General features: G+C 46.2%; 4 protein-coding genes and 1 pseudogene across 4 annotated transcripts; 3 read left to right on the forward strand and 2 right to left on the reverse strand.

Annotated features, from left to right (window-relative positions):
- Positions 1 to 34,017: 34,017 nt before the first annotated feature.
- On the forward strand, positions 34,018 to 38,101 carry LOC120680760 (probable alpha-amylase 2). The gene is made up of 12 exons (XM_039962286.1): positions 34,018 to 34,569; positions 34,693 to 34,732; positions 34,894 to 34,931; positions 35,339 to 35,465; positions 35,538 to 35,764; positions 35,873 to 36,018; positions 36,134 to 36,252; positions 36,651 to 36,739; positions 36,818 to 36,940; positions 37,048 to 37,083; positions 37,339 to 37,437; positions 37,652 to 38,101. The coding sequence occupies exons 1-12, from the start codon at positions 34,558 to 34,560 to the stop codon at positions 37,841 to 37,843; spliced, it is 1,248 nt and encodes a 415-aa protein (XP_039818220.1). The 5' UTR covers positions 34,018 to 34,557; the 3' UTR covers positions 37,844 to 38,101.
- A 716-nt stretch (positions 38,102 to 38,817) lies between these two features.
- Positions 38,818 to 48,883, forward strand: LOC120680761 (annotated as a pseudogene).
- Positions 48,884 to 49,079: 196 nt separating this feature from the next.
- Positions 49,080 to 52,122, forward strand: LOC120680759 (uncharacterized protein At1g32220, chloroplastic-like). Its single transcript, XM_039962285.1, has 7 exons — positions 49,080 to 49,396; positions 49,516 to 49,609; positions 49,714 to 49,802; positions 50,095 to 50,150; positions 50,652 to 50,798; positions 51,411 to 51,536; positions 51,630 to 52,122. The coding sequence occupies exons 1-7, from the start codon at positions 49,257 to 49,259 to the stop codon at positions 51,908 to 51,910; spliced, it is 933 nt and encodes a 310-aa protein (XP_039818219.1). The 5' UTR covers positions 49,080 to 49,256; the 3' UTR covers positions 51,911 to 52,122.
- A 2,195-nt stretch (positions 52,123 to 54,317) lies between these two features.
- LOC120683878 lies at positions 54,318 to 55,197 on the reverse strand. The gene has a single exon (XM_039965978.1). It carries the CDS (start codon positions 55,073 to 55,075, stop codon positions 54,785 to 54,787), a length of 291 nt encoding a protein of 96 aa, XP_039821912.1. The 5' UTR covers positions 55,076 to 55,197; the 3' UTR covers positions 54,318 to 54,784.
- An 884-nt stretch (positions 55,198 to 56,081) lies between these two features.
- On the reverse strand, positions 56,082 to 58,236 carry LOC120683877 (probable protein phosphatase 2C 39). Its single transcript, XM_039965977.1, has 3 exons — positions 57,073 to 58,236; positions 56,724 to 56,988; positions 56,082 to 56,495 (listed from the first exon to the last, which is right to left on the reverse strand). Exons 1-3 carry the CDS (start codon positions 58,234 to 58,236, stop codon positions 56,368 to 56,370), a joined length of 1,557 nt encoding a protein of 518 aa, XP_039821911.1. The 3' UTR covers positions 56,082 to 56,367.
- Positions 58,237 to 71,280: the final 13,044 nt, after the last annotated feature.

Consider the following 71,280-nt stretch of genomic DNA (forward strand, 5'->3'; position numbering starts at 1 on the left):
AGAGGCACTGGTTGAACCGACACTAAGTCATCGGTTGAAGTTGCCAACTCAGCTGTAGAAGCGTCAGAGAAGCCAACGGCTAGTTTTAGCCTGTGAGTGACCGGTTGAACCGACGCTATCCTTTGTAGAGGCATCGGTTCAACCGGTGATTTGCTAATTTCTGCAGACCGTTGGAGCAACGGCTCTCTTGAGTTGGTGGCCTATATATACACCTCACCCCGGCCATTTTGAGTTTGCTGGAGTTGCTGAACATCCCACACACACCCAAGAACATCTCCAAGCCATCCAAGAGCATAAAGATCAAATCCTTAGTCCTTAGCACAAGCTTTGTGAGTGTTAGTGCAAGATTAGCTCTTGAGTGAGTGATCAAGTAAGGTTTAGATCCTTGTGCTGTGGTTCTAAAGTGAACCAACATTGTATCTTGGTGCACCGGCCTCCTTGGAGCCTTGGTGGCTCGCCGGCAAGTCAACGACCCTCCGGCTTGGTGTGGAGCGGCGTCGACGACATTGTGCGGGGGACGGAGACCCCTCCTTCGTGGGAAATCTCCCTTAGTGAAGATCGGGATCAAGGTGACTGTGATTGTGTTCACGGAAGAGACTTGATTGCCGGGAAGCGATACTCTTAGTGATTGCTTCAACAATGTGGACGTATGGGCGCCTTTGTGGCAAACCAAACCACGGGATAAATCCTCGTGTCGAGAGTTCGCTTCCTCTCATCCCTCTCCTTTAGCTTCCGCATTTCATATTACAACTTGTGTGCCTTTACTTTCATAGAGTAGTATTTTGATAGAATTGGCAATAGGTTGCTAAATTTTTTTGGGATGAGGGTTTTACACTAAGGTGAACCGTAGTTGCATATCTAGATAGCTTGTTTTAGTTTAAGTTTTGTGCAAACTAGTTGGAGCCATAGGTTAAGTTTTTTAGAGTGCCTAATTCACCCCCTCCCCCTCTTAGGCTAGAGCACCCGATCACTTTCAAACCAGATGATAAATGCAAGCAATTTCTCAGCAATTGCACACTACTCCACTGATAATCATCTAAACCTAAGGACAATATGAAGCAGGACCTACACCTAGAATTTAATCCAGCATGTAATGGGCATCCGAGAAGCTGAATTAAGCTACATTCACAGGATGATAAATTTCAGTAACTTCTCAGCACTCGCAGCCTAATCTACTGCTAATCATTCAATCCTAAGCATCCTAGTGGCAGCACCTTTGCAGGCATGACGATGAGCACCATCTTGCCGCAGTCCATCTCATGAACAATCCCCTCTTGTGGCAGCCGCGGATGGGGTCCACCATGGGGAGCGCTACCATCGTGCACGACGAGCCCCTCGGCGGCCTGGTGGCGTGTGAAGGCACGGACCGTGGCGAGGAACGCGAAGTCATTGGCATCGTAGAGGACGAGCACGCCATCGTCGGCTCGTGGTAGGCGGCGAGGAGGCCCCGCGGCAGCGGCACGGGAGCGGAGACGACGGCCAAGGGGTCAGGGAGAGGGCCGAGGTCGGCCGCGTGGCCAGGTCGTAGAGGCGGATGGAGTCGCCGAAGGACGAGGCTGTAGCGCCGCTGCTCCGCCTGCTGCTGCCCGCCGGAGATGCGGATGGCCGAGCCCGGCTTGGGCGGGAATCGGGCCCGGCGAGCTAGAGCCACTCAGAGAAGATTAACCTGACGGCCGCCGGCTGGATGAAAAACAGATCGAAATCCTATTCATCAAGAGACTATAGTCCGCAAAGTCACCTCCTTCAACTATACTAATCCAAACATTATTCCTACTGATATCAATTTACTGTCTTACCCTTGATTACAAAATATAATATCAAAAATAGGATTATCACATTTATCTTTTTTTAAGTTGGGCCCACCAGTTTAATAGGCATCTCGTGCATATGGACCCACCATTAAATATGCATCTGATGTCTGTAGGTGCCTTTCTTTTTGTGCCTCTTGATGCTTATCAATTTTGAACCATCGAATCGAGCCTCGTGAGCCATCCATTCTTCCCCCAACCATTGTAAAAAAATTGGGTAGTCAGAACTTGATCTGCAGAAAAAGGAAGAGAAATTAGTATCAAAATAAGGTAGACGAATCACAGCAAGAAAAAATGATACCTTATTTAGTTGGACTGCTATTACTAGGCTATATATGAAGTAGTATATGTAACACAGAGATTAACTAGACTTTAAATAATGCACAATCACCTAATTAACTTAAATTCCCAAACTTTACACTACTAGAGAAATGAGCATTCGTCCGTGGCCGTTAGTACCGGCCGTCTTTCACCGTGCATTTAGTACCGGTTCTGCAGCACAGTACCTACAAGAGCCATTTAGTACCAGCTAGAGACATCAGCCGGTACTAAAGGGCGTCACCGACGCCGGGAGGTAACCATTTAATACCGGCTGGTGGCTTCAGCCAATACTAAATGGCACCTAGAATATTTAGTACCGGGTAGAGTCTACACCCGGTAAAAAAGTATTATGTTAGTACCGGATGGAGCCATGACCATGCGAAAAAATCTACCGCGGACGAGCGACCAGCAGCGGCCATTATCTGTTCATCCTCCCCCCCCCTTTTCCTTATCTCTTCTCTCTTTCCTTCTCCCTTCTCTCCTCTCTCGAGCAGGCGAGTGGCCACTTGGGTGGTGAGCTCCTCCGGCGCGGCGCCCCCCGGCCGGCCGTGGCGATGCGCGCAGGCTGGCGCAGCCCGCCCGCGGCGGTGGACACGGGCGTGGGCGTGGCCAGACAACGGTGACGCGCGCGGGCAGGCACGGCTCGGCCACAGCGGCGGGCGCGGCCAGGCCACGGCGGCAACGCCAGGCTGCGGCGGCGGGGACGCGCGCGGGCAGGGCCAGGCTGCGGTGTCGGAGATGCGCGCCGGCGCAGCCCGGCGGCGGAGGCGGACGTGGGTACGGGAAGCCCCAGCGGCTGGCGGTGGCTCGGCCCCGCAGCCCCCTGCAGGCGGGCGAGGTTCTCACGGCCTGCGCCGCCGCCGGCCCGTGAATCTTTAATTTTTTTCGTTTTCAGATATGTAGTTGGATGTTGAATTTTTCCCTGTTTTTAGATATGTAGTTGAATGTTGAATCTTTCCCTGTCTTTGTAGTCTTGGCTTGAATGTTGTAATCTAAGTGAAGCTTTTCCGGCTCCTCACCCCTTCCTTTCTACTCTCAGATTTCTTCCCACCACTGCCTGCTCATCTTTTTTCTCTATTCTTGAAGAACAGAGCAGAAAGACGAAGCTGAAGGTGGTAGGAAGAAAAACGAGAGGAGAGAGAAAGAGCAGAAAGACGAAGCTGAAGGTGGTAGGAAGAAAAACGAGAGGAGAGAGAAAGGGACGAGGAGCGGGAAAAGCAACTTGATTTTTTTTTTGCGCGAAAATTGTTTTTAGTACTGATTGGTGTTCCTGGCCGGTACTAAATGTGTGGTTTAGTACCGGTCAGCCCGACCAGTACTAAATACAAGCGCATTTAGTACCGATCAGATGGTACCGGGCTGGGAACCGGTATTAACCGGGGGTTCCTGCCCGGTACTAATGTCTTGTTTTCTAGCAGTGTTAGCTAGATATGTTCAATCAAGTCTGATTGAAGTTGTCTATGAGCCATATGATCACGAACAATGGTGTTTCTTTCTATCACTTGTTCCATCTCTGGATTATGTTCTTGAGATATTGTAGCTTCTTGAACAGATGACATGCTTGGTGTCTCAATCAAGAGGAATCTGCTCCACATCTTTCTCATCTTCGATTACCATGTTGTGAAGGATGATACAAGCTAGCATGATATTCTCAAGGTCCCCTTGATCAAACAGTCGTGCAGGCCGTTTCAAAAATACTAAAGCGAGATTGCAAAATGGAAAATTTCAGGTAGCTGACTTCCATTAGGATAGTTCACAAATGGATGTGGTTGGGTAAATGGTCGAAACTTAGTACCCTAGATAAAATTCACGAAACCAGCTGGTGGATACAACCTGAAATCATAGTATAATAAATATGGAGTTTATATATATAAAACAGACCCATTCAAGATTTGAGAAACAAAAGATATAACTATGAAACAGATTAGCAGGACATTCATCAGTATATTAGGTGGAGTATGTATACATAAACATTGCAGATACATGAGACAGCAGCCATAAACTACCTAGCTAAACAATATGAAATAACACAGATGAACAATATTAACCCAAGTCATTGAAATGAAAAAAAAAATGTCAGTCCAATCCCACTAATTATGTAACAACAATGATTAGTAATGAGGCAATGGAAATCATAAAATAATTTGAAGAAGGCACGTACCATTCAGAGCTCCCACGAGAACATCCTGGCCCCCATGCGCTGGCAGCATGAGCACCGGCGGCAAGAAAATCAGGGATTGGACCGCCAGCACGTGTAGTACCATCACCAACAGCACCGGTGTCAGGAGGAGCAAGCGCGGCCAGTTCGACGACGCTCCGATTGGATCTCGATTGATGCTTCTTCAATCCCATTGGATCCATCCTTGCACACGGCTTGGGGAGGAGCACTTCCACGGGAATGAAGGATTGGTGATGGGTTCTGACGTTCTGTCGATTGCAACTGGCAAGCAGAGGGATTTGGGCGATTTCTTCCTCAGCCAGTGAAAGGGAAAAAATTGGGACGGAGAAAATACTCCATCCGTCCTAAAATATAGGGTATTGTAGAGTTCAAATTTTATACTCAAATGCCAATGAATGAGAAAAAATTGGGATGGAGAAAATACTCCCTCCATCCTGAAATATAGGGTATTGTAGAGTTCAAATTTTATATTCAAATATAAAGTATCCTAGGTTGAGAGTGGACCGAATCATTTTAATTGTGCATCGTTTTCGGGTCTTTCCTAATAGAAAGATGTGCATGCAGCCATGTAATGGAGGTGCATGTGAGGGTGTATGGGAAAGAAAATTAGCATATATTTAGTTACCCAATAGAGTCCCAATGTTTAATAATTAAGAGTAGGAGAGTCTTTTCTACATAGTCATAATCTGTCTTGAAAACTCCAGAACGCTTTATATTTGGGGACGGAGTGAGTATATAGATGGAGGGATGGACCTTTGGCGCCGATTGGATTCGGAAGCGCGCGAAAAAAATTCGGGGATCTGGCGCGCGGGAAAGGCTCGCGCGCAGGAGAAGCAAGCACACGAGGTGAGCATGGCGGCGGGCGGCGGGCGGCGGGCGGATGCACAAGCGCAGCAGATCGAGGGGATGAGGAAAATGCGCGGGGGGGGGGGGGGGGGGGGGACGATGAGTCCAGCCCAACGCGCTTCATTGCTGGTTTCTTCGTCTTGGAACAGGCGCCGAAATGGTGTCATGCATGCGACTCGGTTCCCATGTTTTTTCTCCTCTCTCTCCTCTTTAACTCTCATCCCACATCAGATTTTTACTTACATAGCAAACTCATTAATTTTATGGAAACTATCCTAGGAGGAGGATTGGGACTGCCCTAATAGAGAGACCCCGTTGTCGGTGTTTTACCGGCAAAATTATTTAGAGATACCCTAAGATAGAAGATCGTAGGCAGGGAGTCGCCGAGATCAGGACCACGATGGTACAAGCAACACAATGTTTATACAGGTTCGGGCCGCGAGTTGCGTAATATTCTACGTTCTGTTTGGTGGTTTGTATTGCCTGAGGTTTGTATATGATAGTGTATCTGCGTTGGAGGAGTCCCTGCCCGCCTTTATATAGCTGGGGGATAGGGTTACATGAAACTCTAGATCGGTATGAGCTTAGGAGCCCCTCTCGAGTACTACTCGAGTAGTTTCCTTCTATACCAAAATCAGCTCGAGAAATAACCCCCGATAGCCCCCACAAAAAGAAAAAGCCACCAACCCGAACAACTCAAAACGCGAAGGTCCCAACCTTCATGATGTCCCAGTTGGGCAAGTCGCATCCCTGACGGAGCAAACCTTCGCTCAAATGACTGAGAAGGAGAAAAATGCCAGAGTTCAGCACGCCCTCTTGGTAAAAGAAAAAGCAGCAGCGACAAATCCCGACCCAGATGAGACTGAGGATGATGAACCTCCCCTTGATCAGCAAAATGAGTTCATAGCAACAGCTGATCTTAAGATTAAAGCCCTTGAAAAGGAAAAAGCAATCCTTAATGCCCAGCTGGCAACCAAGAAAAGAGCAGCTGACCAAGCTAAGAAGCTGGTCGAAGCTAAGCGTAAACTGGCTGCAATGCAAGCTGAGGTCGAGAAGTTACAGAAAGCTTGTGAAGACACCCAACAGCCAAGCACCCAAATGCTTCATTTCTCAGCAGGAACACAAGAAGATTCTGCTCTCCGAATTCCAGAAAAAATCTAAGGCATGAATTACACGTGAGCACATGAACACTTTCGGCAGCTGGTTACGGAAGCATCTAATGCATAACTTGGATATAAGTGAACAACTGTTTTTATTGGCTAGGGGACTATCTTAGAATATCTTAACATACCAAGGGTACGAGATAAATGGAAACACATTTTATATGATAGCCCAAGATAAAAAGAGTACCAACCAAAACAGCGGTATCCGTATGGATGCCACGGACAATAATGGAAAAAGGACACATATTACGACTATATTGCAGAGATATGAGAGCTGGATTACGGTCCCAATTTCAAGGTGTCTCTATTTCGTTGTCAATGGGTTAAGCTATCTCGAGGAGGGGTAACAAAAGATGAGTATGGGATAACAATAGTTGATCTCAATAATCTTGGGTATAGAGACGAGCCGTTTGTCCTAGCCCAGGATGTCGCTTAGGTTTTCTACGTAAAGGACATGTCCAGCAAGCCATAGAAGGGGATATCCAAGCAAAAGGATGAGCCTAAGCGACACATAGTTCTATCAGGGAAGAGAAATATCGTTGGAGTGGAGGACAAGACAGACTTGTCAGAAAAATATAATAACTTTGTTGCCATTCCACCTTTCGAAGTAAATGCTGATCCATGCATTCTGCTTGCCAATGATGATGCTCCATACTTGCGCCGTGATCATAATCAAGGGACATTTGTCAAGAGAAAGTCTGTCACCGCTAATTTTTTATGTACTTGAATCATTTTATATTATTCTATAAGAAAGTAATGACAATTCGAATACTTTTATTATATATGTACTGTACCATTATCCTTTAGGTGTTATATATATATATTATTTTTTATATTTTTTACTTAATTATTAGACTCAAGTATAATTTTCATACAATAATATGGATTACTCAACTAATTATATTTATTTCATGAAATTTCATTCACATTAACACACTATACTCTCTCACTAACACACACAATCTCACTAACACACACTATCTCACAAACTTACACACTACTCATTAATGTCATGAAATTGCTTAATTTTATGTAAAACTCACTTTTAAACGTTAATATCGTGATAGAACCAACTTTCTGTCAAAAAACAAAAATTTGAAAAAATTTATTCACCTAATATATTTTTGCATGGTCAAAATAAAAAATATGATATGAAAAAAATTAGATATTTTGTTGACACAATCACTTGAATGAAAATTAAACATATTTGTTGCGTGTATCAAATCTATATACAATAAGAAATTTTGTTCTATAATTTTTGGAACCATAATTTTTTTAACTGAATTAACAAATGAAAGCCTATTTTAAAAAGAGAAGTAAAAAGAAACAAATAAAAAAGAGAAAGATTTGGCGGGAATGAGGGAAAACGGCCCTGGACTAAAGGTGGGCCGTGGGCTGGGAATTTTTCCGGCCCGCCAAAAAACACCTTTTGTCCTGGGTGGAGCCACGACCTGGGACAAAAGGCCCCCCGATATATCTCCCTTCTTCCTCTCCCCTTTCCCAACACTCGGTGGTTTTCTTGATCTGCGCCGCGCCGCCGTCGTCCCCTGCTCCCACCGCGCCTCCTGATCGCCGACGCTGCCGTCCCCGAGCTCCACCGACCTTCGCCGCCCGAGCTCTGCCGCCCCATCGTGTCGTCGGTCCCGAGCTACGCCGTCCCCGAGCGCCGTCGACGTCCCCTATCCTGTCCCCGAGCGCCGCCCGAGCTCCGGTGCCCCACCACCGCCGCCCGAGTACCGTCGGGCCGCCTCCACGCCCCCGTTCCGCCCCTTTCGAGTCGCCGGTGAGGTTCACCGCCATCTCCTCCACCCTATGCGCGCCCGCCTCCCCTGGCCTGCTCCGGCCCCGCCTCCGTCGTGCCGCCGTGTGCCTCAACGCCGCCGCCCCCGCCCCTGCGTGCCGCCGATTCCGCCTCAACGTCGCCGCGCCGTCCCCTGCGCCGCCGCCTCGACGCTACTCCACCTGCTGGCCCGCCTCGACGCCTCACACGTATAGATATGTGTATACATATACATATATATAAGTGAATTAATTTATATATGAAAATTATCTAGGACAAATATTATATAAGTAACTATATATATGTATATATTAGTGGAGAAATTCCAATACATAAGTTTAATTGAAATGCAAAAATATAATTGAAATAGAAAAAGAATTGAGAAAACAAAAACAGAGAAAAAAAAGAGACCTAACACCAACCGGGATAAAAAAGTGCCAGCCACGTGGCGCTGTCAGCCCCTGTTACCAACCGGGACAAAAATGTCCTTTTTGTCCCGGTTGCCAGACTCGGGACAAAAGAACCCCATTTTATTCCGGCCTGGCGGCCCCGGTTCGGAAAAAGGAACAAAAGGAGTTTCCGAACCCGTATAAATTAGCGTTTCTATACTAGTGGCACAGTTATCCGGACGGAATCGTGCCGCACCCGCATGTGGCTGGAGGCGACGGCGACGGCCGGCCGGCCGGCGGCATTGTGTGCTTGCCGCGTTTCGACATGATCTCGCTCACCACCGGGGGAAGGAGGTCGAGCTGACACCGCATGATACATCGTTTCCGCCGTGGATGCGCGCTGTCTGTCTGTGTGCGTGACTCAACAGGTTTATTTCATGTGATCACTGATCAGCCAAGTTGCTGCCCTAGCTAGCTATATACACCGTGTTCGGCTGGTGGGTAGGCCTCCAGTCCTACAGTAATTTTCTCTCACACCACTCCAGCTCCAGCCTCCAGCCACCAGCCAAGTAACAGTATTTTTCTCTCACACAACTCCAGCTCCAGCCTCCAGCTCCAGCCTGCCGAACACTGGGATAGTTGCTTGAGACGCGTCACGTAATAAAAGCGACGACGCCGACGTCGCCATCATTGATCCTAATAAGCACCCATCTATACCGGTAGCTAGCTACTCCCCCGTTCCAAATTATAAATCATTCCAAAAATCTTGGAGAATTAAATCATTTTAAAATTTGACCAAAATTATAGAGAGAAACACAAATATTTATAACATCAAATAGATATACTATAAAAATATAACTAATAAAGAATATAACGATACTTAATTAGTATCATAAATATTATTATGTTGTTATATAAATTTAGTCAAACTTAAAGAACTTTGACTCTCCAAAATTTTTAAAATGACTTGTAATTTGAAACGGAGAGAGTAGCTAGCTAGCATTATCCAACGTCATATATATCGTCCGTGGAAGAACTCATGAAGCATGTGCCCTTTCGATGCCGCCGTCTGAAAATGCAGGGGGACAAAGGATCGATCGATATGATACCAGTCCGGACCTGACGCGGCACTAGTGGCGATCGAGCACGATCGAATCAGCCCAGCTGCACCCGGCACGGCCAGTGCGGCGGCGCGGCGACAGTGGAGCGCATATGTAGGTGGCCGCCTATTATTATATTCCACCAGATCGATGCATCCATCCATCTCTCGGAAAAGATAAAGGGTGTGTTTAGTTGGCAAAAAGTTCGCGAAAAAATTGCTGTAGCACATTTCGATTTTATTTGTCAATTTTTATTCAACTATGAAGTAATTAGTCTAAAAAGATTTATCTCGTTATTTACAACCAAACTGTACAATTAGTTATATTTTTTCACTACATTTAATACTCCAAGTATATATCGTAAGATTCGATATGACGTGCGTCAGTGAAATATTTTGAGAACTTTTCGCGGAACTAAACGCCTTTAAAGAAGCGAGGTGGGTAAATAATAATAAAGCTAGCTAGCTAGGGCGTCTCCGATTGGTGATGTGATCGTTATTTAGGTCTAGGCGATGACCTTCATCCTATGGAACGGAATGAGAAGAGAACACGGGCCGCTAGCCAAAGTGGAAAAAGAGCACTCACTCATGCACCTGGTGGAGCACCACGTTCATGCTCCGGCTTTTCTCCTCCGAGCTCTGACGGGAACGAACAAACAAATCTTGTTCGGGCCAAAAGCTGCTGCTAAAAGTGCCGTGTGAATATGTAAGGTATGTGTGCCTCTTTATCTGAGCATGACCCACTTAAAGAAAAGGACGGCATGCAATGTCTCTATATAGAGCATTCTTTTAAAAAACAGCCCTAAAAAAGCCATGTGTACAGCATGTGAGGAATCGAGACGGACGACCAGAGGGGGTGAATGAGAGCTGATCAAAAAATTCTTTCGAAATCGATCCGTCGGCCTATATTCCGAAAATCACCACAAGCCCTCAAACCTAGGATATGAGAAAATAGTTATGGATTAGCTATCTCTTTGCAAACCGCCCTAGAAAGCTAAGCGGAAGCAATAACGAGAAAAACCACAAACAACGGGTCACTGGACCTGACCGGTCAGACCGCTTGTCCTGGCCGGTCAGACCGGTTAGGGCGGAGTTGAAATTCCTGACCGGTCAACCGGTTGCTCTGACCGGTCAGACCTCCTCTGCCCAGAGCAGAGTTTCAGCCTGCGAACTCGATGTGATTTCTAAGATTACTCATTCAAATCATCACCAAATGATCTCAAAATTTGCAGGGAGGTTCCTGGGATAGAGACGAACCTCTCCACAAAAAGAATCAACCCAAAACGCAAAGGATCACTAGAATTTCGTGGGGGAAAGAAGCAAAAGAGGGCTTTCCAAAAACTCCAAAAACCTCAATCCGTGGGACTTGTGATTCTCGGGAGTTTAGCTCTAGGCTAGATGGTCGAGAAGCAATTCACGGAGTCCCTAAACCCACCAAGAGAATGTTTTGATCCTAAAAACCACTAAAAGAGAGGAAATCAATCTATGAACAAAAGATGAACGGGAACACAAGAGAGCTGCTCAAAAGGGTCCTCGATTTCATTCAAATTCATCGTGATTTACAGAGGACTTCATCAATACAAGAGCTAGACCTCCACCCATTCATCCACCCTCTTAAATTTGTGGACCTAGCTATAATCTAGACCACTATCGCCATGGAGACCTCGGCCTAACCCTAGAACAGAGGGAGGAGCAAGGAAAAATAGAAAATGACTCGTGGCTTGGAGGCTCTCCTGTCCAAGGGGGCAGGTGAGATGTATATATCCACCCACTGACCGGTCAGACCGGTTTCCCAAACCGGTCAGACCGGTCCCTCCCAGATTTGACCTCCACTCTATAAAACAACCTAAAACGCCCGTAGGGGCAAAACCGGAAAAGGGTATAAGATCTCATCCGACGGCGAAGTTTCTTTCTTCGACTCGAAGCCTTCTCCGCGATGCCACCACGTCGATGAAGATCCGGTCCGCGGTTTTGGAGGGTCCGCGAAACCCGGGTAGGTGGCCGGTTTTGAGAAAACCGCCAAAACTCCACTCGCGGGAAGATTCCCGCCTCCACGCCGTGGTCCTAGACGCCGTTCCTGCCTCGGCCTTCTGACGGCCCTAGACACCGCTCGACGCCCGTCACCTCCTCGCCCGCAGCGCGGCCCTAGACGCCCGTTCCTCCGCCAGTCCCGAGACCAACGCCCGTGCCTCCGCGACTTGGCGTCTTCAACCACCGTCCACCAGCTTGGTTTTGTGGCGCAAACCAAGAAACCCGCCATCCGTCGCTGCTTGCGCCCTCGATCCAGGAGTGGATGTCACAGCTGCCGCCCGGCCTGAGCTCCTCCACGGCAACTCTCCGTCGACACTCGACGCCCGTGTACCTGCAACCAAAAACCAAGCACACAATCACACCGCACGGTTGACAATTCACTCATCACAGCTAGGAGTGAGTACTGCTCATTCCTCAATCTCCCCCTTGATGAGTGCATTGTCAACACACCACCTGTAATCAGAGAAGTGAAAAATAAAAAGTGGCAAGAAGAAAGTGAAGAACTCAAACAAGTGACAAAAAAGCTCAGAAAGGCAAGAATAGTCACTTACTCAAGTAAAGATCGATCCCCTAAGACATGGGCAACGGCTCGACGCAATCGATCAAAAGCCAACACATGACTCCTCAAAGACAGAGGTGAAGCTCGACGAAGTCATGCAAGAAGCGGAGGGAAAGCGAGGAAAAATCAGGAGGCAAAAACAAAGCAGACACTCCCCATGCAAAGCCTTTCCCCCCACAAGTGCAACTCTCCCAAAATGATGCACTCTCAAAGCCCTGTGCGCAACAAGTTTTTCAAAAAATCAAACAAAGTCTCAAGTCTCCCCCTTGTTCGATCACTTCTCCCAAATATTCTCCCCCTTGTTGGCACATGCACACATCAAGTCTAAAATATGCCTAAATCTCCCCCTGAAATCATGTTATGCAATGAATGTCGTGCAGAGGGTGTAGTGAAACATTCAGGCATACAAAGATATGATCATCTAGTGACAGGCATGTGTGCTTCATAAACAGGAACTGAATCTAACTCAACAGGATATATCAATCAAGTCTAGAGCTAGCAAGTTCAGTTCAGCAAAAATAAAAGCATCACCCATGATCTAGCAACAGCAAGTAGGAGAAAGAAAGTAGTGCTTACCAAACTCATACAGGGTGATCCAAAGCAGCCAATATATTTTATCATGAATCAATTCTGCATCTCAAAACTTGCATTTGAATGAGAAGTTAACAGGTTATATCAAGCAAGTGATTCTGGCAGGGGTTGAAAACTTGTCATGCTTTACTTAGCAGCGAGACCAAGCCTATGCCAAGGGCAGTCAGAAGCTTAAGGCACTCGCTTCAGTCATGCACAGCCTTGCCCGGGTTCTCACTAGTGCTATGTGAGCCGTCCCGAAAGCTCGATCAGTGCGACAAGTAATCCCACCTGGATTTTTTCATTCCATTTCAGACATATAATAAATAAATTTAACAATTTTAGCTCATGTCAAAGATTAAAAGCCACACTAGCATGAATAGGATAGCAAAGCGTATCAATACAACCTAACATGCCAGTAGCCAAGACAGGGTGATCATGTTTTCAGATTTTCAAATCAAAATAGCTTAACTCAGTTGACATGACATATACTGAAGAGCAAGCTATATATGATCAAGTCTAAGAAACTACACTAGCAAGCATTAGAGGATCATAACAGTGTATACCAGAATGCCAGTGTAGTGAAGCAGTGCAAAATGCAAACATGTACAATGCAAATGCATCTATCAGAAGCTAGAAAGCGAAGAGAAACAAAAAAACAAAGACCTACAAAAACTAACCAAAGAGAAGTCAGCGATCAAAAGGGGTAACAAACCCCAAGCTCCCCTCGCAAGTGAGCAAAGGTGTCCTGCTCAAGTGGTTTGGTGAGGATATCTGCGGTTTGCCTCTCTGAAGGGACATGGATCATGTCTATGTGGCCTCTCTCATGGTTATCTCGCAGGAAGTGGAACCGGATATCTATGTGTTTGGTTCTGGAGTGTAGGACAGGGTTCTTTGCAATACTAATGGCGTACATGTTGTCTACAAAGATGGGAACCCTACCAAAACTCAACTCATAATCCTGTAAGGTTTGTTTCATCCAAAGAATCTGGGAGCAACAGCTAGCAGCGGCAACATACTCAGCTTCTGTGGAAGAAAGCGCTACGCTAGTCTGCTTGCGAGAGGACCAAGACACCAAAGATGTACCGAGTAATTGACAAGTGCCGGATGTCGACTTGCGATCCAACCGACACCCACCGAAATCGGCATCAGAAAAGCCCACCGAAACAAGAGATGAATCCGTAGAATACCAAAGACCAAACTCAGGAGTGAATTTGAGGTACCTGAAGATGTGTTTCACAACTTGCTTGTGGGAGGGCGCGGCGAAGCCTGATACCGCGCACAGAGGCCGACATCGAACTGAATGTCCGGCCGCGTCGCCGTCAGGTACAGGAGGGAGCCGATCATGCTCCTGTACTCCTTCTGGTCCACCGCCTCGCCATCCAAGTCCGCATCAAGCGCTGTCGATGTGCTGATCGGAGTCGGCTGAGGAGACAAGTCACTCATGTCGAACTTCCGCAGCAAGTCCTTGGTGTACTTGGCTTGATGGACGAATGTGCCCTGGGAAGTTTGCTTGATCTGCAGCCCGAGGAAGAACTGCAGCTCACCCATCATGCTCATCTCGAACTCCCTGGACATCTGCTCAGAAAACTTGGAAACAAGAGCGTGAGAAGAGCCACCAAAGATGATATCATCCACGTAAATCTAAACCAACAAAAAGTCAGAGCCAGAGCGCATAAGGAACAAAGTTTTATCAACACAACCCATTTTAAAACCTTGAGCAAGCAAGAAATTTTTAAGCCTATCGTACCAAGCTCTAGGCGCCTGTTTCAAACAATAAAGAGCTTTCTGATGTTTGTAAACTCGGTTTGGAAACTTGGGATTTTCAAAACCAGGGGGTTGTTTCACATAAACTTCCTCTTCAATAAAACCATTTAAGAAGGCAGATTTGACATCCATTTAGAAGACTTTAAAACCCTTGGAAGCAGCAAATGCAAGAAAAAATCGAATCGCTTCTAAGCGTGCTACCGGGGCAAAAGTTTCCTCATAATCTATCCCTTCCTTTTGGCAAAACCCCTGGGCTACAAGTCGAACCTTGTTCCGCACTACCAACCCATCTTCACCTTGCTTGTTCTTGAAAACCCATTTGGTTCCAATGGGATTACAGGCAGGCGGAGGCTCAACCAAAACCCAAACCCGATTCCTTTCAAAATTTTCGAGTTCCTCATGCATGGCATTGACCCAGTTGGAGTCAGAAAGTGCGTGTCCAACATCTTTGGGCTCGAAAGAGGCAACAAACGTTGAGTGAGCAAAGCCAGCGATACTTGTTACCTTGGATCGTGTGACTCGCTCGTTGAGGTCACCTAGCATCTGTTGAGGTGGATGACGACGCTGAATGTGTCGTGGTGCTTCCCTTGTCGAAGTCTCCTACTCCTCAACCAAAACTGGTGCCTCCTCAGGTGCAGCTGGTGAAGGCAGAGTCACCTGCTCGATCGGCCCCCGGGAAGTAGATGTAGTCGGGTCGGGGCCGTCATCATCGTCTGAGCTCGTGGCGGAGGCGGCTGGGTCCACAACACGCGTGGTAGCCTCAGCAATACCCTCCGCAGCTTCTTCCTCCTCATCTTCAAAGATGGAGATGCCGAGCTCATAATCTCCGGCAACTTCAAAGACAGAAGCATTGCATGGTGCAGTCTCGTCAAAAGTGACCTCACAAGTCTCTCTGATGATGTTAGTATCAATAATCAGCACACGGTAAGCTCTAGAGTGAGAAGCATAACCGATAAAAATCCCGTCAGATGATCGAGACTCAAACTTATCAAGTTTTCCTTCTTTCAGCACAAAACACTGGCAACCGAAAACTCTGAGATGGTCAACACGGGGCTGGCGTCCAAATCGCAACTCATAAGAAGTCTTGTGCATGAAAGCATGCAAGAAAATACGATTGGACACATAACAAGCGGTATTAACCGCCTCAGCCCAGTACTTTCTAGGAGTCCTATGCTCATCGAGCATCGTCCTAGCCATCTCAACCAACGTCCTATTCTTCTGCTCTACAACCCCATTCTGCTATGGAGTGTAGGGGGGAAGAGTACTGGTGTTCAAGACCTTGATCACTGCAAAAGGTGTCAAAATGTGCATTTTTTTAATTCTGTGCCATTGTCACTGCGAATCGCTCTCATGGCCTGGGGTAGCTCGTTTTTCAACCTTAAGATCAAGTCTCGAACAAACTCGAAAGCCTCACCTTTGGTTCTCATGAAAAAGACCCAAGAATAGCGAGAAAAGTCATCCACGATCACAAGAACGTACCACTTCCCACCAACAGACATCACCCGAGAAGGACCAACAGTGTCCATATGTAGCAACTCTCCAGGGTGAGTGGTCATCACTTGATTAACAGGCGGATGGGAGGTGGCAACCATCTTCCCGTGGCGACACGGATGGCAAACAAGATCCTTCTTAAACTTCAATTTGGGCAATCCTTGGATCAGGCCAAGTGAGCTAAGTCTTGACAATAAGTCAAAACTCAAATGTCCAAGTCTCCTATGCCACTTCCACAAATCAGAAGAAGGACCAGCCAACAAGCAACAAGGAGGACCAAGAGAAGTTCCAGAGAAATCAACCAAGAAAACCTGATCGCGAGGTAAAATCCGGCAAACCAAATCTCCTCTGGAATCTAAAACACGAGAACAACCCTCCTTGAAGTGAACTTCAAACCCTCATCAAGAAGTTGCGAAACAGAGAGCAAATTGAACCCAAGATTCGAAACCAAAGCCACTTCTCTCAGGGTAAAGCGATCAGAAACACGAACTGCGCCAATTCCACGAACCTTTCCTCTTCCATTGTCCCCGAACACAATATACTCCTTTGAGCGTATCGGGGTGAGGCTGGAGAACCATTTGTCATTCCCGGTCATATGGCGCGAATAACCGGAGTCCATGATCCACCTGTTCTCCAAGCCTCCAACCTGCACATCAGTAGTGAGACAAAGGGTGAGCAAATGTCTCAACACTGGGGTTAGCAAAGTATGAAGCAAACCAGTGTCGAGCCATTTGCTCTACAGAAGGGTTAGCAAATTCAGGCAAAACGTATCCCATGTCCCGTCTACCGCGAGGCTGACGACCACCACCGCGAGGAAAGCGTGGTGTCTCGTAACCTCCTCCAAAGCCTCGGTCCCGTGGTCCATAGCCGTACTGAGGACGACCAGGAGCACGACCGGCAAAGCAACCACCCGCTGGAGCATGGTGGTCACCACCGTCTCTCTGTCCTCCACCTACATGGTGCGCCCTAGCATCTTGCCTACCACCACGCCGAGGAGGACCATGCACTCGAGCAGAGTACATGTCAGAGTTACGTCTCTCCTGCTCACGCCTCATAGCCCGCTTCCTCCTGAAGCAAAACTCCTCCAAGTGACCGTCTCTGTGATAGTACTCGCAGTGGTACCTCACCTCTCTCTTGGGAGGTAGAGGCCCCGCCTTTGGACGGGGAGGAGCAGCCCTCTTCTTCTAGGCAACCTGGGCTGTGGCAGCAGGGAGCGTATCAAGGGGATTCATCAGCTCATTTGGCTTTGGAACCCAAACTTGCTTCTGTGGAGGTGCTTTTTGTGGTTCTTTAAGCACACCATCCACGGGGTCAACAAGCGAATGATGCGTGCTCGTACTAGTAGTGCTTAGAGCACTCGGAACTCCAGCAGCCTTGCCGATCTTACCATACAACATGTCAAAGTCTGACTTCGTGTAGGTGTAACCGACCCCAAATCCGTCACCACGCTTAAACTGCTTGATCATCATGCCCAACTGCGGCTCACTAGCAGAAACCCAACTAAGAATCGCCCTAAGATATGTGTTCTCATTCTCCAAGTTGGCTTTCTCTATCACAAGATCATCCAAATCAGAAATCAGACTAGGGCAAACAAGACAATCAATAGGTGGGCTAGACTCCTCGACCTTAGTCTTCCCCAAAGACTTAATCAAAGCGTTCTTCTCATCTAGCTCCGACCTAAGCGTGGGACAAAGCTTACAAGCACCAAGCAGAACAGGCCTAGACCTAAGCTCCTCTAGCTCACACACAACAGCAGCAAACTAAGACTGCAAAGAAGCTAGATCAGACTTAAAGATGGAGCACTCATCACATTCAAGTACATCACTAACAATAGGAGCGTCCTTGGCCAATTCAAGCTAATGCTTGGCCTTGGCTAGCTCGTGAGACACGTCAGCAAGCGAAGTCTTGGCAACACCCAAGTTCGCAACGTTCTCATCATGCTTGGCACGGAGAGCAACAAGATCATTCATGTGAGATATGCAGCCAGCGCACTCATCCTCTGTCACACCCGGTTTATGAAGGCAAACCGAATGCATCTCATATGTGCGCCAGAATCAGTTTACACACATATGATTGACCATAAAGTGAATATCACAACGAGTGCAAGCGTAAAGAGAGTATTAAAGACTTTATTACAAAACCGAATGTCTTAAGCGAATAAGTAAACGTCTATAGAGTAGCAGCAGAATCTTCTTCAGCACAGGCAGATGACTGGGAGACATACGCCTAGAAATCCTCGAATGCTTCTGGAAACTCCGGACAGTTGTTATTATGGTCTGAGCAGCAAGTATGCAAGGGTGAGTACACTTATGGTTGGTACTCAACAAGTGGAAGGAAAACAACTATAATATATGCTAGGCTAATTCAAGGAATAGCTGACACGGTTTACTGCACTCAGCACTTTTAGTTGATCAAATTTTATTAGCAAGCATTATCTAGATATAAGTATATATCATTAAACCCACAAGATAAGCATATATAAAGATAAGCAACATAACCATAAGTAAAAGCGTCGATTTAGATCAACTTCAAGTTTAATTATCATGTGAGGGTCCAAGCCGCTCTTGACCGTGAGCATGGCTAACCGGTTAGTTTTACACTCTGCAGAGGTTTTACACTTTCACCACAATTCGCGTAAAATCTCCGAAGAACTTTAAACCCAACCATGCAAGTGCGGGACAATCACCGTATCACACTTCCTTAGGTATGACTGCATAGGGACACTACGAGACCTTTACAAAGATTCCCTAACCTATGACAATCCGCTAAGGTTTCAAGCCAAAGTGGTCATAACACTGCCCTAATGAGGTGATACCTTGCCAAAGGACCATTAAACAATACCAATTGCCCCAAGAGGACAGAGCTATACCCCATCAATGCATCCCCTCTTGCCCTTTCGGTAAGACTGTCACAAGCTAGAGTCTCTAATTAATCAGCCAAGACCAGAGCCATATAGTATTGTGGTTGTACGGTTTTCTTGGGTGGTTCTCCATATTCCAATTAACACATATGATTTTGATTAACAACATTAAGCCATCATGAACATGAAGTAAACAAGTATAGCTTTTGTATTAACATTATCCGCCCATAACCAAGGTAAAGCGACTAGCATAGCTACCCAACAGGAAAATAAACCCAAGTTGAGCAAGGAATAAGGTAAACAATACTAGGCATGTCCTTAACTCGGTTCCCATCATATTATAGACACATGCATGTACATAAAAGTAAATGTGATAGATTTGGTGATTTCATGGGTCAAAAACATGATCAAGGATCCACTTGCCTTCCTCAAACTACTGCTGGTCCGGTCCTCCGAAGTCTTGATCTTGCTGCTGCTCCTCGAACTGCGGATCGTCTATCGCATCGAACACGCACATACAAGCAAACAAGTACAAACAATAAGAAACAGTACACCAGACAACATAAACCGTACAAAAAGAGGTTACTAAACTATACTACTCATTGCAATGATCGTGTGAGTGTAAAAATCATCGAAAACGGATCTAAAACGGAAAAGTTATGGCTAAAACAAGTTTTAAGGGCTAGAACGTAATTAAACCTTATACTCAGGGGCTAGATCATGAAAACAGGGGCTGTTTTGTAAATATTTTTCACTGCAGAGGATGGCAGGTTCTAATATATAAAAGCAGAGGAGTTTATGTGCAAAAAGACATGGTTGACCGGTTTCTGACTTAGTTGACTGAGATGGGATCTAATCTGGTTCGTCCGATCTGGATCTAACGGCTGCAAGCGGTTCGGGGCGGCTGGCGGCGCTAGCGGCGGCGCAGAGCTGCCGGCGGCGAGCTGGGGCGGCGGTGCATCGCCGGCATGGGCCGAAAGCGGCCATCCGACTTGGATTTCAAGCGGAGTTTGCACTGGAAGCACGAGCGCGATGCGGGCAACTCATCGAGGGCAGCGGCGCGGGCTAGCACGGGCCGAGCGGAGCTCGCGGCAGCGCACGGCGGAGTGGCGGCGACGGCGAGCACTCCCGGGTGAAGCGGGGTGAGGGAGAGGGAGAGAAGAGGTCGGCGAGCCTCACTACCTCGGTGCGGAGCTCCTGGAGGGCTTGAAGACGGCGGAGACGTGACGAAACGGCAGCGCGGCGGCGGTGTTTGAGCTCGGACGGAGCTCGACAATGGCGGCGGCTGCGTCTAGGGTTTTGCGAAGACGGCGGCTGCGGGTTTGGCGAGGTCAAGGGGGGGTCTCGGGTTCCTTTTATAGGGGCGGAGCGTGGGCCTTGGCGTGCGAGCCACGAAGCCGCGGGGGGGTGTGAGTGCCGCTCAGACTCGGAGAGGGGGTGGGGAGTCCCGGCCCGTCCTGAGCTCGGGGATGATGGGCGGGTCCCCCACGTCAGAGAGGGAAGGGGAGTGGAAAGCTGGAGCGGGCTGGGCCGCGAGATGGGCCGGCGCGGAGGGGTTTCTGCCGAGCTGAAAGAAAAAGAAAAATGGGGGAGAGGGAAAGAGTTGGGCCTACTGGGCTGAAAGCGGGATAGGAAAAAGAAAAGGGGGTTTTCCATTTTCTAACACGATTCAAACACTTTCAATTTAAATTCGAATTCAAAGATTCAAATTCAAACTGAACAACAAACAAAATAAGATGCAAAGGCAGCATGAAAATGCAACACAACCTATTTTCCTTATATTTATTTTATGACTAAGTATTCTATTTAATTCCCGATAAATGCTCTAAAATCAAGAAAAATTAAATAAAACCTTATCGAACCTATAACAAATCTAATTGAATTTATTTAGGCTCCTAATTTGAAAATACGGGTGTTACATCCTCACCAGATTTCTCTCTAGCACAAGCCAGTTTAGCCCTAAGCTTCTTACGCTCTCTAGCTGCTTCCTTAAGCAGCCTTTCCTGATTGTCGAGAGTGGCGTACAACTCCCTAACCTCAGTATCAAGCAGATCGATAGTGGAGTTTACCTCTGAATCACTCTCGGATCCAGGAGAAGAGTCATCGTGCATCGGTGTAGCATATCCAACTGGAGACGCACGAGCACCATTGGCCTCGCCCGCCATGGTGCAGAAACTCTTGCGCCGACCGGTCGCCAAGCAAAGGCTAATGAAGCTGGTGGCTTCCTTGTCCCGCTTCTTCTTCTTCTTCTTGTCATCGCCGTCGGAGGTAGGTAAAGAAGAACGGTCGGTGTCGGAGCTCTTGTCAAGGTCGCTGAGCTACGCTAAGAAAGCCTTCTCCCGCTTCTTGGCCTTGTACTGGAAGCGCTTCTTGAGCGACTCCTTGTCGAAGCGCCCTCCCTTGTCCCGGTCACGACTACGGTGCTTGTGGCACCGACGCTCTTTGTTGGAGCCTCCCTCGTCGCGGTCGCGGTGGCGGTAGTAGTCGAAGTTGTTGTTCTGGCCCTCGCCGGACTTCTTGGGGCAGTCGGCGACGAAGTGGTTCGGATCGCCGCAGTGGTAGCACTCGGGGTTCTTCCTCATCTGCCTGTTGTGGTAGACACGCTGGAACTTATTGATGAGGAGGCACAAATCGTCGTCGCCCAGCGTCTCTAACTGCTCATCTGTAACAAAAGGCAAAGAGGCAAGAGAAAAACCAAGAGCAGAGTTAGCGTTAGAGCTCGATCCACCTGAGCCAGTCACAAGAGCGATGCTCTTGGAAGGAGGGGCACCATTGAGCTTGGCTCGTGTCTGGTTATCCACCTCAGTGGCCTTGAGCTTGCTAAAGAGCTCGTTCATGGTCAGAGTCTCATAGCTTGTAGACTCGAAGATCGTGTTCACCTTGAGATCCAACACAGAGCGGTCAAGTGCGTAGAGCAACTTGAGAGCCTTCTCATACTCTGTGTAGTCAAGGGCATCAGCAGATCTGTTCGCACTGACTTTGTTCACAATCGATTGAAACCGACTGATCATGTTGCCAATGCTCTCACCCGGCCCCTGTGTGAAATTCTCATATTCACGCTGGTGAGTCACGAAAAGCCTAGCCTTAACCTGAGGTGTGCCCTCGTGGTAGTTCTCAAGGCACGTCCAAACCTTGTGGGCTTCCTGAAAACCCTGGACGCGTGAGAACTCTGCACGAGAAACGCCAGCGAATAAGGCATTGACAACCTTGGTGTTAGCCTCGTGCTCGGTTACTTGTAGAGGAGTGGTCCGAACGGCAAGCACCTCGTAAGCCTGATTCTTGGTTATATCCCAAACCTCGGCTCCTAAGCTCTGCAAGAAAGCCCGCATGCGAACCTTCCAGTAGGCATAGTCCTCGCCGGTAAACACAGGGATCTTACCAAGACTCGCCATGGTCGCCAAATAGTTTTCGAACCGGTTAGGGTAGTGAAAACCTTAACCAGGCTCTGATACCAATTGAGGGATCGAGACTGGCGACCAGAAGGGGGGTGAATGGGAGCCAATCAAAAATTTCTTTCAAAATCGATCCGTCGGCCTATATTCCGAAAATCACCACAAGCCCTCAAACCTAGGATATGAGAGAATAGCTATGGACTAGCTATCTCTTTGTAAACCGCCCTAGGAAGCTAAGCGGAAGCAATAGCGAGAAAAACCACAAACAGCGGGGTCACTGGACCGGACCGGTCAGACCGCTTGCCCTGGCCGGTCAGACCGGTTGGGGTGGAGTTGAAATTCCTGACCGGTCAGACCGGTTGCTCTGACCGGTCAGACCGCCTCTGCCCAGAGCAGAGTTCCAGCCTGCGAACTCGAGGTGATTTCAAAGATTACTCGTTCAAATCATCACCAAATGATCTCAAAATTTGCAGGGAGGTTCCTGGGATAGAGACGAACCTCTCCACAAAAAGAATCAACCCAAAACGCAAAGGATCACTAGAATTTCGTGGGGGAAAGAAGCAAAAGAGGGCTTTCCAAAAACTCCAAAAACCTCAATCCATGGGACTTGTGATTCTCGGGAGTTTAGCTCTAGGCTAGATGGTCGAGAAGCAATTCACGGAGTCCCTAAACCCACCAAGAGAAAGCTTTGATCCCAAAAACCACCAAAAGAGAGAAAATCAATCTATGAACAAAAGATAAACGGGACCACAAGAGAGCTGCTCAAAAGGGTCCTCGATTTCATTCAAATTCATCGTGATTTACAGAGGACTTCACCTATACAAGAGCTAGACCTCCACCCATTCATCCACCCTCTTAAATTTGTTGACCTAACTATAATCTAGACCACTGTCGCCATGGAGACCTCGGCCTAACCCTAGAAAAGAGGGAGGAGCAAGGAAAAATAGAAAATGAATCGTGGCTTGGAGGCTCTCCTGTCCAAGGGGGCAGGTGAGATGTATATATCCACCCTCGGGGGTGACCGGTCAGACCGGTTTCCCAAACTGGTCAGACCGGTCCCTCCCAGATTTGACCTCCACTCTATAAAACAACCTAAAACGCCCATAGGGGCATAACCGGAAAAAAGGTTTAAGATCTCATCCGACGGCGAAGTTTCTTTCTTCGACTCGAAGCCTTCTCTGCGATGCCCCCACGTCGATGAAGATCCGGTCCGCGGTTTTGGAGGGTCCGCGAAACCCGGGTAGGTGGCCGGTTTTGAGAAAACCGACAAAACTCCACGCGCGGGAAGATTCCCGCCTCCACGCTGTGGCCCTAGACGCCGTTCCCGCCTCGGCCTTCTGACGGCCCTAGACGCCGCCCGACGCCCGTCACCTCCTCGCCTGCAGCGAGGCCCTAGACGCCGTCGACGCCCGTTCCTCCGCGAGTCTCGAGACCGACGCCCGTGCCTCCACGACTTGGCGTCTTCAACCGCCGTCCACCAGTTATGCTTATTGGATTCCTTGTGGCCTGTCAGTACCGTCAAACTACCAGTGGAAGGGCGGAGTGTTTTCAGATTGCGACCACAACTTCGTGCCTGTTCACGCTTTCTTCGCGGACCGATCCGTCACGTGTAGTATGGGCTAAATTAGCCCCGACCGGCGCTTTACATTACATTGGGGCTTGGGGGCCGGCCTTGCATGCTGTTGAAGCACGGTATGGGCTAAACCGGGTTTGACGAGATCGGAGCACCGCGGTTTTTGTATTTTTATATTTTTTATTTCTGTTTTTTACAAAAATATATTTTTGATTTGAAAATTTACAGAAATATACCCCGGTCGCCCCGCTGCCGGGCGGCAGGGGCTTATCTGCAAAAAAAAAGAGGAAAAAAATTGCGGACAGGTCCCTGGGAACCGGCCGCCCGGCTGGGGGGCGGCCGCCCCCCCCCTCCGCTATGTAAGGGTGTTGGCTGCCCCTCCCCCCTCATTTGCCTTGCTAAAAATCCAGAAAAAAGAAAAGAGAGGGAGGGAGGGAGGGAGAGGAGGGGTGAGGGAGAAGCAAAACGGCGAAACCCTGTCGGATTTTCAAGCCGGCGAATTTAGGTAACTAAAATTTTCCACATTTTATAAATAGATTATGTTGTAATTATTTTTTTGAAACAGTAGATTACCAATCAGTTCAATTATTGTTAGGAGTGATTAGTGGTACATTTAGGTGCATTTACTTATAGTGATTAGCGTTGATATAGTACATTAAGTGTTAGATTTAGTATTAGAAAATACTAGAAAATTGTTAGAGAAGTATTAGAAAATGCAAGATAATATTAGAAAATTGTAGAAAATGTTAGAAAATTATAGAAAATTGTAGAAAATTATAGAAAATTGTAGAGAATGTTTGAAAATTGTAGAGAATGTTAGAAAATTATAAAAAATTATAGAAACTATTTTGTTTAAACAGTAGATTAGCAATCATTTTAATTATTATTAGGACTGATTAGTGGTACATTTAGGTGTAGTTAATTGTAGTGATTAGCGTTGATATAGTACATTAGCAATCTAATTAATTAATCTTAAAAATTGCAAGATAATATTAGAAAATTTCTAAAATGTTACAAAATATTAGAAATTATTATTAATGGTTAGAAAATCTTATAAATTATTTAGGAAATATAAGGAAATATTAGAAATGTTTAGATGTGTGTGATTGTATTGTATTGTTTTGATCTTACGTGGTAGGTATGGCCGGGGTTACTCTTGCATTGCTGGACCCAACAATAGACTCGGGTCACCGGTCCTTCCTTGCGAAGGTTCAGCACCAAGAACTAAACGTGCTGCGTCCACGTCCACCTGCAGAGTTGGTTGCTATAGACCCACGACGGGTGCCCAGGTGATATGTCGTATATTTTCTGTTTTTATCCGTTATACATTTCGTTATATAATTTATTAACATTTGAGCACTGTATGATGCAGGCTGAGCGAGGCAGGTCTTCTCACAGTGGCTTGTCTTGCTGAGAGTGCTTTGGTGAAGTTATACAGGTCTCTACTTTCAGTTCTCATTGACAGATGGAGACCTGAGACACACACGTTCCACCTCCCTTGTGGGGAGATGGCACCGACCCTGCAGGACGTTGCGATGCTGCTTGGTCTTCCTATCACCGGAGACGCTGTCGGGCCCCGCGTGGTACCTTCTATGTGGCTGGAGGATCTTGAGGAACGTTTTGCGGGTGTTGCCACCACGATTGATCCTGAAGATTTCAATGAGCACCCACAGTCGAAAGGCCCTTCCAAGTCATGGCTCCTACAGTTTCAGGTACAATTTCGTACAAAACGATGTGTTGATGTATTTTATGGCTTTGAAATAACTCATGTGTTTCTTATTCTCAATGTTCGTACTTCATTGCAGCCGGATCTGTTGGCAGCCCATGCTGATGACTACAGCGTGACTAGATCACTCGAGGCATACCTGCTGTGGTTATTTGGGTACATCCTGTTCAACAACTCACACGGGCACTGTGTGGATAGGGTGCTTCTGCCATACGCACAGGAGATCGCCGATGCAGATGAGGATGCCATACCCTTATATAGTTGGGGTTCAGCGGCTCTTGCATGCACATATCGTGGACTCTGCAAGGCATCACGGCAGAATGATAGGAATGCTGTCCTAACGGGGTGCCCAATTCTGCTACAGCTTTGGTCTTACGAGAGGATTGCGATCGGTCGTCCCATGATTGACCAGTCACCGTACACACCGGATATGTACGGTGATATGGAGGACGACAGACCCACCATGGGGACTCTCTGGTACTCTCGACAGGTATGGACCCGATAAAAAATTATATTCTATGTGTACTATGGTCATACATTGTTCCCTCAATACCTTTCTTATGGACATATAATTTTTATTTTTGCAGAAAACATGAGCACATGTACAGACCCGGCGGTCTTATCCTGAGCTTGTTGCCGAATTTGATCGATTGACCCCAGAAGACATTGTGTGGGAGCTATACAGTCCTTCGGCTATAGCCGCACGTGCACCGCTTGGGATATCTTCGGTGTGCACACAGGACCAGGTCCTATGGATGACTACTGCAGCTTTGGTGTATGACGTTGCAGTTGAGGCCCACTGCCCGGATAGAGTCATGAGGCAGCTCGGTCGACGCCAGTCTTTCCCTGTGTCTTCAGCGTTGGATCGTGTTCAGCGCCACGATCATAGGTAACAAAAATGTATGAGCACCCATGTACAAATAACGTGAAACTAATTTCTATTTAACGTGCAGTTTATCAAGGGCTGGGCATCCTTTCTCGACAATGTGGGTCACTCGATTACAACCATGGGTGGCTGCGTGGGATGATGCAGACGAGCAGTTGGCTGAGGATACCGGTCCACACACTGAACATGTTGTCGTTTGACGTATGTTGACATGCATCCACAGCCGCATGTTGCGACTTCGCATGATCGCTATGCACGACACAGGGATGAGGCATTAGCTGGGGCGGTGAGTAAATGTTGACGGCATTTTCGATCTTTTAATATTTGTATACTAAGTTTTTTTGGTTGCAGTTCGAGGCATGCAGACTGCTTGAATTAGATTGCTCACTGAATGTAATGAGGATTCATGGCGGGTCTACGATGAGCTTGCCGGCACAACTCGAGGCCTGGACCACTCAACGTGATAGAGCCTGAGGTATGCTTCAGGCCTTTGGTACGCGGACGGAGTACGAGGATTCCTACGGATCGTCGCAAGCGTCGACGTCGGTTCCTTGTGGTCCCGCATGGCAGCAGCCTCCCTTATACCACCGACAGGCAGAAGGTATGGTGTGATATTTACCGATCCGTATGTTTATATGCATTATTTAAATACGACTCCACACAGGGTACGGGTACCCCGGTTCTCAGACCTATGGAGGGCTAGGTGCCTCGCAAGGGGCTCCATTTCATGGAACCTCGTTTACCTCTATGCCACATGCTGGAAGGACTTTAGGTAAATATGTGGTGCATAATTTTATTTGCTTATGTTTTATGGTCGAAGGCTCATACGTTATTATTTATACTCAGGATCACAATAGTTCATCGGAGAGGGGCCGTCTTCGTATCACCCTATGCCGTCACCAGGAGGATATGAAGGAGCTTCTTCCTATCCACCACCACCACCTCCTCCAACACAGGGTACGTACAATAATTTGTACGGAATTGCATTCACCTTTTGAATGTTACTTAAATTTTTTTTGTGATCTGTAGGGTGGTCTGAAGACAACACCGCGGCCTCCTTGGACGAGTTTACACGGTTGTTTGCTACGCCTGCCCAGGACGATCATCCCAGCTTGCATACACCTCTGGCTCAGTTACGTCGTCCTGCCAGAAACGTGGGGCCACCGGAACGTCATAGCTACCCTACAGATCACGTACACGCACAACATAAGAGAGGTCGGAATGGTAGGGGTCGTTAGTTGTTTGCACTTGTTTCTCCGGCGGCATTATGGACTGTTTCGACTGTTCGGATTATGATTGTTTATGATTGTGGTAGTTTACTTGTCATTTGTTTCTATAGATATTATTGATGTGAACTTGTTATGTTTGTGGGTTCCATAATGCTCATGAAATAAGGGAATCTCTTGTGAATTTTTTCCGTGATTTAATGAAGGACAAGTTAGTTGCGGGAGGAGTTAGCGGCCGAGATCCCGCCGACGATGATGACGACTACCGCATACAGAGTAAACTTCGTGACACGCTCGTATAGCTCAAAATAGGGACCATAGTGTATCTATCTGCGAGTACGAGATCACAGGTTGCCACTGCTCAGCACGGTGATCACGGGTTTCGCATATGTCGCATTGTTTGCCCAGACAAACGTGACAAAAGACGACAGCCCAATAGTAGTGCCATTTCACCATTTCAAAAAGATGTGACAACACTGCAACCACAACCAGCTCACATTCAAGCAGTCTCTCGGGAAAGGACGACAGAACTATCATTCTACAGCGAAGGTCTGTGGCGTGTAGTGGGGAAGGCGGCATCTAGGCACGATCGACCGAGCGGCAGCGATGCAGTGCTGTGAGTCTGCATGCACTTAGATGCTCTGCATGCATGGAGATGCATCGAGTAGTCAGTTCGATAATTGAATCTAGCATTTTCAGTGTTCGGTCAGCTAGCCTCTTCACTGTGTTGTCATGTAGGCTTTTCATGTCCATTTACACTCCACACTCCGGGTATCAGACCTTTGTGCGCCTATAAATACTCTGAAGTTTGTGAACTCCCAGCAGCACTCAAACAACAAAGCTCATTATATACCCAATGTGTGACACCCTAGGTGTCTGCACAGTAGTTGTGTATTGATTGTATGCATCATGTGCTTGTTTTGCTTGAAAAAGGACATTTTGTAATTATAAAAGGTTATATGTGTAATATTGATTTATGATAGGGTCTTTCTTTAGTTTAATTTGAATTGAATGTGTAATTATAGCTTTTGTGGAGGGTGTTTTTGTAAAATTCAGTGCATTTATTGCATGGCAGCAAATTTTTCTTTTAAGTCTAAGTTTAAAGTGAAATTCCATTGAAAAAGACAAAATTCCTGGAATTCAAAATCATTTCCATGTTTTCAAATTTAGCTCTTGAATCTTTGATCAAATAAATTTTTGCACAACATCAAAGTTGTAGATCTTAAAAAATTGAACAACTTTCATGTTGGGCACTTTTTCATTTGAGCCTTATTTTAAAAGGTATCGCTATTTTACAGTGGGGTCCCTGGAATTTTTGAAAATTGCGCTTAGGTCCTTTCTCCCCTTCCCCAGCCTGCCTGCTCTGTTTTGTTCAGCGCCGGTCGCCGCCGCTGTGCAGAGCGCCGCTCGCCGTGGAGAGCCGCCCCCGAGCCACTTCTGCTTCGCGCTGGCGCCCACGTGTCGCGCCCAAGCTTCCACCGCCGCTCTTGCTTCGCGCTGGACCTCTTCTTCCCGTGCCACGCGCCCCTGCCCAGCCCGCTGCACCAGCATCTGGAGAACTCCTGCACTCTATTCCGCACGCTCTCTCTCTCCGATTCCCCACTCCGACGGCCCAGAACACCACCGCCGCTCCGCAGAACGTCGGCGAGCTCACCCTCGCCGTCGAGCCCACTCCTCCGCACTTCCCCGCCCTCAATCGACCCCACCATCCGCTCCGCCTCGTCCTAGCGCAGCTCCCCAGCCCTTTTCCTTCGCCCGAACCCCACCGGAGCCACCCCGCCGCCGTGCTCCGAGCTCCGCTGCCACCTGCTCACCGTGGAGCTCATAGCTCCGGTCTTCCACCGTTCAACCCGACCCCTCCATTAGCTTCGCATCGATCTCAGGCAGCTCACTCACCCCTCCCCTTCGCCCAGAACCCGTCGGAGCAACCTCGCCGACGAGTTCCCTCCGCCGCCGCCCGCCTGCTCTCGTCGCGCCGCCGCTACAGCCCACCCCAACCTCGATTCCGGGCGTCTACAGGTGCGCACGGGTGCGGTGAACCTCCCTCACCCCTCCACCCTTGCCGCCGGCGACCCCCTCGCAGGGTTCCAGCCGGTCAAACCCCGCGCCTCCCCTCTGACCGGCCAGGGACCTCGGGTTTGAAAGATACAAAAGCCCAGGGGGCTGTCTGCAAACCTCGCGACTCAGATGAATAGTGCTATAGGGACTTGTTTGTTGTGATTTGCTGTGAATTTTGAAATTCAATATCAATTCGTAGAAAATTCGTAAAATAGCAAATCTTGATGTTTTGGAATCCTCTTAAAGAGATCTATGTAGTAGAATCATAATATGTTAGGCTTTAGTTGCAAGTTTTTGCTGTACAAGTTAATTTGTGTTACTAGCCTAGATGTTTTATTTTTTTCTTAACTATTGCTTGAAGCCATATCTTGCAGTGAAAATTTTATGGTTGTTTGTTCTTGTAAAACTAGTATTGCTATAAAAATTTCATGATCAGTTCTCATGTGTAGCTATTTATTTGATTTAATCCTTGTTTAGTAAACTTTATTTATGATACATATTTTATTTTGATGATAAATCATGAAAATATTTCTGAATGTTCTTCTTGAGTAGGTTAGCTTGTCCAGGAAGTTTGAGAATCAGTTCATGAATATAACAGGATCTAAAAATGAATCTTGCTAAACTGATGTCTGTTTTGTTTATTTTTCTCATAATTAATTCTGTGTAGATAAAATCATGAAAAATTCACAGTAGCTTTTTCATCTCTGTGTAGACCTCCTATGAAATTTTCAGCTTCTGTTTTGCTATAGTTTAACCTGTATAATTCAATCTTGTTCTAGGTGTTGTCTGAATGAATGATTTGTTCTGATTAAATGGCTACATGTTTTGGCATGATTTTTACAGGATAGCTTACTTTGTTCATTTTCTGTTTAGTGTAATTTTTTCTGAATTTATTACTTATTGTGCACTGAGTGGTGGATTTATTAGCAAACCATGACTTGCTTGTTATAAGAAACCACCCCCCCACTTGTTTATGAAGTTAGTCAACTTCATTTGTGCTGTGATCATGATGCCTTGTGTAGTTAGAATTGTTATTTAACTACTCTATAAACGATTGTCCATGTGTGTATTAATTTTGTTTGTTTAGCTTCACCACATCGTGAGCGTGTTTATGATTTCATCTCTTGCATCACATATAGATACGTCTGCTTTATCGGACGGGACGTACGAGCTGATCCCGGAATCTGACGGAGGTGATCTCAAAGCTCAAGCGAACACCACCGTACTAACTGAAGCCCCGGACCAAAGTTCGGAAGAGCCTAGAGCTGAAATAGTTAGCGACTACCGAGAAGGCAAGCCCCGGACATAACATATATTTCAAATTATTATCATTTACTGTTATTATTTACTTGTGCATTTACAGTTCTTAGGATTTGAATTGAAACCTAGATGCATGATCCTAGGAACCTATGTACTGAACACTAGACCTGAGTTCGACTACTTGCTAAGCTTATAGGACCGGTACAAGTCGAGTGATTGCCTGTCACTCGCGAGCTTTATAGGAATTGCTTGTTTACTTTCTGTTATCAATATAAGGACGACGGACGGGGTCGTGTTCGATATCATGACCTTTGGTGAGACCCCGTCTGTGTTGATGAACTTGCTAAGGTCGCGGTGTGTGGTAGTGCTGGTTAAGTTTTTGAACGTACTAGCCACATGCCGTAAATATGGTACGCGGTAAGCCTAGTAGCCGATTGGACCGGGGAGTGGATATACCTATCACTCTCTCTTTAGAGATAGGTTTTTAAATGTTAATGTTGATCAACACTGCGACTTCAAGGGACAAGGGTGGACCTCGTAGAAGGGTGGACCTTGGAGCCCTGTAGTCGGGGAGAGTGACCCTATCCACAAGCCGAAAAGAAAGGTCAACGGTTGTTTGGGAACGACCCGACGGTGTTCCAAACGTGTGTGTTAGGTCTGCCTGGCCAGGTTAACAAATTCGATTCGAATCGTCTTCTTCTCACAGTCTGGGACTGCTTGATCTCTTTGCCACATAGAGTAACAAGAGCAATATTATTATGATTAATCCTGATGTTTGCTTAAAGTTCTACCATGGTTGAATAGTAGTTGCTTACATAGATTGGTTAATCAACTAGAATATGGAAAGCTAAAATGTGAAATAAGGACCTACTCTTTATTGCTTTTCAGCAAAGGAAACCAGAGCCTCACAAACCCTGCATAGTCTAGCTAAAGTGGGTTAAGTATACACGTTGACGGTTAAGTCTTGCTGAGTATTAGAATACTCAGCCTTGCTGTTGAAACTCTTTTTCAGGTTTGAGTTTTGAGGACCAGGTCGCTAGTTTATCTTGGCCCTGCTCCTTGCCTCCTAGCTGGTCCGTAGAGTGGGATACGTCTTCGGCCGGCAATGACTTTGACGAGTAATACCATGCTTGGACTAGCCTGGTATACTTTGGCGACATGTTGTAGCCGTCGTGTTTTATCTTCCGCTGTTAAACTCTGAAGTTTTACACTTATGACTTGTATAACTGTTTTTACCAAAGTTGGTTTTGTAATAATGGTTTGAACTGGTTTGTAATCACTACTGAACTTGCCCGTGTTGTAAAATTTGTGGTTGTAATATCTCTGGACTCGTCTTCGTGCGGGGTATGCTTGTTCGATCCGAGAACCGGTGGTTGTATCGGGACGTTACCTGACAGACCAAGAATTGTTCCGTTTGAAGTGCGTTTGAGCTGGTGTTGCCTTTATGGTGATGGCCGGCGCACTTGAGTCGGGATAATTCAGGTGGTTCTGCCACACAATGTCTGGAGGTGGGTCTAGCGGGAAGAATTACTATGGTTTTGGGAAAGGAAAAGGGGGAAGAAAGGGAGACCCCATAATATGGGAGGGGCCTCTTGGACCTGATTCCTTTCCGGAACCAGTGTTTGAGTTTCCGCCACAGCACAAGAGTGATTTTACAAATGAAACTCCTCTACGACAATAAGATAACCGTAGAGAACCGTGGCCAAAATGCAGACATGGTGAGGACTGCTTAGTGCAGATGTGCACCGATGGGATGGATGGCGGTCGGCGTTTCTTCAAATGCCCACACGCATGGGTAATACTCGGTTGTTTTATTTCTTTATCTTCGTTGAGATATCTTACATGAAATTTATTTTGCAGTCTTCAGATGCTCCAGAAAACTGTGGTTTTACCAGATGGGTCGATCCTGCACCAATTGATTCAGTTCAGGAGTTCATCGAGTACCTCCAGATAAATATCTTTGATCTGGAATGCAAGATAAACCATTACGAGGAATTGAGCGAGGGTAACAAAGACGACGGAGATAATGATACCAGCAATGCTGCCGCTTCACAGGATGAACCATGCACTATTCCTTACTGCAACTGCCCTTGTCACAAGAAGAAGGGCCCTGCCCCTCCGGCACCACCGCCTGCACCACCTACAATGGGTGGATACTGCGGAGAAGACTCAACGCAGTTTGCTACGTGGGGGTGCGGCTACTAGGACTACCTATTGCTAGTCACATGCTGTATCGTTGTGTTTGTTGTGTTTTTCTAAATTACCTAAGGCATGTTAGCTTAGTTCAGAATCTGTTTACCGTAGTTGCAACGGGTTCTGCCATGCCACTGCATGTCTGATGTGTGTTTCATTAACGTTGTATTATGATGTAATTCCTATGGTTTATATTGTGTAATGCAGTTTTTAGTTCTTAATTCTTACCGTTATATTTGATGTGTGGTTCACATTATTCTAGTCTCCTGAAAATATCCGAAAATATTAAAGGCAAGTTCGAAGATTCACTAGATTGCTTGTGCGTGCGTGGCACCTCGGCGCCGTGATCTGTGGTGCCAAGACGTGTTATCTCGGCACCACATATTACAGCGCCCACCACCAGGATCTATTTCTGTAAAAAGTTTCAAAAAAGACACATATGTGAAATTATTTCGCGAAAAAGGCTAAATTGCAAAAAAAAATGCCGGCCGCCCCGCAGCTGGGCAGGCTGGGAGGCCGGCCGCCCAGCTGCCGGGCGGCCGGTTCCCAGGGACCTGTGTGCAATTTGTTTTCGTCTTTTTTTTCAGGTAAGCCCCTGCCGCCCGGCAGCCGGGCGGCCAGGTCCCGGCCGCCCGGCAGCGGGGCGGCCGGGGTATATTTCTGTAAATTTCCAAATCGAAAATATATTTTTTTGTAAAAAACGGAAATAAAAAATATAAAAATAAAAAAACCGCTCGGAGCACCCGCGCGTTTGGTTTGGCCCATCAACGGTATGGGCTAAACTATGGGCCAAATGATGGGCATCACCTTCCAATCCATCTTCCTCAATCCCTTTGACCTTTTCCCCTTTTTGACCAATCGGCCCCAAATTCCCATCCGGCCACAGCCGCACCCGCGATCGCAGATTCTGCCACGCTCTCTCGTCAATCAGGGGAGTGCAGAACCAAATTGAAGCAGAGTGGTGCAAGCAAAGCTAACCGATCCTTTTTCCCACCAGATCAGCAACGGCGCGAGCAAATTCGGAGCTCGCAGCCCGCGAATCGTCAGTAGTTCTCGGATTATCGCCGGCCTCCAGACCCGCCCGCCGCCCGCCGCCGAGCCTATCCAATCGGCGCGGGCGGTCCCCCGCCACCACTTTTTTGGAGGGCGCGGCCGCCGCCGGGTTTGGTGCGGCGGATTCCGGGGGCACGCCGCGCGCAAGTGGCAGCGCGGCGCCTCGTCGCGTGTGCCCCGCACGCAGGCCCGCGCCGCGCCTCCGTCGCTCCCGCCCGCGGCTACATATCTAGCGGCTTGCTGAAGGTGGGTGTCCGTCCTCGGTTGCGGTGCGCGTTGGAGTCTCTAGCTGAGTGCGCCGGCTGCTGGAGTTCGGTCTGAGTTTGGATGGGCCAGATGGTGAGTTCACGGCCACCTGCCGCCGTCCCGTATCGTACCGTGCCGTGAGGCTGTTCTTGACGGCTTGACGCACTGATCGGTCTGCTAGTTCTGACGATGTGCTGAAATGGTGGAACTGTGCAGGTTTCGGATGATAAATTCGAAGAACAGGCAGCTCGCAATGGTACATTCCCGAACATTGCATCTTTCCTTGCCTGTTTTCATGTTCTTTGGGTTAAGTTTGCGGCGTTCAGCGTATTGCCTCCTACATTCTGTTTGGTTTTTCGGCTGTTTAATAGAAGCTTTCACAAAACTCCATTGATGTCTTGTGAATTTTGTTGGCAGGTGGGATCATCAAGAATGGAAGGGAAATCTTATTCCAGGTGAGAATATGTCTCAAGCCTGTCTCTTGCTATCTTGCTAAGGATCAAAGTTCCGTGCCTAGAAATGCTACTGGATTGCTCTTCACATGGAGTATATTCAGTTGCGCAGGCACATAAAGAAGCCACTCCAATATAGTTAGATACTAATTGGCCATGGAATGAAGGATGATTCTACTATTTGTTACTTCTCAGTTATGCTTGGTCATAAGCAATTTCTATCTTTGGTCACCTACTGGGATAATAGTTGAATGTTTTTTCCTCGAACATTGATTCTGGTTGAATGTAGATGTCAGCATTTCCTGCATGACTCCAGCAAGCAACATGACTATGCCCTTTGTAACAGCTGAAATGCAGATTGAACAAACGAGCTATGTTTTCTTACATAATTCCCATTGGTTATGTTTTAGGCTTTTAACTGGGAATCCAATAAGCATAACTGGTGGAGTAAGTTAGAGGAAAAAGTAACTGATCTGGCAGAATCTGGGTTTACATCAGCATGGCTTCCTCCACCAACTCAGTCATTATCTCGAGAAGGTAAGCTAGTCAACATCTTCTCTTACATGAAGCATAGTTCAGATATATGAGGCCTGACATGTTCTTTCACAGGCTATCTACCACAGAACCTGTACTGCCTTGACTCTTGTTATGGTTCCCTGTCAGAGCTGAAATCATTGCTTCATAAAATGAATGAGCATAATCTAAGGGCTATGGCAGATGTTGTTATCAACCACCGAATTGGGACTACTCAAGGATCCAATGGCATGTATAATCGCTATGATGGCATCCCAATATCATGGGATGAACATGCTGTTACATCTTGTTCTGGTGGGAAGGTAATTTAATTGAGTTGTTCTTGTTTTGACCTTTTACTTAGCACAGTATCTCGATGCATATTTTCTACTCTAAAGCTGTACATAACTTTGATGCATCTTCGCTATCAGGGAAACAAGAGCACTGGGGATAACTTTGATGGGGTTCCCAACATAGATCATACACAGACATTTGTACGGAAAGATATTATTGAATGGCTGATCTGGCTCCGGAGATCTGTTAGCTTTCAGGATTTCCGCTTTGATTTCACGAAAGGGTAAATAGTCTACTGGCTAGATTAGTATCCACTGTGAAAGAAATAAACTATCTGTCAACCTAAAACTTGGCATTGCTATCATGCTGATTTCGTCAACCTTTTCTGTTTAGTGCAGTTATGCAGCAAAGTTTGTGAAAGAATACATTGAGGAATCAAAACCTCTTTTTGCGGTTGGAGAATACTGGGATAGCTGTGAATATAGCCCCCCTGATTACCGATTGAACTACAATCAGGGTAAGATATTTATAATAACATTCTTACTGATTACTCTAGTTAGTGATGCTCTGGCCTAAGCATGCAGGCGTGAGTAGTGACTGCATTGAATTATGACTATTGCTGCAATCTAAAACATTTTCTTCAAAAGATTTTCCCTTTGTATATTATTATCTGTTGTCATGGTTGTGTCTTCAATTGCTTTACTCCTGGCCGCCGACTCTAGAAGCTATGCCTGACATGTTGTGGCTAATTTACAATTGTAAATTCAGGGAAGTAATATGATTGTCTTTCTGAAAATGAACCAAATGAAGTGTCAAAACTTCTTCCTTAAATCTGAAGCATGTTTCCTAGCATTCTTTTGATAGTGAATGTTTGCTTGTTTAGAATAGTATACTCAAGTTTCTTTTGCCTGGCAGATAACCACAGGCAGAGGATCATTAATTGGATAGATAGCACTGGAGGACTTTGTGCTGCATTTGATTTCACAACAAAGGGTATTCTTCAGGTCAGGAATGAAATTTCACTGCAGGAGCAAACATTTGTCTTTAGCGATTCATCTGAGTATTAATGCTGTTTCTATCAGGAAGCTGTCAAAGGAGAGTTGTGGCGGTTGCGAGATCCGGAAGGAAAGCCACCTGGTGTGATGGGATGGTGGCCTTCAAGATCAGTTACATTTGTTGAAAATCATGACACAGGGTCAACTCAGGTATAATAGTCCTTCTGTCATCCTTCTTTGGTCTGCACCAGCTTAGCTGTGTTAACATGTGCCAAGTAAGTATTCATGCACTAATATAAATTCTCACACTATTTCAGGGTCATTGGCCTTTTCCATCTGATCATATTATGGAGGTATAGTGACTCTTTTAATTCTTCATTTTGACTACTGGACCCCTAACAAAAAAAAAGAGTTTCTGGCTCCACAGCTGACTATTATAATCTCATAAAGTTAATTTCATATGTAATAACTTTAACAGCTTACGACACTTCTAAATTTTTTTTAATAACATAATCACTCACCGAATCATTTGTTTTGTATCAGCTTTCTGTTATTTTTTTAGTACTCCACTTGCTGATTGACACATGTATAATCTGATGGTCTTTTAGGGATATGCCTATATACTCACCCACCCTGGCATCCCTGCGGTGTTTTATGATCACTTCTATGACCAGGGATCGTCACTCCATGAAGAAATTGCCAAACTGGTATGCTGCTTGTACCTCTGTATCAGACCCCTCCTTTCCGTTGCCTTTTCTTTAAAGAAAACCAGCATGCTATTCATTAATAGGAGAAAATATTTTACAAAGAACAGAGGAAATAAGAAATTGCTAACATTTGAGAAAGAAGGGTCACCACACAACTAATGACGAATCCCAAATATGGTGCATGTACTATAAGTTTGAAATGCTTTTTATCCAGATGCAAATCAGAAAATGCCAAGACATACAAAGCCGTTCCTCCGTCCAAATATTGGAGGCGAAGTCAGACCTGTACTCTGCAATCATCGATGAGAAGTTGTGCATGAAGATCGGAGATGGGTCATGGTGCCCAAGCGAGCCAGAGTGGAGGCTGGCGGCCTCTGGAGACAGATATGCTGTGTGGCACAAGTAAAGCATTCCTCTCCTAAACAGGAGTTATCACCCTGTTAACTGAAGAACACCACGGGAAACATGTCTAAAATGAAGGCTTGTAGATTAACCTGCTCATAAATACAGTGGCTCACGTGTACTGTAGAGGGCAAACATGTAATGTAAATTAGAAATAATTGAGATGATGCGGCTAACATAAGTGAATTGCTGCTAGTGGGATTACCTGTATAAGAATATATATGTGGGGTGCATATTGTCTGTGGATTATTTGATTCTGAAACTAGAAATTTGAATTATTACCCTTGAGATTTAATTGAATTATTTTTAGAGAATAGAGGCCTTGAGATTTAAACTTACCCAGCATCGGCTGAGATGGTTTGGACATATCCAACGAAGGCCTTCTGAGGCGCCGGTGCGTAATGGGGTTCTTGAGCGGGTCGATAATGTAAAGAGGGGTAGAGGTAGACCTAAACCGACGTGGGATGAGTCGGTCAAGAGAGACCTTAAGGATTGGAATATCTCTAAAGAGATAGTTTTGGATAGGAGCGCTTGAAGACTAGCTATCAATGTGCCTGAACCTTGAACTTATTTCTTTCGGGTTTCATCTCTAGTCTACCCCAATTTGTTTGGGAAAAAAGGCTATGTTGTTGTTGTTGTAGAGGCAACAGTGATGCTACAGTAACCATCCGCTAATTATTGATTAATCATGAATTAATTAGCATCATTAGATTCGTCTCGCGATTTACAACCCATCTATGCAAAAAGTTTTATAAATAGACTTCATTTAGTACTTCAAATTATCAAGATTCTTTTGCAAAAATTTTTTGCAAAGTAACTAAACACGGCCTTAATTCTGATGAGCTTTTACAGTAGTCAAACATCATATCTGTGATCTTTTTGTAGGGTTCATCTCTGCAATCTTTTGCAACTTGAAGAAGCCTGACAATCTTGCAAGGGAAGGAAGAACTGGAAATATTTCCCGAAAGGTATGAAATCTAGCGGCCTCCTTCCGTCGCAAGGAGAAGGACATTATTGCAATCTAGTACCTCCCTTATCCGTTATTTCTCTCCATTCTATTTTTCTTTACGATCAAATCCCCTCCGCATCTCGAGCTCGTCTTGCTCCAGAATTCGTTATTTTTTCTAGGGGAGAAACGTAGATATCACCCACTCCTTCAAAATAAATGGCGGGATCAGAGACAATCCAGTACGGCAGTCCCGGTCTGGCGGGCCCCTCCTTCCCGCCCCCTGACGCCTCACCTCCGATGGCGACGCCGCCAACGCAGCAGCACGACCGCCCCTACACCTCCGGTGGCCTGGGCTACTTCCACCTCCGCCTCGTGGGCCTTGCCTCCGCCCTGCTCCTCCTGCGCTCCGACCGCCTCTACTCCCTCTCCCCCTCCCGCCGCCGGGGCCACCGCCTTCGCCTCCTCCTCGCCCGCCCCCGTCGTCCGCGCGCCCGCGACCTCCTGCTCAGCACATCCAGCTGCGCCCTTCGCCTCACACACCGCGTCTCTGGCGCCGGAGCTCCGAGCGTCAACGGCCTGCCCATCCGCGCGAGGACCCCCGCCGAGCTGGCCGTCGGCGACGAGATCTCGGTGCTATGGCGCGGGGCCAGATACGGGCTCGTGGTGGAGAGGTTCGTTTCATGCGGAGGGGGTGGGGGTGGTGCGGCTGAGACGACGAGGTCCTGCCAGGAGGGGCATGTGTTTAGGGCTGAGTCGCTGCGGAAGCGGCTTAGGGCGATCTCCGAGAGCGAAGACCCCCTTTCTTTCTTGAGGGATTCGAGTTGTTCAGGAAATGTCAGCGCAGATGCTGGAGTGGAAGAATGGAGGCAGGATGGCGCTGGTGAATTGTGCCTGAACAATCCAACCAATCCCGTTGATGAGGAGAATCTGCCGCAAGATGATTACAATCTTGACCAGGACAAGTTGGAATACCACCCTGCTGTTGCAAAAGGCGGTCATACTGATGCTGAGCTGTGTCAGGGGAGTAAGGGATGTGGTGATGACAACGAAGAGCAAACAGGATACAGTAATGGCAATGAAGAGCAGCATCACGGTGAGGGCTGCTATTCAGATGGGAGCACATTCTTCTTGAATCGCCTTGCGTGTATTGGATCTCTGTCTGACACGCAAGCTGAACCACACAGTGTAACTCCACTGCCGCAACTACTTCTTCCCGTGGAGAGTTTGGTGCGAGTATTTATCGCAACATTCACCTCAGATATTTCCTGGTGTGTCTCTCTGCTGTCTGTTTACCCTTTACTTCTATCATTCGGACATGTGATCCAATTCTTCATTGGAATGCTAATGTTTGTATGGTTCTGAGGTTTCTTGACTATTGCAAGATTCCCCAGCATTTGCCCGTGACAATAGCATGCCACAACAAGGAACGATGCTGGAGTGCAAGCAGTGAAAATAGAATGGTAGCCCCTTTTGAAAGCCAACCTAACCTGCTACTATTGTAAGTAGTGATCTTGGGGTACTGTTTAGTTACTGTTTTAGCAAATGTCCTGTGCTTTCAATTTGCGAACCTATATAAGGCCCTCAACCCGTAAACCCCATAAACACAAAAAAAACATCACATCGAATGTTTAGACACATGCATGGAGTACTAAATGAAGTCTATTTATAAAATTTTTTGCATGGATGGGCTGTAAATCGCGAGACGAATCTAATGAGCCTACTTAATCCATGATTTGTAACAGTGATGCTACAGTAATCATCTTTTAATTATGGATTAATCATGGATTAATTAGCATCATTAGATTCGTCTCACGATTTACAACCCATCTGTGTAAACAGTTTTATAAATAGACTTCATTTAATACTTCAAATTAGTAAGATTCCATCGCAAAATTTTTTTTGCTTTCATCTAAACACGGCCTAAGACTGACTCCAACTGTCTCTGTGCCGCACCAAATCGCCATCCAACAGGCAATGCATCCGCGTGATGCAGTTTGCGTTGGAGGAGAGAGGAGATGTAAAAAGAAGGCATTCGCCGAGCGGCGGCGCGGGGCGGCGGACCAGAGGAGGGAGGCCGCCAGGAGCGCCACCGGGAGCTCGGCCGGGGACCGCAGGCCGCCGGGAGCTCCGCCGTCCACGCGCGGCACAGCGGATCCGCCGGCCCGCGACGCCGCCGCGCTGCGCCACCCCGACCAGAGGAGGGCGGCGTCGGAGGAGCGCCGGTGGAGGGCGGGCCTCGGCGAGCTTCCCCTGCAGGTCGAGCTTGGCGGCGTCGTGGCCCGGTCCCCCTCTCCCGTGCCGTCCTTCCCCGGCGGCCGAGCTAGCCGACTCCGCGGCCGAGCCCTCCGCGGCCAGGGCCCTCCGCTGCCTCCCCGCTCCTCCTCGCCGCGGAGGCCATTTTTTTCTCAAGTTACACCCGGTTCCCTGAAGAGATAGCATTTGGAAAGGATAGGAAGAAGCAAGGGGTTGCATGCCACCATCCAAAGCTCATAGTGTTGCAAAGGGAAGACAGCATGCGTGTTGTTGTTACTTCAGCTAACTTAGTTCCAAGGCAGGTCAGTTTTTTGCTTCTTTCAAATGCTTAGCTTGGACTCTATGCATCCTTCTGCTTTGCCCAAAAACATGTTTTCTCTTATTAGTTTGTGTTGCCATGGATACACCGTCTTTGCTAAATGTTAATTTATGCAGTGGCATCTCATAACAAATACAGTGTAGTGGCAAGACTTTCCTCGTAGGACATCCCTGGACTATTCTGCACTTTTTGGTACAGCTGAGGACCAAAATTCTGATTTTGCTGCTCAGTTAGTGTCATTCATAGCGTCCATGGTCAATGAAGTCCCTAGTCAGGCATATTGGATAAATGAGATTGCTAAGTACGATTTTCAAGAAGCTGGTGGCTACCTCATCGCTTCAGTACCAGGAATACATGCACGGAGTCCTCCTTATTTGGAGTCTAATTATTTCCTTTCAGTAAGTTTAATCTTACTAATATACTACAACAATTTTTTTTTGTAGTTTAGCCCTTTCAGCAAGAATATTAAACATATGTATGCTTTGTACTAAACTATATACTGTTTACAAGTTCTGTACTTCCTAAGGAAGGTACACTTTGGCCTAAGTGAACTTAACCTAAACTCAAAACTAGTTGTTGCTTCAGTTAGAATAGAATTATCCTATTTGTGATGCCCTATTTTGTAACTAGCCACTATCCATTGTTTTTTTGTTGCAGGAGAGACACATTTTACACAGAAAATCTGCACATAGAACGTTCGTTGGTTGTGTTCAAACATCTGTAGTTGGCCTTTCCCATCGGTTTCACATGCCATCAGATGCTGGGTCTCAACTGAGAGCCTTGTCCGCATTTCTTAGAAAATGCCATGAGAATATGCATGGAACTACTGAAGTAATCTTGAAGAGGAACACAAATATACCTGCAGATGCAAATGCTGTGAGTGTCCTTGTTGCTGATCTGGATAAATTTTCCGAGGAAGGTATGTATAGCTCAAAATGTGTATTTTGTTGAATGTGGATCCACTTCCAAAAGCGTGTTGTGTTTAATTGCTCAGTGCAAAACAACAGATTGCTACCTTTATATCTTGTAATTTTTTTTTGAGGGCACCTTTATATCTTGTAATTAACAATGACCAATGTCCTCAAGCAGGTTCTGTCCAACTTGGTTTCTTGCCTAGAGAGGTTGCTAAGTGGGTAGCTCCCCTCAGTGACTCAGGATTCTTCAATTTCTCTGGATTTATCTACCCCAGAGAAGCCTTGGAGGCTGCATTTGGAGTAACTAATACGAAAGTGCAGTTGCTTCTGTATGTATCGAAGGTACATCAGAAAGGTTCTAACAGACCTTTTTCTTAAGTTTGTGATACTATTGTAAAACTTCTCCATGCGCATCCTTAACGTTTTCAATGAAATCTAGGGTCCAGAGTTTTCTCGAATTTCAGGGCTGATCTGCGATAAGCTTATCCCACCACTGTGCTCACTTATAGCATCCTTGAAGCGGTGCCTTGGACTTTGGCGGCTAGAAGAGGTTTGCAATTATATACGATTAAATTATGTCGACGAAAGCTTATAATTTATAAACTGAACTAAGGTTCGTTATGATGATTTAATATTTTTTGTTGAAATCAGTGGGTATTCTTACTCAAAGACTAATAGTGGTATGAAGCTGACTGATATAACTAAAAACCTTTTTTTGATCACCATCTGTGAGCAAGTTTTCCAATTCTCGATTTCGAAGACCTATGCTCTGTCTTTTGCATTTAACTTTTCTGCAAGGAGTCAAGCAACAAATAATATGTTTCAGTTTTTTTTTCTCACTGCTTGATGCACTTTGGTGCCAATAGTATGGAGTGAAAGAATTCCACAGGAAACACTTCAATTTCGAAAGGTGCCTTCAATCGGAGCCTAAAACAGATAAAGAAATGTAAATTCATAGGAATCAGATCGGTTTTACGCTTATTTCCTCTCGATTGATCAGTTTGGTTTCTTGGTTTACACTTTCTAAGTCGCTTCATGACCATTTAGATGCTTACTCCCTCCGTCCCATGAAAAGTGCAATCCTGCATTTGGAAAAAAATCTCATAAAGAGTGCAATCCTGCATTTGGGAAAAAAAATCTCATAAAGAGTGCAATCCTAGAAATTGGATCTCAACTACCTGCCTAATTAAGTAGTTAGATTTGATTTGCATGCCAAAACTAACCGCATGTGGCCAACAAATTAGGGCATTTGAGTCTTTTTGCGCCACCTTAATCTGTATGAAAAAAAAACTAGAATTTAATCTTCATGGGATGGAGGAAGTATGTTATTTGTTCATACTACCTGTCCTGTTTACTAATAGTAACCAATGTTTTTTTAATTCTAATTACATTGATTTCAAGCAGGTATTGTCAAACATCAAGTGGCCTGAAACACTCGAGACTGATTTTATCTACAGTGAGAAAACAATCAATGTTCCATTACTGTAATTTGTTATCGTATTAAGGTTTCTTACTTCAAATAAATTAGATAATAGGTGCTTCATCCATTGGGACTTCAATTAATCCACAGTTCATTGCAAGCTTTGCTTCTGCCACTGGTAAACGACCCCATCAGGATTTTGACTCTCAAGAGTCTGATCCAGAGGTAATTCTTACTGTTACCTGAAGCTTACTGTATTCTAGCTAATTACTGCAATATTTTATCTTGACGGACATGATCATTTAGTGCGCGCTACATCTACGCCCGGGTGTAGTGAAAAATGAGCAAGGGTCTTCGCATTTCCCTCGACGGGTGTGAACGGTAAGGAAGCTAGCCGAGCCAATTAGGATTCGTATAGGTAGCTGGAACGTAGGGTCCCTAACGGGTAAGTTGCGAGAGCTAGTTGATGTAGCAATTAGGAGGCGTGTAAATATTTTATGCGTTCAGGAGACTAAATGGAAGGGTCAGAAGGCGAAGGAGGTTGAGGATACTGGCTTCAAGATTTGGTACACGGGAGCAACTCCGGGTAGGAATGGTGTAGGCATCTTGATTGATAGGAGCCTTAAGGATGGAGTCGTAGAGGTTAGAAGGCAAGGCGACCGGATTATCCTAATTCGGTTGGTAGTTGGAGATTCGGTTTTGAATGTGATCAGTGCCTATGCCCCTCAGGTAGGCCTTAGTGAGAGCACCAAGATGCAGTTCTGGGAAGATCTAGATAGCATGGTTAGTACCGTACCTACCAGCGAGAAACTCTTCATAGGAGGAGATCTCAACGGCCATGTGGGTGCGACTAATGTAGGGTTCGAGCGAGTGCACGGGGGTTTTGGGTACGGTAGCAGGAGTCAAGAGGGGGAGGATGTGTTGAACTTCGCGTTAGCCTACGACTTGTTGATAGCGAATACCGTGTTTAAGAAGAAGGAATCCCATCTTGTGATGTTTCGTAGTGGACAACACTCGAGCCAGATCGACTTTATCCTTGCTAGGAGGGAGGATAGACGTGATTGCTTAGATTGTAAGGTGATACCTGGGGAGTGTGTTGTCTCTCAACACAAGCTTGTGGTGGCGGACTTTCGTCTTCGGGTACGTGTCCACCGGGACAAACGTGCCAAGATTGCGAGAACAAAGTGGTGGAAGCGTAGAGGGGAAGCGGCACAAGCGTTTAAGGAAAGGATGCTAGGTGAGGGGACTTGGGAAGAAGGAGAAGACGCAGATGACATGTGGCTAAAGATGGCAACATGTGTTCGGAAGGTGGCCTCAGAGGTGTTTGGCGTGAGTAGGGGAGGCAAACAGGAGGGGAAAGACACCTGGTGGTGGAATGACGAGGTGCAAAGGGCTATTAAGGAGAAGAAGGAGTGTTTCAAGCGCCTCCACCTTGACAAGAGTGCAGCCAACATCGAGGGCTATAAATTAGCGAAGAGGGTTGCAAAGCGAGCTGTGAGTGTAGCAAAGGGTAAGGCGTATGATGACCTGTATCAGCGGCTAGGCACGAAAGAAGGGGAGAAGGACATTTATAGGATGGCTAGGATCCGCGAGCGGAAGACAAGGTACATCAACCAAATCAAATGCATTAAGGATGGGACAGATCGACTGCTAGTGAAGGATGAGGACATCATGGATAGATGGAGAGAGTACTTCGACAAGTTGTTTAATGGGGAGAGTGAGGGCCCTACCCTTGAGTTAGATGACTCTTTTGACGATACCAACAGACGTTTTGTGAGGAGAATTCAGGAGGTAGAGATCGGGGAGGCTTTGAAGAGGATGAAGGGAGGTAAAGCGATGAGCCCTGATGGTATCCCCATTGAGGTGTGGAGATGCCTAGGAGATAGAGCAATAGTATGGTTAACTAAGCTTTTTAATCTCATTTTTCGGTCAAACAAGATGCCGGAAGAATGGAGGAGAAGTATATTAGTACCTATCTTCAAAAACAAGGGCGATGTTCAAAATTGTACTAACTACCGTGGGATTAAGCTGATGAGCCATACGATGAAGCTTTGGGAGAGGGTTATCGAGCATCGCCTAAGAAGAGTGACAAGTGTGACCCAAAACCAATTTGGGTTCATGCCTGGAAGGTCAACCATGGAGGCGATTTTCTTAATACGACAATTGATGGAGAGATATAGGGAGCAGAAGAAGGACTTGCACATGGTCTTCATTGACCTTGAGAAGGCATATGACAAAATACCGAGAAATGTCATGTGGTGGGCCTTGGAGAAGCACAAAGTCCCAACTAAGTACATTACCCTCATTAAGGATATGTACAAGGATGCGACGACGTTTGTCCGGACATGTGATGGCAACACCACTGACTTTCCTATTAACATAGGCCTACACCAGGGGTCAGCATTGATCCCTTATTTATTTGCTTTAGTGATGGATGAGGTCACAAGGGATATACAAGGTGAGATCCCTTGGTGTATACTCTTTGCTGATGATGTGGTGCTAATTGACGAGAGTAGGGCAGGGGTTAATAGGAAGTTAGAGCTGTGGAGACGCACGTTAGAGTCGAAAGGGTTCAGACTTAGTAGGACCAAGACCGAGTACATGATGTGCGATTTCAGCGCGATTAGGCATGAGGGGAGAGACGTTAGTCTAGATGGACAAGTGGTGGTCCAGAAGGATACTTTTCGGTATTTAGGATCGGTGCTACAAAAGGATGGCGACATTGATGAAGATGTTAGGCATAGAATTTCAGCTGGCTGGTTGAAATGGCGACAAGCTTCTGGCATCCTTTGTGACAAGAGGGTGCCACAAAAGCTAAAAGGCAAATTCCATAGGACAGCAATTCGTCCGGCGATGCTATACGGTGCTGAATGTTGGCCTACAAAAAGGCGACATGTCCAGCAACTGAGTGTAGCAGAGATGCGGATGTTGCGGTGGTTTTGCGGGCACACAAGGAGGGATAGAGTCCGGAACGAAATTATTCGGGATAGGGTCGGAGTGGCACCAATTGAGGAGAAACTTACCCAGCATCGGCTGAGATGGTTTGGACATGTCCAACGAAGGCCTCCTGAGGCGCCGGTGCGTAATGGGGTTCTTGAGCGGGTCGATAATGTAAAGAGGGGTAGAGGTAGACCTAAACTGATGTGGGATGAGTCGGTTAAGAGAGACCTTAAGAATTGGAATATCTCTAAAGAGATAGCTTTGGATAGGAGCGCTTGGAGACTAGCTATCAATGTGCCTGAACCTTGAACTTATTTCTTTCGGGTTCCATCTCTAGCCTACCCCAACTTGCTTGGGAAAAAAAGGCTATGTTGTTGTTGTTATTGTTGTGGTTGCTGGACAGCAAAGCATGAGCTGAAGAAGCCATCAATCAGTCTGTTGTTTCCAACTATTGACGGTGAAAAAGGGGCTTGTGGAATCCAATTGTGCCGGAATTTGCTTTCTCTACCCGAGGTGGATTCTCTTTTGACGTTGAAATATTTTCCTATAAGAACTCATGATATATTTGCACTACATTCAGTCTGGAAAGTCGGCACATTGAAATGCAAGTCATATATTTCTAGTTAGAGAAGCAAGTGCTAAAATACTGTAAAATTTGAGATTGCCCCTGCATAGGAGCTCTATGGCATATATGACTTCATTTCTCATGCCAATCTCACATGCTTCCTTTTTGCAGAAAACATGGCAAAGATTGAGATCTACTGGCTTATTTCATGATGCAATCCCTCAACCATATGCCAGGATAGGGCATCCTATGCATGTTAAGGTATGTTGTGTGTGGGGAATGGCATAGAATTAAATATTCTTGGCCTTCTTTAGTTATTGGGAAAATATTGTAAAGCCAGTCCAAGGTAAACAATGGCAAAGAAATGACAAACCCAGTAACAGTTCTTTCAGACTAGTATATGGTTGAAGGCATTGACAGCCTGTTAGAGAAATGGTCCAGTTATGGCTTTCCTACTAAGTCTTCAACCGATGGCTAATGCTTTTGATTTCATCCTTTCTGGATAAACTGTCTACTATCAACTTTGAAAAGCATCCTATGTAACTTCCTTGCTGCTGTTTACCTCGAGTTATTGTTGCATAATACTGATACTGCCTGAAAAAGTGAGAAGTTCAATTTTCCTACATAAACTTCAGCTATGATTGTGACACTATTCTCTATGTCAGGTTGCTCAAAGACGCTTTGAGTCGCGTTCTGGGGGACACTCATTCGGCTGGACTTACTGTGGGTCTCACAATTTCAGTCCTGCAGCATGGGGGGCAACTCCTTTCTCCTCCCTCCAAAGCAAATTCTACTGAAGCCAGATCAGCACCTTCTGGTCCAAGGCTGCACATTTGCAACTATGAGCTCGGCATCATACTCATTTCTCCACCACCAGGAAAGTCAAAGCATGCAAGTGAAAGTAGGCACAGTATGGAGGCCATTGCCCTACCATTTGTCGTGCCTCCGCCGCAATATAAGGGGAGTGATAGGCCAGCGACTCGGTTGGCCATGCGAGAGGCTGCGTCTGAAGCTTGTGTTCTGCAGAGTAACGATGTTGTAGACTTGTCAGACGACACTGATGAAGATGTGCCAGCTGAAGATGATGAGCAGGAAGCTGAGCTATCTGATTGTTCTCAACAAGAGAAGGAAGAGGAGAAGATTTATGCAGAGACCCTATGGGGGCAGGTCGATTCTTCTCAGGTCCAGGAAAAGGATTAGTGAAGTTGGAGTTCGGTTCATTGTGCAGTCTTACAGATTCAGTTCGTTGTGGTAGTTCAATGGAGATGTGTCATAAAGAGAGTACAATACAGAAGGTTGATGTGACAGACATATTGAAAAAGCTGTTCTTGGAAGCTTCGGGTTCGCATATATTTGAAGCGAATTGAACTTCCTGAAGGAGAGCAAGTTGTATTGAAGATTTAAAGTCTGATTTCAAGGTCAGGCAGGCACAATCTGAGGACTAGAAAGGCTGCCTGAGCCAGGATTCTACTATATTTTACTGAAGCAGATAAAGCTGATTCCATTATTTATTGATTTGTCTGATTAGATTTATGTTGTGCAGACATCCTGTCTGTCATTCTTTCCTGTATTGAAAAATATTGGTTTCTTATGCACATCATCATTAGAGATGATCGTGCTGTGCTGTACATGGTTTGCTGGATAGTTTCAATACTGATACAGAACCTTCACGTCACGCTTCAGACATGAGTGATCTTCATTTCCCGGCTTGTCAATCTCCTGTCGGCATGCCCGGACGCCGAGTTCGTTGGAAATACGTAAAACAGCATCGGAACATCCGAGCCGTCCAATCGGATCTGGACAGTACGTCACGCTTTTCCCGTTTCGTTTCGCCGTTTGCTGAGCACACAAAAAAAATCCACTGGAAAAATAAGCAAGCGACGTGGCAGTGGGACGCCTCACTCCAACTCCAGCAGGCAGCAGCCCCACAGCCACCGGTAACGAGGCAGGCGCAGCCCACCGCCCCCCACGCGGCCGTGCCCTGCGCCACCACCTTCCCGGCGTCGCGTACTCGCGTACGTCGTACCCATCCCCAGGTCCATAGAGCGGCGGAGCCCATGGCCCCCTCGCCGCTGCTCTTCCGGCCGCTGGCGCTGGCCAGCTCGCCGCTTTCCCCTCGTCGGTGCCCGCCCGCGGTGACCGCGGCGGCGTCGGTCCGCGCGGCTCCCGCCCCCACTGCCGCGTCCCCATTCTCTAGGTTATCTTGTCCTCCCTCCCTCTCCCCCTCTCCCTCTCCCGGTCTCACCCGGCGGATGCTCTCCTCGGTTACTGCAAACTTTTCGTGGTGACATGGTTTCTCTTCTCTTGGTCGCGCAGGCTCCGTAACAAGTGCAGGTTCGCCGCGTCGGATGTCAGGGAGGACTACTCCTCCACCCCGATCGATATTGTTGCTGATGTGAAGACCGAGAAGGCATGTACTCCGTATTTGATCAGCTGAAGTCTACCATTTCAGTATCTGTCAGGTTAAGCCGGTTTTTCCTCACCGTTCTGAAAACTGTTTCTCTATGTTTGCAGATTGTGGTGTTGGGCGGAAGTGGATTCGTTGGCTCCGCGATTTGCAAAGCTGCTGTCTCTAAAGGCATTGAGGTTGTGAGCTTGAGCAGGTACCTCTTTTCCCCTTGTATGATGAGGCAACTAGCTGATATGGAAATCAATTCACTATGCAAGTTACAGTCCTCACATTCCTGAATATATTCGACAATTTTAAGTTTGGCCTCCACATCTATTGGTTTCTTCAGCGGCCCCTTAGCTTTACCAAATTTAACGACACGAGTTCATGGTCATTAATCTGTATGCCAATGAAACATGAAAGGTTACCCTTGCAGTGTTTCTGGGTGCTGAACCTAAATTGTGATGATATTTACACATTCTGCTTCATTTTGTGTTGATGGGCAGGTCAGGAAGACCATCTTACTCTGATTCCTGGGTTGATCAAGTTAATTGGCAGGCAGGTACGCTTATGATATTATATGTTGTGGCAAGTTTGGTGATTCACTTTAGGTCCCTCATGTTAGTTAAGTTAATTCCCTGTTATGTCTCCCAAATTATACCTTTATCAAGTGATTGGGCATACAATTGAATGGAGAATGGAAATAATAAAATAATAAAATTCCTCATCTAGAGCAGTAGTTGTTCTGTAAGAAATACATTTTGTATTGATGTCACTCTGTCATTCTTTTTCTTTGACATATATTGGCTATTGCAAAATAATGTAAACATAATAATACAACACAGTCTTTATTTTGGCCTTGCTCACTGGCTTATTACAATTCTCTTTATTTGTGAAAAAAATGGTTTAACAAAGTGCAACTGAGACTGAAATTCCTGTTACAACCTTGTTCCTGCAAATATGCGGCAGACCCTCGTGGTCTGATATTCGACATTCAAGAGATTGTGATTTAAATGTTGTGTGGCACTCTAGTATTCAGTTTAATCATCTTAATGTGATGTAGGAGATGTTTTCTATGCAAGATGGGATGAAGTATTGGTTGGAGCTACTGCTGTTGTGTCCACCCTTGGAGGATTTGGCAATGAAGAACAAATGAAAAGGATAAATGGTGAGGCAAATATCATAGCAGTAAATGCTGCAAAAGAATATGGTAAGTATTATGTAATACCCTATGACAATGAAATGCCAATTTGTATGCAACTACGTTCTATATTGGCCATTTAGGAGATTGATGTAGTTAACTAAGATTGTTTAAACAGCTACATAGAAAGACAATTTATTTTTCTTTTATGGGGCTATGCATTTGGCACCAATGTGATTTTGGCTCATGTCTTTCCCCCCAGGTAGCCCTATAAAAATCCTGCTTTGACAACTATTTGTAATAGCTTGGTGGTAATGTAAATTACTATATGTTGGCACTTAAATGATGGAACCTGACTGTCATAAAAAAAATTATATGAACCTAAAGGAAGATGGTAAGAAACTTGTTTTTTTCTTCTTCTAAAGTTATGTCTACTTAGTGCAACCAACACATCGCCGTTAGTTTCATCAGAATTTGAACTACGGGGATCTGGTAATCTACAACTTTTAATTATCAAAGTTTAAGTTACAATATTTGGTTAGAAATTGCTTTCTTGGTTTAATCTTCTCAAGGAATGACATGAGGTGGATTATTGTGTTACCTTATCCTTTCCTTTGGGGTTGTTTATAAATAAAAGAGCATATAATAAGCAATTAAGCATATTCATGTGTTATTCTACAGGAGTCCCAAAGTTCATTTTAATCTCTGTTCATGACTACAATCTTCCATCCTTTCTTCTTACCTCGGGCTACTTCACGGGTAAGAGAAAGGCTGAGTCTGAAGTCCTCGCAAAATACCCGGGCTCAGGTTAGAAACACTTCACACCATTATCCTCAGATTGTCTCTCAAAATTTATACATCTTGCCATCTTTTGAACCTACTTCTCTTTATCTTTTACAGGTGTTGTGTTGAGGCCAGGCTTCATTTACGGTAAAAGGAAAGTAAATGGCTTTGAGATACCGCTCGACGCTGTCGGACAACCATTAGAGAAACTGCTTTCCTCGGTTGAAAACTTCACCAAACCATTGAGCTCACTGCCTGCTTCTGACCTAGTCCTCGCACCCCCAGTGAGCGTGGATGATGTCGCCTACGCTGCAATCAATGCAGTCGTAGATGACAGCTTCTTTGGGGTGTTCACGATCGAGCAAATCAAGGAAGCCGCTGCCAAAGTAAGAGTGTGAACCTGGGGCCTTGTTCCGCTGTCTCTGAAGGTGTCATAGATGGAAAGTTTCTAAATTCAGCAGCAACTCAAATGATCCCTGTGGATTGTCTTCCCCTGAATCTTTGACCATAGTGGATAGTAAAAAATCAGTGCAACATAGTTCTTTTGTTTATGCTGGAATTTCGAACCCCTTGGGAGCTAACGGAACGAATTGTACTGTGGGTCGTAGAATTTGTCATGTCGGTCCAACAGGTTACTGAAGTTTCAAACTGGTGGCCACGTAGGTGAGAAATTCCGGAACAGGTTTATTATGATGGAGGACGCTGCCGCGGACTCCTCGGCGTCCTTGCGTTCCCTGTTCTCGTCGTCGAGGTTGAGTTTGACGGTGACGCTGCCCGGGAGGCGCCTGCCGTTGTGGCCGCGGCCGCGACGGCGCGCAACACACTCATGGCGTCGTCTGGACTGTAGACGTTAACCCGCCCACGAGCGAGTACAACCGCGGCAACGACTAGGAGACGAACGGCGTGAGAGGAGGGAGGGGCGAAGTGAGGGATGTTGTGAGAAGATTGAGCTTCTTCTGAAAAACAAAAGGCCCTAGGAGATGGAGGGGAAGGAGCAACTATCTAGCTATAGTGCCATATAGTACAACCTTTCAATCTGTGCCCGAAAAGCCTGGTGCAGGCAGGAATTTTGACCCTTTTTTTAGACTACACAGAGGCACGTGCGACACGCACGTGATTAGGCATAAGCTCAGCTCCCCGCCGCTTCTGGATAATAAGTTGGCTCAGAGGAATTCTATCATATTCGTCGTCCGAGCATTCGTTCACAGGCGCGTTCCTCTTGAAAAGCACCCCCCCCCCCCCCCCCCCCCCCCGGGCGCCCCTCCGCCTTGCGAGAAACCCTCGCGACGTCCGGACGGAACTCCCCGTCTTCCCTGTCCTCGTCGAGCCACTGTCGTAGATAGTGGCAGAGCCAGAATTAAAAATTACCTATGGCGGAGACGCGGAGCGGCGGAGGGAGAAAAATCGCGGAGACAGCTGAGGGCGACGACGTTTTCGTACGTCATTTTTTGACGGTTCAATTTAACAGAGCCATTCAGTTCAGACTTATCACACAACAGAGCAGGCAATGCTGGAGCATGGAAACAAATAGGTGTGCGGCGATGAAGGCCGAGTCGCCGGTGATGGAGCATCACAACCGGCAGACAGCTCGGAGGCGGCAAAGCTCATTGGCCGGGAATGTCAGCAGGACTTGCCACAGCACATCTTGGGGGAGCAACGAAACCTTGCAGGCAATCGATCGATATTGACATGTAACACTCAGTGCCACAGTCTGGGCTCAAAAGCAAAGACAAATAAAATACACAAAGGATCAGGTGTGCTTCAGCCTATATATTCAACATAAATAAAGACTAATCCACCCGAAGCACCAATCTCTACTAATTTGTTCCTCACCCACATTACTTAAGTCCTTAACAATCGGAAAGGAAAAGGGAAAATTACTATCAAGCACTCCTATACTATCAAGCAAAATCTGATAAAAAGTTTGGACTGCCTAGACCATTATTGTTAGTCATAAGTGATCAGTCTAATATACGACCATGTGGGGTTTTAAAGATCTAAATAAACCCACAACAATATCTCATTAATAGTAGCATTATTCCAATCAATCTCCATGGTTTTAGTTTCCTTGTCAATAATGTCAGCTTCGAACTTCAGAAAGCTATCCCGTTTCCCAAACATGTCAACCCCCCTGCACAGCAAATACACATGCAAACAAGTGCAAATGATTGAAAAGTGCCATTAATCCACAGAGACTAACAATTTACTCGGCAGAATCACAAGCACAAACGGGCCACATTTGGATTGGATGAGGATGGACGTCCTTCTCTGAATAAGCAGTCCTAAGCCACAGCACAACAGCACGGAGCCGCGGATGGAATGCACTGCGTTCCTGCGCTTCGAGTCGCGGCCACGATGAGGACGGGGCCCGCGGCACCGAGCATTCAATCTGGTCCACACCGAGGGGCGAAGGCTAGCCAGATCCTCCACTGATGGCAAGCCGCCTCCGCTTGCAGTCACCGGTACGAACGTATCGCCTCCGATTGGCCGCAACCTCTGTAGCTCAGCTTCCTCTCCTGCCGATGGCTCCGCATGGTCACCCTCCGCCGAGGAAGGGAGCGTGGAGATGGGGAGAAGTATGCGGAGGGCAGCTGGCGGCGCGACGCGGAGGGCAGCCGAGCGGGTACGACCATACGAGCGGAGGACGGCGGCGTGATGCGGACGCGGAAGGGAGGCGGCAGAGATTTTCACGCGTGGAGAGAAGGGGAAGGGAAACGACGGGTAGGCGGGTGCGCATGAGAAAACAATTTTAGTTTTGGCAAAAAAAAATTCAATTATTTTCGATCTTTATAGTATAAAGATATGGGATTAAACCGGTCTCAATATCCATCTTATATATATATATACACGATTAAATATTACAATAGTTCTTAGACTCTAAACCCGGAGGAATTTTGAGATAGGAGTAGGCACTGTTTGTTTTCCTTCCATTCTTCGTAGGCTAACCGCTGATCTATAAGTTGGAACACATTACACATCTTATCACGCGACATGGGCCAAGTGAACATGAACAGCAGAGATTGCTCAGCTCAGTCGCTGAATTCAAGCATCGCCAGACCCTGGAACAGACCAGAACGGCCTCACGCTAGTACATGCTCATGCCAACATCATCTTAATTCAACCTGGTGCGCATACACGGCCGATCACGGCCCGAAACGAACACCAAAAACAAGCTGAAATTTAGATGAGCAGAGGTAACTCCAGCACCACGAACTTCACGCTTATTCGGTTGGACACCGAACGACAAGCCAGCATCTGGCCGCTCGCGCGCTCTAGTACGGCTTGAGGCAGTCGAAGAGCCGGCGGTGCTCCGACGGCCAACCCGCGGCCTCCCCGGCCGGCGACATCGCGCTCGCCGCCGGGGACCTGACGCCGGACGGCGACACGCCGGTCGGCGTCAGGCACTGGTCCGGCACCCTCGGGCTCTCCTGGCTCGCCAGCAGCGCCTCCCGGGACGCGCCGGGGTTGCCCCCCACCTGCAGCATCTGCAGCTGCCGCCGCCTCTGCTCCCTCCTCACCTCGTTGCGCTTGTTCACGTAGTCCTCGTGGATGAACGCCTCCATCCTCTCCCCACTATCTGTATGAACAACTATACTACTCCTAAACACTCATAAGAGTTCCTAAGATCCTAGTGAAAAAAGACACACTTCTTGGAGCTGGAGAGGGAGCGTTAGAGTGGAGAAATGGACTGATATATAGACTTTCATCCAGGTATTGTTGAGCGTGGAGGTCACGGTCAGTCGCTGTTACCTTTAACCAATTCCACAAGGCAGCTGCCATTAGTGCAGGCCAAATGTGCAGTCCACAACGGCACAAAAAGAAACGCCCCGGTTTAACGCAATTACCGAAAGGTACAGTGCCACCTCGCTACGACCACGAATGCGAGCCTGGCTGCTTCTGGAGAGAGAGAAAAAAAAGAGGCCTTTCTAGGTTCTAGTGTCATTTCCCATGGCTACTCCTTGGTCACATCTACTGGGAGCCAGGATTTTTTTTCTCTTTTCTTCTTTTTTTTTTGCCTGGTCCTGTGATGGGATGGTAATTTAAAACCAGGATGTTGCTGTCATGCTTGACGTGCCACGAACACAGGAACTCGTGGTGTGCGTTGGCGCACGAGCTGGACAAAACAACGGTGTGCTCCAGGTTAGTCCCGGAGCCGGCCGTTTGATGTCCATGTCCACGGGAATTTTCAATGCAGAGGATGGGGAGGTGGTTGCCTGCTTGCCGCGGCATGGAGTTGTGGATCAGAAAGCACAAAGAGCTAGAGTCAAGTGATGTGGGTATGTGGTATGTGGGTATGTGGTATGTGTGCCAAGATTCATCACCCACCTCATAATATCTTCTCAGGATTAGTGGCCAGTGAGTGATATCAACAAATCCTCCACATTGGACTGGTTTGCATGGATCCAGATTCCAGTCCATGTTTCATTTTTTTTCCTCTTTATTTTTTGGAGATAGCTACAATTTGATTATATCTTCAGATTAGAAAATCCAGAGACTTCAAGTCAAGCAAGATTGCACCATTGAATCATATTTTAGGATTGACAAGCAACAATGCTTAGCAGAGAAAGATTAGCAAATGAAAACTGAAATGGTTTGCCGTTTCTTTCATGGATTAAGTCTCAAAGAAGAGCATCCATGTTTCAGTCATGTACAAAATAAGTGAAACAAATCCATGTGACCTTTTGATTGAACAAAAGATTTTGTTCACAACCAAAATTCCAAAAGAATATATACATATTTTTGGTTTATTGACTACCACACCAGACTAATAAAAACATATTATTCGAAGTAGCTGTATGCAAACACCCACAAAATTTTACCAGCTGATAGCTTCTCTGTCCAGCTCTTTGTTCTCTCACAAGGAAGTTGATGCCGTCATTGTCCTCTGTGCATTTCCAAGGATGATAACAATGACAGTCACATCATCGTGGTATTTCCTCCTACTCCCAACAGGTATCCTCATCAATTCTTCAGCTGTTAAAGCTGGAAAAAGGGGAAAGAAGGATTATTAGGAGTTAGCCTTGATGCATGTCGACTGTATGATTCTAGAATGGTTAGAGGATACAGAATACTATGAAGTAAACTCCAATGTTATTAACATAATATGGTTAACACATATGCGCATCAGGCTATATGATTATTGATCTGCACAGCAAACACCCACTATTTGATATTTTAATCATAAAGTTCATAATGTATTTTGATGCATACCTGCTTCCCTGGCTGCTTTGAGTATAAGTTGCTCGATGAGATATTTTGCAGGATCTCCCATTGGATTATCATGCATGAACTGATAAACCAACTGAACAACTTCATTGTTACTGAAGAAATCAAATAAGCCATCACTACCAAGCACGACAAACAAATCATCATCTGTAACTTTGTGACTCAATGTGTGTGGATTTGTATAAACGTAAGGTGGGCTGCTCAAATCACGAACACGGAGAATGCCCATGAGTGCATCATTGAACTTTTTCTGCAAATTGACAAAAATGATGTATTACTTACAATTGTAAGGATGATACGGGTTTTGTTCACCTATATAAGGATCAAATGTTACCTGCTTTAGATAGCCAACTCCAAAAGCACGAGTAACCTTCAGCTTTCCTTTTATTTTGTTACCCCTTACAGCTGAAGAATCATTGGGATGATCGGCTATAAGTTTTTGGTACTCCAATGGATTTTCAAGTGAGTGGGTCTCCGTTAATTGAGTAGCCTTTAAGGTGCCCTTTTCTGCATATGGCATGGAAGCAAGCACAGCTCTACTATCACCCAGATTCAAGATGCACAAATCTTTTCCATGAAGAAGCACAACCAGAACACAAGATCCTACTGAAACTAAGTCTGGTCTATCATCCATCTCTTGTTCAACCATGCATAAAAAATCATTCTCAGCTTGCTCAACAGCAGTGGAAAGGCAGTTCAGCACACCAGCTCGAAATGTTTCAGAAAACTTTATATCTTCATTTTCTGCCATTCTCATGGCTAGTGTTAGCTCACTTTTAACACCACTAAGAGAGCTTTCTGACGAATTATATAGACCATTTTGCTGCTTGATCCGATTCTCCAACAAGTATAAGTAATATACTATGTTGTCATATAGAGTTACTGCTAGAAAATCAGCAGCATCTCTCCCGTTAAATCCATCATATATTCCACAAATCAGCCATCCATTTTTCTCCGAGCACACAGCTTGGACTCTATCCTCCCCAGCAGCTCCACCAGCCATTTTCACCTCGGTATTAGTCAGAAAATTGGATGATACAGCTGTTGGAGCGCTTGACCTCCAAGTATTTTTACTGATTTCAAAAATAGAGCTCTCGGGGCTGCCTTGTGAGTTGGAGAACGAGTCCAATCTTGACATTGATGGAGAAGAAACAATTTTTCTAAAGGAATTTGGAGAATCTAGTCCTGGTAAAATTTCTTCACCAATAAGACCCTTGCAGATATTTGTATTTGCCAGTGTGAAATTTGCACTTATTGCAGCACCAGATAAACAAGTAAATGAGCCATTTCGTGAGCCCATCATGGTATCAGTCCCAAATATGTTCCTAGGGGAGATACCATTCTCATGATCATTTTCAGAAGGAAAGCTTGTATAAGAATCACAATGGTATCCAAAGCTGACATTGAGATTGCTACAACTCCTCACAAGCATGTCTTCTTCCTCAGAGCTAATGCTGTGATCACTAATGTCCTTATAAAACAGTTCTTCGTCCACCATGTTTTCGTAAAGAAGTATAACACCAATACACAAAACTTTGTTTTAAAGGTTCTGATGCTATTCAAATGCCATGCCAAATCCTACTTCCTTTATACTTGAATGGAAAAGCGAACCAAACCTGCAATAGTATTAAGATCGTTACGGGTAGCATGTGAACAAATGCACATAGGATTGTGTACTGAAAACTTCCGAGTAAAGTGCATAGCCGGTCCTTAAATTTGTTCGGTTCTAATTCATGGTGTTCATAAGTTCTTGATTCTACTTTCTAGTTTGGCATGTGCAGCTACAAGTTATTTAAGTTTGAACAATCTTCCAAGAATAAAGTACAGTTGTCATGTGCACATAACAGGCTAAGATATTGCCTCCAAAGTGAACCATCATCAACCTTCTGGATTCATACTCATCAATATTGTTTTGTACACTTTGAGATAAAATTTTCATTATTTGACTATAATTAAATTATATCTATAAAAAAAAAGTTTTATCAATTTAATAATAATGTCACTGCATTTTGATAATACAAGGACCTAGGTGACACCTGAAGCTAAGTTTAGAGAGCTAGAGTTGTATTTTGAGAGTATAGGGGCACCTAAATGACACCCAAGGCTAAGTTTAGGGAGCCAAATCTATAATTTGAAAGTATATGGATCTAAATGATACAACCGAACAAGTTTAAGAACCGGCCATGCACTTTAAAACTTCCTCTTGACATCTTTCATACAATGACACGTAGTTGATAGTTCTCATTCATGCTCGAGGGAATAATTTAAATGGTTGTGGTTGAGCCATTTAACTGGTCCATACTTGTCTCGCTGTGTGGATTAGTCCTTCCTACTATTTTGGTCAATTGTTTGCCATCCGTCCGGCCTTTTATTTATTTATTTATTTATTTATTTATTTATTTGGGGGGGGGGGGTTGTTACGTGCCCAAATCGTAACCTTGTGTTACTAACCTGCTAGAATCCAACAAAAAAATCATCACTATGACTGAGCCTCCTCAATCTCGAATTGTACAGCTGTTCTTATGAAAAAGAATGCACTAATGATACTCGCAAGCCCTTGCTGTTAAGCTACCAGACATAATTGGACAGTTTGTGAAGAAAAACGACGGATTCTGCAAGATCTACTTTTACAGGAAAATAAAAAAAATCAACAAGGCAATCAAGAACACCCTCAGGAGCCAGGACTCGAGAGAGGCGAGTATGACTGTAAGAGGAGGGCTGGCGAGTATCGAACACTACCTAAGAGGAGAGGTAAGGCAGCACGGAACAAGAACCTGAAGTGAGAAGGGGTTGCTTCGCATGCGACCGGAGCGCACGGTGGCTCGATGCACCTCACCACAGCGGCTGTGACCAGTACCCCCGCAGGAACTAACCTTCTTCTTGGCGTTCACCTGCGCACCACCGCACGGGAAGAAGGGTCAAACTAACTACGGGAGCAGCCCGAAAGGAATCGACGCGTGTTTAAAAGAACATGACTGGTAGTAGTACTTACAGATGCATCCATCTAAGTTCAAAGAGATGAGAACCGGGGCAGGCGACGCAGCCGCTGCTCTCCGCCCATTCCCGAGCCCCCCGCCCCTCCCACGCGCGGCAGGGCAAGAGGGACCAGGCCAAATTCGCCTCGGGAGAAGCGCCGCCGCCCGTTCTGGATGACCCGGCCGGCCCTATCGCGGCAGAAGCAGCGGAACGGGGCACGAATCGAGAATCAGCACGCCGGAGGGACCGAGGGAGAGAAGAAAAAAAAGAAAGGAGCGCAAGAGAGAGATTGCAGCTGCGTGCGCAACCGAGGGAGGAGGAGGACGGGGATGGACGATCCGCCGGCTCACCTCTCCGCCAATGACCGGCCCCGGCGCCCGCGCCGCCAATCCAAGAAGAGCCGGGCCGAGCAAGATTCGGGCGGAGCGGAGGGGGTGGCAGGAGGAGGACGACGACGACTGGGAGAGGGAGGAGGAGGCGGCTGCCGCTGCGGCGCGGCGCGGAGGAGATGCGGGACGGGAAATTTGGGGCGAGGTGTGGGCTGCGGCGAATATATCGGGGCGGTGGCTGGTGGGGGACGGAGATGGGCCGTGTTTGGTTACATTGAAAATTTTTCGCGCACGTTTTTCGAAAAGAGAATATCGTATGCATGGAGTACTAAATGAAGTCTATTTGCAAAATCTTTTCAGAGATGGGTGTAACTTTTCGAGACGAATCTAATGGCGGTAATTAATTGATGATTTGCTACAGTGATGCTACAGTAACCATCCTCTAATCACGCGGTCAAAGACCTCATTAGATTCGTCTCGCGATTTACACGGGAGTTGTGGAGATAGTTTTGTAATTAGACTTCATTTGATACTCTAAATTAACGGTCAAAAATGCTACAGTAATTTCGCGCAAACTAACCAAACACGGCCCAACTTGTTTTTCTTTGTTCCTGTTTTTTTTTAACTGATGAGATCTGACGACTGCTTCCCGCGATCTGATTGGATACGGCAAATCCAACTATGGCCATGTTTGATTATGATTACTATAGTAAAAATTTTGCGAAAAGAGAATTTTATATGTATGGGGTACTAAATATTATTTGCAAAATCTTTTTAGAGATGAATACAACTTTGCGAGTCGAATCAATGAGCCTAATTAATACATGATTAGATACAGTAATATTACAGTGACCATACTCTAATCATCCTCCAATCATGCGTTCAAACGCTTCATTGGATACAGTATTACTACAGTATCCATGATTGTAGAGGTGCTTTCGTAATTAGACTTAATTTAATACCTCTAATTAGTGGTCAAAATTATAAAAAATTTCTATCAAAACTAACCAAACAAGGCCCATGCCACCCGAAGAGATGCTGCTGCTGTGCTTTAGCGGTTTATCCTTTTTCGGCGGCCGCCGGGTGTTCGAATTTAAAGACTTATTTAGTTCGCGAAATTTTTTAAATTTTATTGCTGCAGTATTTTCGTTGTTACTTTTAAAATTTTTGAAAAAAAACGTGCTGATTGGCACGTTGTTGGGCCCTTGGGGATTGCAAGAGGATCGGACGGCCTGGGATAAACCATGTACGTTACATTCTACTACTGTTTTGTTGGCTCTGTTTAATAGAGCAGTTCGTTTGCCTTTTTCAAAAGAATGCTTAGCTGGAAAGTCGCTAAATGATAAGTGGCCGATGGTTTAGCATTTATATGAACACTACGCGCCGCTTCTAGTCTTGTACCCTGATATTCATGGTGGATCTAGGACCCCAACTGGGGGACTGCAGTGTGCATCGGAGCATTCACATATGCACTCTCTTCATTTTTATTTACATATTTTAAACTTGTTCTAAGTCAAATTTGATTAACTTTGATTAAATCTATAGAAAAATATAAAAACAACTATACTAACTAACATATATGCATATCATCATCTACTTCATGGTGGATTCAATGAAACAAATTTGGTATTATAAATATTAAACTTTGGTCAATGTTTGTCAAATTTAGTAACACAACCTAATATGACATATAAATAAAAATAGATGGAGTATTACGTACCCTTGGTGGTTGTGTGCAGTTGCAAAGACCAAGGCCCTGTTTGGAACATTAGCCCATGGCTAATTTTGAGAGCTAATATTTAGTCTTAAATTGATAAGCTAAGAATTAGCCCAAGGTAAATTGTTTAGATCTAGGGGCTAATGTCCACCTTCTCTCTCATTCCCATATCTAGATGTATGTGCATACTCACATTTTTGTGGGGACCATACAAAATTAGCCTCATTATCATCCCTTGGAGGGGCTAAGAATTTTGGGAAGGATAATCCACTTTAGCCCAAAATTATCCCACTTGTTTGGATGCATGAGGGATAATTTTGGGCTAAAAGGTGAGGGATAACCATTATCCCTATATATTCAAACAGGCCCCAGACAATTTTATTTTCTAAACAACGTAATCTTATACTAATATAAGCCATCTAGTGCGACAAGACGCCAAAAGCATCAGCTAGCACTTAGCCAGGAGCCTTCATAGGTGTTCCGTGGCCGGCCCTTCCAAGATTTTACCAAATCATTACACTAGGGAGCTAGCGGTACTAATTAATATCAACGTTTCCTATGCAACTTCATCGACCTCTAAGGCATTAAATATAGAGATTTATAAAATTTCATGTGCATTAAATATAGTGACAAATCAGCAATTGTGATGACATGGCAAAGTAATTATGAAGAAAGAGAGAGAAGGAGTTTCATCAAGATAAAATTGTGTATACACTGTTTCCAAAACTATGACATTTGTTAAAACTTGCATTGGGGCCTATAGAGTTTCATTTCATGCACTTGTGCCCAATCACATGCCTCACAATTAAATGTTATGGCTAGTCTATGAAATCGTGAAATGAACTTTGCATTGGGGGACCTTGTTTCATTCACAAACTCAAATGTACTTAGATGACATGACACTCTATGAAACCGTGCAATGAAATCTTGCACTGGGAATAGTCGTGGCAGAATCTAGTCTAGTAGTTACGAACTCAATTATCACATAATAACACGCCGGAAAACTCTCAACACATCGCACGCTTGCACTAAAAACAATTTGCTCCGCAGTTGACCTCTAATTAAGGTGATCATAAACCACCATAACGTGCTTGCAAGTTGCAAGTGCCACAAATTATTGATGAGCCTAGTGATCGGCGTGAAAGTGACAAAATTGTATTGATCTAATTATTCTCGGCGTTGTTCAAACAATTACGTACGCTTTTGAATTGTTCATGACATATAAAAGCTTAAGTGGCTAATGACGTTCCTGCATACTGCAAACATGTCCGCACCTGCTCAACATTTTCGTCCCCTGCCTACGCCATCGTACAAGGGGTCAAGGACAGCAACACTCTATCTCTGTACTTGCGCTAAGCATACTTGTTTTACTTGGTCCTGTCAGCCTCAGCACAGCGCATACTCGATCTTGACCATTTCTTGAGGAAAAAAAATAAAAATAAAACACTGCTGGAATCGACGGCATGAATGACTACTTAAGTATAAACAAACAGAGAGAGAGAGAGAATTCAGATACGCAAGTTTGCAGTATATTTTGGGATACTCTAATGGTAAGAAGATGAAACGTAAGTTGTGCCGTTGCCCACTGGGTTATGACTTGATCAGGCCACAATATTTGGACTCCAAAGTCCCATAAGCCCCCACATGCACAGCACGGGTAGGACCGAAAACGCGATCAGAGGAGGCTGAATGGGAGCCGATAAAATTTATTGCAATCGGAAGCTCGGCTTAAGATCCCAAGCGCACACCCAACCCTAAAATCCTAGGTGAAGTGTGGAGTAGCCATGGAAGAACTAGACCAACACGAAACAGCTCTAGGAACAAATGAGAAGTAGTGCGGAAGCAAACAGCGAGAAGTAGCAGCTGAAAATACGCACAGTATACACACCGGTTAAACCGACGTGCACAGAGGGCACCTCGTCGGTTTAACCGACGCGCAGAGCCTGCAGCAGCGAAAGACGATCACCGGTTGATACGACGTTCAGATTTTAACAGCGTCGGTTCAACCGGTGTTAGTACACCGGATGATCCGACAAAATCGAAACCGACGTCGGTGCAGTTGTCCAGAGAGGGACGAAAACGAACTTAGAGAGCACCGGTTGATCCGATGAAGAAAAGCTCAATGCATCGGTGAACGCAAAAATGATAACGCCGGATGAACCGACGATGAAGTAATAGAGCGTTCACAAACAACACCGGTGCAATACGCCAGAAACCCTAAAACACGAATCTGAGCAAAACCCTGATCACCGGTTAAACCGACGCTCAGTCACCGGTTTAACCGGTGCTTACAACTTTTCAGCCCGAGCCCAGAAACAAATTTTTCAACCCGCGGTTCTTGAATAATTCGATGATTGAAGGGCCAAATCAAGTCCAAATCTCACCAAATTTTGTAGGCATGATCACAAAGGACTTGTGAACATGTCCACGGAAGGAACTGACGAATCACTCCATGGTTTGGGAGGAATCGAAGAATTCCCGAGCAAGAACGGGGTTTTCTCAAGAACACAAAAACATCGATTCGAGAAGACTCGTGCTTCCTGAGGTTTTAGCACTAGGCTAGATGGATTCGAATCACTTCAAAGAGTCATGTGATCATCAAGAAACAACCTCTCATCTCGTGCACAAGAATCGACAAATGAAATCGAAATTCTATTCTAAGAAAGAACAAGACGTTGGAACTCGAATCAAAATCGAAAGCCTCGATGGCACAAGGAGGAAAGGGCCTCCTTTCCCAACCAAATTCAGTACAAAGTCTCAAAATCCATGGCTCAAATCTTAGAGAGGAGAGAAGGAACAGAGAGATAGGGAGAGAAGGGGGCGGCGCCAGGAGAAGAGGGCGGCTGCTTCTGCTTGGCCAGGCACAAAGGAGAGAGAGGGTGAGGGGGTATTTGTAGTGCCCACGCAGGGGTCCAAAGTACCCTCAGACTTAAACTAGAGACTAAAACGCCCGTAGGGGTAAAACCGGAAAAAGATACAAGGACTCATACGACGGCCGAGGTTCTTTTTTCGAGTCGAAGTCTTCTCCGCGATGCCGCCACGTAGATGAAGATCCGGTCCGTGGTTTTGGAGGGTCCGCGAAACCCGGGTAGGTGGCCGGTTTTGAGAAAACCGTCAAAATTCCACGCGCGGGAAGGTTCCCGCCTCCACGCCGTGGCCCTGGACGCCATTCCCGCCTCGGCCTTCTGACGGCCCTAGACGCCGCCCGACGCCCGTCACCTCCTCGCCCGCAGCGAGGCCCTAGACGCCGTCGACGCCCGTTCCTCCACCAGTCCCGAGATCGACGCCCGTGCCTCCACGACTTGGCATCTTCAACCGCCGTCCGCCAACTTGGTTTTGTGGCGCAAACCAAGAAACCCGCCATCCACCGATTCTTGCGCCCTCGATCTAGGAGTGGACGCCACAGCTACCGCCCGGCCCGAGCTCCGGTCCTGGCTGCCCTTCACTGCCGTCCACCGCACGGTCCATCGGCCACAACACCTCCACGACAGCTCTCCGTCGACACTCGACGCCCGTGTACCTGCAACCAAAGACCAAGCACACGATCACACCGCACGGTTGACAATTCACTCATCACTGCCAGGAGAAGGTACTCAACATTCCTCAATCTCTCCCTTGATGAGTGCATTGTCAACACACCACAAACGAGACAAAAACGAACTAAGAGTGAAACAAAAAACTGAGAAGAACAAGGAAGAAGTAGAACTCAAACAAGTGACAAAAGCTCGAAAGAAGCAAGAACAAGTCACTTGACCAAGCAAAGATCGATTCCCTAAGACAAGGGCAACGGCTCGACGCAATCGATCAAACACAAGCATGACTCCTCAAAGTCAGAGGCAAGGCTCGACACAGTCATGCAGAAGTGACGAGAAAACCAGGAGCCAGACAAAGCAGAAACTCCCCCTGAAATGCATTTCCCCCTCACACGTGCAACTCTTACCACATGTATGCACTCTCAAAGCCCTGTGCACAACAAGTTTCTGGTTCTCTAAAACATCAAACAATTCTCCCCCTTGTTCGATTACTTCTCCCAAAAATTCACCCCCTTGTTGGCACATGCACACATCAAGTCTAAAATATGCCTAACCCTCCCCCTGAAATCATGCTATGCAATGAATGTCGTGCAGAGGGTGTAAGTGAAACATTCAGGCATACAAAGATATGATCATCTAGTGACAGGCATGTGTGCTTCATAAACAAGAACTGAATCTAGCTCAACAGGGTATATCAATCAATTCTAGAGCTAGCAAGTTCAGTTCAGCAAAAATAAAAGCATCACCCATGATCTAGCAACAGCAAGTAGGAGAAAGAAAGCAGTGCTAGCCAAACTCATACAGGGTGATCCAAAGCTGCCAATATATTTTATCATGAATCAATTCTGCATCTCAAAACTTGCATTTGAACTTGCAATTGAACAGGTTATATCAAGCAAGTGATTTTGCCAGGGGTTGAAAGCTTGTCATGCTTTACTTAGCAGGAGGCCAAGCCTATGCCAAAGGCAGTCAGAAGCTTAAGGCACTCGCTTCAGTCATGCACAGCCTTGCCCGGGTTCTCACTAGTGCTATGTGAGCCGTCCCGAAAGCTCGATCAGTGCCACAAGCAATCCCACCTGGATCTTTTCATTCCATTTCAGACGTATATTAAACAATTTTAACAATTTTAGCTCATGTCAAAGATTAAGATCCACACTAGTATGAATAAGATAGAAAGCGTATCAATGCAACCTAACATGCTAGTAGCCAAGATAGGGTGACCATGTTTTCAGATTTTTCAAATCAAAATAGCTTAACTCAGATGATATGACATATACTGAAGAGCAAGCTATACATGATTAAGTCTAAGAAACTACACTAGCAAGCACTAGAGGATCATAACAGTGTATACAAGAATGCTAGTGAGTGAAGCAATGCAAAATGCAAACATGTACAATGCAAATGCATCTATCAAAAGCTAGAAAGCGAAGAGAAACAAAACAAATACCTACAAAAAGCTAACCAATGAAAAACTAGCAACTAAAAGGGGTAACAAACCCCAAGCTCCCCTCGCAAGCGAACAAAGGTCTCAAGCTCAAGTGGTTTGGTAAGGATATCTGTGGTTTGCCTCTCGGATGGTACATGGATCATGTCTATGTGGCCTCTCTCATGGTTATCTCGCAGGAAGTGGAACCTGATGTCTATGTGTTTGGTTCTGGAATGGAGCACTGGGTTCTTTGCAATTCAAATGGAAGACATGTTGTCTACAAAGATGGGAACCCTACCAAAGCTCAACCCATAATCCTGCAAGGTTTGCTTCATCCAAAGAATCTGAGAGCAGCAGCTAGCAGCGGCAACGTATTCGGCTTCTGTAGAAGAGAGCGCTACACTAGCTTGCTTGCGAGAGGATCACGAAACCAGCGATGTACCGAGAAAGTGACAAGTGCCAGAAGTCGACTTACGATCCAACCGGCACCCACCAAAATCGGCATCCGAGAAACCAACTAAAACAAGAGATGAATCCGCAGAATACCAAAGACCGAATTCAGGAGTGAACTTGAGGTACCTGAAGATGCGTTTCACCACTTGCTTGTGGGAGGTGCGCGGTGAAGCCTGATATCGCGCACAAAGGCCGACCGCAAACTGAATGTCCGGTCGGGTCGTCGTCAGGTATAGGAGAGAGCCAATCATGCTCCTGTAATCCTTCTGGTCCACCACCTCGCCATCCAAGTCCGTATCAAGTGCCGTCGATGTGCTGATCGGACTTGGCTGAGGAGACAAGTCACTCATGTCGAACTTCCGTAGCAAGTCCTTGGTGTACTTCGCTTGATGGACAAACATGCCCTGAGTAGTTTGGTTGATCTGCAGCCCGAGGAAGAACTGCAGCTCACCCATCATGCTCATCTCGAACTCCCTGGACATCTGCTCAGAAAACTTGGAGACAAGAGCGTGAGAAGAGCCACCAAAGATGATATCATCCACGTAAATCTGAACTAATAAAAAGTTAGAGCCAGAGCGCATGAGGAACAAGGTTTTATCAACACATCCCATTTTAAAACCTTGAGCAAGCAAGAAGTTTTTAAGCCTATCGTACCAAGCTCTAGGCGCCTGTTTCAAACCGTAAAGAGCTTTCTGAAGTTTGTAAACTCGGTTTGGAAAATTGGGATTTTTAAAATCAGGGGGTTGTTTCACATAAACTTCTTCTTCAATAAAACCATTCAAGAAGGCAGAATTCACATCCATTTGGAAAACTTTAAAACCCTTGGAAGCAGCAAATGCAAGAAAGATTCGAATTGCTTCTAAGCGTGCTACCGGGGCAAAAGTTTCCTCATAATCTATCCCTTCCTTTTGGCAAAACCCTTGGGCAACAAGTCGAGCCTTGTTCCGCACTACCAACCCATCTTCACCTTGCTTGTTCTTGAAAACCCATTTAGTTCCAATTGGGTTACAAGCAGGCAGAGGCTCAACCAAAACCCAAATCTAATTCCTTTCAAAATTTTCAAGTTCCTAATGCATGGCATTGACTCATTTGGAGTCAGAAAGTGCGTGTCCAACATCTTTGGGCTCAAAAAAGGCAACAAATGCTGAATGAGCAAAGCCAGCAATACTTGTTACCTTGGACCGTGTGACTCGCTTGTTGAGGTCACCTAGCATCTGTTGAGGTGGATGACGACGCTGAATGTGTCGCGGTGCTTCCCTTGTCGAAGTCGCCTCCTCCTCAACCAGAACTGGTGCCTCCTCAGATGCAGCTGGTGAAGGCCGAGTCACCTGCTCGATCGGCCCCGGGAAGTAGATGTAGTCGGGTCGGGTCTGTCATCATCGTCCAAGCTCATGGCGGAGGCGGCTGGGTCCACAGCACACGTGGTAGCCTCAGCATCACCCTCCGCAGCTTCTTCCTCCTCATTTTCAAAGATGGGGGTGCCGAGCTCATCATCTCTTGCAACCTCAAAGACAAAAGAATTGCACGGTGCAGTCTCGTCGAAAGTGACTTCACAAATCTCTCTGACGATGTTAGTATTAATAATCAGCACACGGTAAGCTCTAGAGTGAGAAGCATAACCGATAAAAATACCGTCAGATGATCGAGACTCAAACTTATCAAGATTTCCTTCCTTCAGCACAAAGCACCGGCAACCGAAAACTCTGAGATGATCAACACGGGGCTGGCGTCCAAATCGCAACTCATAAGAAGTCTTGTGCATGAAAGCACGCAAGAAAATACGATTGGACACATAACAAGCGGTGTTAACCGCCTCAGCCCAGTACTTTGTAGGAGTCTGATGCTCATCGAGCATCGTCCTAGCCATCTCAACCAACGTCCAATTCTTCCGCTCTACAACCCATTCTGCTGTGGAGTGTAGGGGGAAGAATACTGGTGTTCAAGACCTTGATCACTGCAAAAGGTGTCAAAACGAGTATTTTTTAATTATATGCCATTGTCACTGCGAATCGCTCTCATGGCCTGGGATAGCTCGTTTTTCAACCTCAAGATCAAGTCTCGAACAAACTCGAAAGCCTCATCCTTGGTTCTCATGAAAAAGACCCAAGAATTGCGAGAAAAGTCATCCACGATCATAAGAATGTACCACTTCCCACCAACCGGCATCACCCGAGAAGGACCGACTGTATCCATATGTAGCAACTCTCTAAGGTGGGTGGTCATCACTTGATTAACAGGCGGATGGGAGGTGGCAACCATCTTCCCGTGGCGACACGGGTGGCAAACAAGGTCCTTTTCAAACTTCAATTTGGGCAATCCTCGGATCAAGCCAAGTGAGCTAAGTCTCGACAACAAGTCAAAGCTCAAATGTCCAAGTCTCCTATGCCACTTCCACAGATCAGAAGAAGGACCAGCCAACAAGCAACAAGGAGGACCAAGAGAAGTTCCAGAGAAGTCAACCAAGAAAACCCGACCGCGAGGTAAAATTCGGCAAACCAAATCTCCCCTGGAATCTAAAACTCGAGAACAACCCTCCTTGAAGCGAACTTCAAACCCCTCATCAAGAAGTTGCGAAACAGAGAGCAAATTGAACCCAAGGTTCGAAACCAAGGCAACTTCTCTCAGGGTAAAGCGATCGGAAACACGAACAACGCCAATTCCACGTACCTTTGCTCTTCCATTGTCCCCGAACACAATGTACTCCTTTGAGCGCATGGGGGTGAAGCTGGAGAACCATTTATCATTCCCGGTCATATGGCGCGAACAACCGGAGTTCATGATCCACCTGTTTTCCAAGCCTCCAACAACCTGCACATCAGTAGTGAGACAAAGGGTAAGCAAATGTCTCAACACTAGGGTTAGCAAAGTGTGAAGCAAACCCGTGTCAAGACATTTTCTCTACAGAAGGGTTAGCAAACTCAGGTAAAGCGTATCCCCTGTCCCGTCTACCGCGAGACTGACGACCACCACTGTGAGGAAAGCGTGGTGCATCGTAACCTCCTCCAAAGCCTCGGTCCCGTGGTCCATAGCCGTACTGAGGACGACCAGGAGCACGACTGGCAAACCGACCACCCGCTGGAGCACGGTAATCACCACCGTCTCCCTGTCCTCCACCTACACGGCGCGCCCTAGTATCATGCCTACCACCACGCCGAGGAGGACCATGCACTCGAGCAGAGTACATGTCCGAGTTACGTCTCTCCTGCTCACGCCTCACAGCCCTCTTCCTCCTGAAGCAAAACTCCTCCAAGTGACCATCTCTGTGACAGTACTCGTAGTGGTACCTCACCTCTCTCTTAGGAGGTGGCGCCATTGGGCAGGGAGGAGCAGCCCTCTTCTTCTGGGCAACCTGGGCTGTGGCAGTAGGGAGCGTATCGAGGGGATTCCTCAGCTCATTGGCCTTTGAAACCCAAACCTGCCTCTGTGAAGGTGCTTTTGATAGTTCTTTAAGCACACCATCCACGGGGTCAACAAGCGAAGGCTGCGTGCTCGTACTAGCAGTGTTTAGAGCACTCCGAACTCCAGCAGCCTTGCCAATTTTACCATACAACATGTCAAAGTCTGACTTCGTGTAGGTGTAACCGACCCCAAACCCGTCACCACGCTTAAACTGCTTGATCATCATGCCCAACTGCGGCTCACTAGCAGAAACCCAACTAAGAATCACCCTAAGATATGTGTTCTCATTCTCCAAGTTGTCTTTCTCTACCGCAAGATCATCCAAATCAGAAATCAGACCAGGGCAAACAAGACAATCATTAGGTGGGCTAGACTCCTCGACCTTAGTCTTCCCCAAAGACTTAATCAAAGCGTTCTTCTCATCTAGCTCCGACCTAAGCGTGGGACAAAGCTTACAAGCACCAAGCAAAACAGGTCTAGACCTAAGCTTCTCTAGCTCACACACAACAACAGCAAACTTAGACTGCAAAGAAGCTAGATCAGACTAAAAGATGGAGCACTCATCACATTCAAGTACATCACTAACAATAGGAGCGTCCTTGGCCAATTCAAGCTCATGCTTGGCCTTGGCTAGCTCGTGAGACACGTCAGCAAGCGAAGTCTTGGCAACATCCAAGTTCTCAACGTTCTCATCATGCTTGGCACGGAG

This window comes from Panicum virgatum, chromosome 7N (assembly GCF_016808335.1).
Source record: "Panicum virgatum strain AP13 chromosome 7N, P.virgatum_v5, whole genome shotgun sequence".
Classification (NCBI taxonomy): Eukaryota; Viridiplantae; Streptophyta; class Magnoliopsida; order Poales; family Poaceae; genus Panicum; species Panicum virgatum.

Coding starts and splice junctions, on each gene's coding strand:
- LOC120680760 (XM_039962286.1), top strand. Junction 34,932..35,338: donor GAAGGGAAATCTTATTCCAG/GTGAGAATATGT, acceptor GTTATGTTTTAG/GCTTTTAACTGGGAATCCAA. Junction 35,466..35,537: donor TCAGTCATTATCTCGAGAAG/GTAAGCTAGTCA, acceptor GTTCTTTCACAG/GCTATCTACCACAGAACCTG.
- LOC120680759 (XM_039962285.1), top strand. CDS start 49,257: ATGGCCCCCTCGCCGCTGCTCTTCCGGCCGCTGGCGCTGGCCAGCTCG. Junction 49,803..50,094: donor GAGGTTGTGAGCTTGAGCAG/GTACCTCTTTTC, acceptor GTTGATGGGCAG/GTCAGGAAGACCATCTTACT. Junction 50,799..51,410: donor AAATGCTGCAAAAGAATATG/GTAAGTATTATG, acceptor GTTATTCTACAG/GAGTCCCAAAGTTCATTTTA.
- LOC120683878 (XM_039965978.1), bottom strand. CDS start 55,075: ATGGAGGCGTTCATCCACGAGGACTACGTGAACAAGCGCAACGAGGTG.
- LOC120683877 (XM_039965977.1), bottom strand. CDS start 58,236: ATGGTGGACGAAGAACTGTTTTATAAGGACATTAGTGATCACAGCATT. Junction 56,989..57,072: donor GAGTTGGCTATCTAAAGCAG/GTAACATTTGAT, acceptor GTCAATTTGCAG/AAAAAGTTCAATGATGCACT. Junction 56,496..56,723: donor CAAAGCAGCCAGGGAAGCAG/GTATGCATCAAA, acceptor CCCTTTTTCCAG/CTTTAACAGCTGAAGAATTG.